General features: G+C 45.4%; 1 long non-coding RNA gene across 1 annotated transcript; it reads left to right on the top strand.

Annotated features, from left to right (window-relative positions):
* The first annotated feature begins 40,851 nt into the window (after positions 1 to 40,851).
* On the top strand, positions 40,852 to 64,529 carry LOC124509473 (uncharacterized). The gene is made up of 3 exons (XR_006961458.1): positions 40,852 to 40,989; positions 41,130 to 41,296; positions 64,003 to 64,529. It is a non-coding gene; the product is annotated as an uncharacterized LOC124509473 (long non-coding RNA).
* Positions 64,530 to 71,816: the final 7,287 nt, after the last annotated feature.

Raw genomic sequence — 71,816 nt, 5'->3', positions numbered from 1 at the left:
TCGGACGCTCAACCGACTGAGCCACCCAGGCGCCCCTTAATGTAAATCACACAGAAACTATGCAAATATATTTCTTCACCTCGTTGGTGATCTCACATGCCTGAATGATGCCTGTGGTGAAACTCAACGGAGACTTGTTCAGAATCCTAGATCCCCCCCAAGACCACGGAGTCATGAGCTACTGGGAAATGCAGTTCCATAGTACCTGTCTTTCAGTGTCTAAGGCCAAGATACAGAAACGTTCATTACATTTCTCTACAGGAGAACGAGCCTTGGACATTTCGAGTCCGCTCCCTTACGTAATCGTTCTTAGCCATGGAAAGTTGAAGTCACGAGCTTTAGAAAGTGTGTAGGTGTCCTTTGAGGTCAACCTTTTCCGAAAAGAAAGCTGGGCTGATGCGAGTTCGCCCTGCCTTTTTGCTCTGTCAACTTAAGAGTTACTGTGCTCCTTACGAATAATGTTGTCTCCGTAGAGTAACTTCTACGTTTCGGAAGAATGCGTCATGGATCAGTGTTGGGAGTAATGGGAAAGTAAAGAGAGGCCCGGGAGCGAGGGAACCAGTCACAGTTGTTCGTAAGCCTTGTACACTCCCTCTGCGCGTGAATTATTCATTTTGCTGCCCTTGTGATAATAGCCACAGTGTTCCGTCTCTAAGGCTGTCTTGTGATATATCCCTTCTTGCGCTAAAAGGCTCCATATGATTTAGAAGCCAATTCGGCATACCACGCATACCATTCGAGAAGCATGTCGGGATCCTTCCTGCTACGAAAATGTCATGCATGCTTCAAATGACAAAGGTTGTCGCCAGCAGTGGTTTCGAGTACTTTGTAATTCTTCTAGAATCTTCAAAGCACTTTAATTCGAGGGTTCTCATTTTCAGTAAGAGAACTCGCTGAGATACTTGGCTCTGCCCTTTAATATCCAAATGTTGAATTGGAAATTGAGAATGGCCAAAACGTACGGTGAAGGCAGTGTGTGTGTGTGTGTGTGTGTGTGTGTGTTTAATCGTGGTAAAAAAAAAAAAAAAAGAACTCACATACCATAAAATGTGCCATTTTAGCCATTTTTAAAGGTATACGATACAGTAGTGCAACGGACCTGTAGAACTTTTTCATCTTGTGAAACCGAAAGTCTGTACCCATTAAACAGCCCCACCCCCCGCTTCCCCCGCCCCTCCCCCAGCCCCTGGCAACCAGCATTCTGCTTTCTGTTTCCAGGCGTTTGACTCCTTTAGATACCTTGTATAAATGGCATCCCACCGTATTTGCCTTCTTGAGACTGGCTTATGTCACTTAGCGTAATGCCCTCGAGGTTCACCCAGGTTGTAGCATGTGACAGGACGTCCTCCTTTTTTTTTTTTAAGGCTGAATAATATTCCATTGCCTGCCTGTACTCCATCTTATGTGTCCATTCGTCCGCGAAGGTAGCGTATCCTGCTTTGTAAAGTGCTCTTCTGAAAGCTTTTCTTGCGAGTGAAAGCAAGCGCACCACGGAGACCGTGGAAAAATCCAGTCTGAGCCCCTCGTGCTGAGAGAGATCAGACTTCCGGTGATGTTTTGTATCAGCTTTTTATACTGGCAAAACTTGGCATTTCCTCAACTGAAAAACTCCAGTGTGAGAGGTTCAGGCTCACACTCCGCCCCCGCCCCCCCCCACCTCCCTCCTGTCCCCCCACACACCCCTCTTAGCATTAAAGTCCCTCAGATTGGCTGTTTTAGGGGATGGTGCGCCTGGGAAGCAGGACAGTGGAGAGCGTGTGATGAACATGGACGTTTTCGCCTCAAGTTGTGCTTCCCTCCAAGGAATCTTCTAGAGGGAAGAGATAAGGGGAAAGGGGCGGGGTGGGAAGGCAGCCGTTGCAGCAGTTGTGAAGATGGATGACGTATGAGCTCATTAGGGTGAATAATGGGTTTTCTCACCGGGCTCTGGAGTTTTCTCACGCACGGGCCTCTCTGTGGATTCCAGCCCCCGACTCGGAGTTGAAGCAGCTCTGGCTCCAGCGAAAGCGCACACACACAGTAGGCTCCGTGGTCTGGGTTTGGTCTAAATGTTGCCCGAGCGCCAGAAAGGCAAAAGGTTTGACTTGAAGACGGAACACACGGTTTGGGAGACTGAATCTTGTAGCGTTACTTTCGCCTTTTCTTGACCTAGGGTCTTCCTCTGAGCCAACGGAGGAGGCAGATTGGGGAGGCCTGATGTGGACGGTGGCGGGCCTCCTTGTCCTTCCAGAAGCCGTAGTGGCAGCCGTGTCCTGTCTTCCAGAGGTATGAGCTGTGAGGATGAGCCTTTCCTTGACTATTCTTGGGTAAGGGTGAGGGAGGAGCAACAGAGGGTGGGAGCCCCTCTTTTCCTTCTCCCTGCAGGAGTGAGTGATCTCCATTCTGTCCTGGAAAATGGCCGCCCCCACCCCCGGCCCACCCTAAGGCGGGCCTTGCCCAGCTCTGCGGCTGTTTTTCCTCCCAGGAAAGCCCAGCAGGGTGCCGTGGGGTGGGTGAGGGCGGGAGGATTGCCCGTGGCCGTCCCCAACAGCTTGAAGGAGAGACCTGAGGTGTCTGGGGGAAATGCCTGTGTGCTTGGAATGTGACTCCCTGGGGATCCCCAACCCTCAGGCGCTTCAGCAATGGAGGCCGAGTATGGGGTGAACGGGGCAAGGGGGGAGGGGGATTGAGGGGCCAGGTGTAGTACCGTTCTTCAGCTGGCTCTGGCCTGCCTCCTGGGATGCACAGGTAACTGCCACGTGTCAGGGACAGTCAGCTGACTGACTTTCAGGCACGAGTTGGTGCGGGCCCTGACAGATCCGTGTGCCTCATAGCAAGGGATCGTTCTTTTTAGGAGGCAGATGGGAAGGGAGGCAAGGACTTTCTGCCTCGCGGATGACCGTTCGGAGACCCAAAGAAAACACTTTTCAAAGATTTTTGGCAAGCGGCTTCTAAAGATAAGTTTACAGTGTGGGTGTCGCCTCCAAACATTTTTTTTTAGTTTTTTAAAATGTTTACTTATTTTTGGTAAAGAGAGAGACAGAGCATGAGCAGAGGAGGGTAGGGAGAGAGAGGGAGGCACAGAATCCGAAGCAGGCTCCAGGCTCCGAGCTGTCGGCCCAGAGCCCGACGCGGGGCTCGAACCCACAAACTGCGAGATCATGACCCGAGCTGAAGTCGGAGGCCTAACCCACTGAGCCACCCAGGCGCCCCTCCCAACATTTTTCTTTTTCTTTTTTTTTTTTTTTTTTTATGAAAAACTCCCAAGTCTACAGCAAAGCGGAAAGAGTTTTGGAGTGGGCACACATAGATGTCTACCACCTGGATCAGTAGCATCTTAAGATCCTTGCTTTTTCAAATACCTAACGATCTAGTTGCTCGTCTAGCCATCCGTGAGCCCATCTTATTTTCCGATGTGGTAAAAAAACAAAACAAAAAAAAACTTTTCCCCAAATGCTTCTGCATTAGTAGGTCAGTGTTGGTTTTTCAAAGGCTTTGTAGGTAAAATCTGCACGCGAGGAAACGCACAGATCGGAAGCGTAGGGTGCGGTCTTTTCCATCATTTTGTCAGATGTTACCAAACCTACCCTCTGGATCTTGTCGCAGAATTTCTATCAATTATTCAGGAAGTGCAGTTTTATTTTTTTTTCTTTTTTCTTTTTTTTTCAACGTTTATTTATTTTTGGGACAGAGAGAGACAGAGCATGAACGGGGGAGGGGCAGAGAGAGAGGGAGACACAGAATCGGAAACAGGCTCCAGGCTCTGAGCCATCAGCCCAGAGCCCGACGCGGGGCTCGAACTCACGGACCGCGAGATCGTGACCTGGCTGAAGTCGGACGCTTAACCGACCGCGCCACCCAGGCGCCCCGAGAAGATTTTTTTTTTTAATTTTACTTCGATACCTTTATGAGGCATTCTTTTTTTTTTTTTATTTGAGGGAGGAAGGGGACAAGGGCAAAGGGAGAGAGAGAGAGAGAGAGAGAGAGAGAGAGACAGAGCACAAGCAGGGGAGGGGCAGAGAGAGAGGGAGGCACAGAATCCGAAGCAGGCCCCAGGGTTCAAGCTGTCAGCACCGGAGCCTGATGTCGGGCTCGAATTCCTGAACCGCGAGATCGTGACCTGGGCTGAAGTCAGACACACCTTCTAGAAGGAGTGTACCGTTTACTTGGGAAGAGAGGATGGAGGTATGTGGTAGGTCGTGAAGAAGCAGGATATAGTAAGTGTAGGAAGTGCTCCAAGAGCAAGCAGTGGCTGGCAGCCAGCGATTAGGGAAGGTTCTGGAGGGGTATCTGCTTTGAGGTGGTTCTGTGTGGAGGGAGAGGAAAAGGGGAGAGGGGTTTCAAGGTCCCTGTGGCCTGCTCACAGCAGGGACGCTTTGGCCTTCAATCCAGCAGAACTGATGGCCGATTCGAGGAGGTCTTGACCGATAATGTTGAAAAGGTAACTTGTCACGATTGTGACGGGCCGCAAGTGACCGGTCCTTTGGAAAGGCCAGCACGGTCTCTAGTGTTCCCTGGATTATTTTCCATTTCTCCCCTGTGGTTAGCAGAAATCCTACTCTTTGATTTTTTTTTTCTTTTGGTCAGGAGAACGAATGGTATCCGTTTCTCGATCCATGGTTTGAATAAGAAACTTTTCATCTGAAGGTTTAAAGGCAAGGGTCCCCTTTTCACGAGAAGAATGAAGAGTTGTACTCCTTTTATTAATGGGGACTTGGTCACTGTTGAAACCACAAACAAACAAAAAAGGCCCAGCAGCATTTCTTGCATATAGTTACTGGGCTCCTTAAACGTTGCCAAATACCGGAGGGAAAGGAAAATCAGAAAAGTTTGGGGGGGGGTTGGTGGTTTAAAAAATATAGTGACTAACTCCTTGTGCTGACTAATGCCAGTGAACTCATAATGAGTAACAATAGTGAATTTAGAAGGGAGATTAAATAGAACAGCTATTTAAAGGTTGCTTTAATTCAAAAGACAGCCGAGTTGGTCACACAAGTCAGGATTCCCTTTGGGAAATTCAGAAGTAGTTCATTTCACCCCTACAAGGAAGGTTCTGTCTCTCTCCTTTATCGAAAGGAGCCCACTTAGGGTGGTTAGAGATCAGTTCTGCCAAGGGTGGCTCCTTTCCACTCGTCTCTTGGGGTGGGGGGATTCTTGGCAGATGATCTTGCTTGTGCTTTTGTGTTGGAGAAGTAACATAGGTGGCCGCTGATAAGCAAGAACAACCAATCGATGTGAAAAAACAAACAAACAAACAAAACTTGGTTGGTGATGCCCGTGAACTGGAAACACAAGGTTTGCTTGAGTTTATTTTCTCAGTTTTTGTTGCTAACCGTGGCATACAAAGAGAGGAACTGCCCGACCGTCCTTTTCGTAATCTGTAAATTTTTTCAACTGAATATTTTTTAAAATGAAGATTATATAATTGAGCAACAGTGCAGCTGACCAAAAGGTACAAACATGGGAAAGTCTGTTGTGGAATTTTCAATGATCTGAGTGTTGACCGGAAAATGGTTTGTTGTTTGTTTTTTTTCCATCCTTGTTGAAAATATTTAAAAAATAGATTTTTTCAGTTTATTTTTTGGGAGAGAGAGGGAGGGAGAGCAGGGGAGGGGCAGAGAGAGAGGTAGAGCGAGAATCCCAAGCAGGCTCCGCACTGTCAGTGCAGAGCCTGAAATGGGGCTCGAACCCATGAACTATGAGATCATGACCTGAGCCGAAATCCAGAGTCGGACGCCTAACCGACTGAGCCACCGAGGCACCCCGAAAATATTTTTAAATGTTCATTTTCCTTGGAACTCCTTTTTCCCAACTTCACTTGACCCTGAGACAGATAAGGGGACTTGTCATTTCCTGTCACACCATCTGTCGTATTTTTATTGATGCAGAGTAGGGAACCGGTCTCTAAGTCCCCATTAGACTCCAGCCCGGTGCCCAGCATGTAGTAGGTACTTACTAGTTGATCAAAGAAAAAAGGTAATCACATTAAAGATGGATTTGTCTAGATGTGTTTTGGGGATGATGATGTCGTAGATGATTTTATCTTGAAAAACATATCACACTCATCTAAACCTGCGACATGACTGCATATTCACCTTTTAGCTAAAATCTTTACATGAGTTTATTTTCCCATTGCTTTTTCTTTTTGTAAGTTTATTCATTTTTTAGTAATCTCTACACCCACCGTGGGGCTTGAACTCACAACCCCGAGATCAGGAGTCCCAAGCTCTACCGACTGAGCCCGGCAGGCGCCCCTCATATTGTTTTTTTCTGTTACATTTTGTTTTCTCTCAGTATTTGGGATTTCCAGCCACTTAGGTCACTCTTCAATTTTATATTGTGTATGTATTGAGAACGTAATAATATTATAATTATAATTCTATATAGATAAATAATTTTCCCCCTTTAGTATGATAAATAAGTAAGAAAATTATCTCAAAATGCATGAATTTGAATGGCATGAATAGAGAAGACAAAGCCTCGTTTCCTTGGTGAAGATATTATCTGAAGGTCTTTGAACAATTTATTGAATGGGGTATTTATTTAACGAAATTCAAGTCCATAGGCAAGTTCATGAGCAATTTTGCTTTTTTTAAAGAAATCTAATGGCTTGGAAATAATGAATTGAAATTCTTATTAAAGCATATGAGTTTTCTCTCAGTTTAATTTCTTCAACATGAAGAAGCCAACATTTGCATGTAAAGCTGGAGGTAATTTAAGTAATTTTGCCTTCAATTCAGCGGACTTCTTTTTCAGAGTTCGAGGTGCTGAGGTCAGACTCCCAAAATACCCTTCCCCCCCAAACTGGTGGTTAATTTAGATGAAGTTTTAGAGCACAAGAAAAAGCACACATACTGTAGAACTTGGTGTGGTAGTTAAGGAAAATTTCTCGTAAAAATTTGGCTTTCACAATCAGAGGAAACAGTTGTTAAAAGGAAATCGTTTGTAAGATCCAATTTGGTCATTGTCTTCTACCCTTTATAGACTTTGTTGCTTATAGGAGAATGAGAAACGAATAGAGAGAGGGATTTCTATGGACGTTTAATTAAAGAATTGCCTCAAGCTTTTTGCGTGCCACCTTAACCTAAACTGGGATCGTCTCCTGTTTTCCTGTCTTCTGGTTGGGGCTGGGGCCAGGTGCTAGAAGTATGGTCTCTCCTGTAGAATCACTATTTCCAGTTCGTTCGGATGTACTATAAATGTTCATTCCGTACCATTCAGAGATCGAATGCTCTCCAATCTTATCCGATCCAGAACTTGGGAAATAGGTTCGTGAACAGCATGACTCGATTTTCATTTTGACACGTAAGCGCCCCCAAAGGCGTTTAATCCCTTCTTTTCTTTTTCTTTTTTAAATTGTTTTTCTTTTACATTTTATTTATTTTTGAGAGAGAAAGAGAGGACACGCGAGCGCCAGTGGGAGAGGGGCAGAGAGAGAGGGAGACACAGAATCTGAAGCAGGCTCCAGGCTCCGAGCCGCCAGCACAGAGCCCGACGTGTGGGGCTCGAACTCACAAACCGGGAGATCGTGACCAGAGCTGAAGTTGGACGCTTAACCGACTGAGCCACCCAGGCGCCCCTGATCCCTTTAAAAAAAAAATCGGGGCGCCTGGGTGGCTCAGTCGGTTAAATGGCCGACTTCGGCTCAGGTCACGATCTCGCGGTCCGTGAGTTTGAGCCCCGCGTCGGGCTCTGTGCTGACGGCTCAGAGCCTGGAGCCTGTTTCAGATTCTGTGTCTCCCTCTCTTTGACCCTCCCCCGTTCATGCTCTGTCTCTCTCTGTCTCAAAAATAAATAAAACGTTAAAAAAAATTAAAAAAAATCACATTAGCGATGCTGGAAATCCCTTGCCTAAACTCAAACTTCAGAATGGAATGGAACTCAGTCTCTTGGGCCTGTTAGAGCTTCTCAGCAGAGAGCAGTGGCAAGGAGCACGGGTGACCAAAATGTTTTACAAGGAAGTTATTGAATGGACCAGGAAATGCTGCAGGTCCATCAGATTAAAGTGCAGAAACCAAACCATCCTGGATCTCGTAGACTCTTAGCTGTTTGCGGGAGGACGGGAAGCTTTTAATGTCGGTCACCTCTAAGGAACACGGGTTGCTTCAGGACGGGGCACGAATGACGGAATTCCTTAAACTTGATCTCAAAATTCTGGAATGCGAATGAAGCTTGAATCCTCAAGAAGACATTTGAAGAAAATAAAGCAAACATTGTTTCATGTAGCGAGAGCCAAGTCATAGAACCCATTGTCCGAAGACGTGGTGCCCGTTGACGCCAGTAAAATGAGCTCAAGAAAAATTTCTATCAGGTGACGCCGGAAGAGGGGTCTCTGGTCACTGCAGAAAATAGGGTGCCGTCTACCCGGACCCTTTCCCTAGTGGAGTCAAATCCTGTTGTGCATTAAATACTTTCAGAAGATGCAGGTTCCTCCTAAAAACCCGTAACAATGGATTTTCTTTCTCCAAGGGTGTGTGTGTTTTTTTTAACCTTTTTCTTTTGAGCTGATTTTGCATGTGCAGAAGAGTTGCAAAAAATACCATGAACAGTTCCTGTGTACCCATCAGCCAGTTTCCTCAATCTCACGTTAACAGTGGTACGCCTACCAAGACCAGGAAATGAACGTTGGTGCAAAACGGCCAACGAAACTCCACGTTTTATTCAGATCTCTCACCATTTTCCCGCTTGTGTTCTGTTTCCGTTCCAGGATCTCATCCAGGACCCTACAGTCCTTTTAGTTATCTCGTATCCTTTCTCCTCCAATCTGAGTCGGTCCCTCCGTATAAAGGGTGTTTATTACCAAGAATCCCTAGAGATCATGGCTGTCAGGTACATTTGATAATAAAGGGGATTTAGAGTGTTGAAAGGTAGTTACGAAATAAGAATTTTAATCTAGACACTTGTGAGCATCACTGAACGTATAGAGTTATCAGCTCTATTTATTTATTTAAATGTTTATTTTTGAGAGAGAGAGAGAGAGAGAGAGAGAGAGTGTGCATGCGTGCGCAGGAGGGGCAGAGAGAGGGGAACAGAGGATCCCAAGTAGGTTCTGTGCTGACAGCGGTGAGCCCGATGTGGGGCTCGAACTCACGAACCGTGAGATCACGACCTGAGCTGAAGTCGCATGCCTAACTGACTGAGCCACCCAGGCGCCCCTACAAGATTTTATTTTTAAGCCATCTCCACCCAACCTGGGGCTCAAACTCACAGCCCCGACTGAGATCGAGAGTCGTGTGCTGTACTGACTGAGCCAGCTGGGCACCCCTTTATTTTAAGACCACCCCAACATCTTCTAAAATCATTTTTTTTTAATATTTGCAAAATGCTTTAGAAAGTTCTACTTGCTCTGAAAAGTAGTGAGAGGCAGGAACCAAGCTTTGACAATTTGCTCATTTTACTTAAAAGCAAATTGAGCCATAGGGGAGTTGTATATTTTGCATGCACTTGAACAGAAGTTTCAGGCACACTGGCAGGTGGAAAGAAAGACGGCAAATTACCACAGCGATTGAAAAGTAAACCTCATTTCATCAACCTTTTTTTATTATGACAGTAACTGAAATTGAGAAGGAAAGACAAAATCTTCCAAAATTGTATACCCTCGAATAAATCAAATGTTTTACTCGTCAAAAGGTGAGATCGTAAGTGCTTTCAAATGCCTTCAAAATATTTGTCCCGTATACCTAGTTTGTGTTAAGATTATTTATTTATGTTATGAGAGGGAGAGTGAGCGTGAGCGGGGGAGGGGCGGAGAGAGAGGGAGCGACAGAATCCCAAGCAGGCTCTGCGCTGTCAGGGCAGAGCCCGATGTGGGGCTTGAACTCCGTCTCTCTCTCTGCTCCTCCCCCGCTTGTACTCTGTCTCTCTCTCGAAAATAAATAAGCATTTAAAAAATAGAAATAAAAAGAAGATGCTGTATAGGAAAGACGAGAATGACAAATTGGGGGACACAGTCCCAAGCTTATTTTATTGATTGATGGCTTCACGATCCAGTTCTGGTGGAACTGAAAGCGGTGGAAAGGCCCGGAATTTCCACAGAGCATGTAACATTTTCCTTTCGTGCTGCCCCACACTCAACCTTTCTCGAATCAACCCCAACGTGGTGATGCCATTTGAAATGAAACCACCTTCTAAGCAAAGAGGCACGATACGGGAAGGCCTCCCTTGGCCAACACGAGACCCCTGATTTCGGAAGACTCATCATCAGGTTGATGTTGTCGTGAAGGAAGGATGGATGTTCTGTGGTTCCCAGATCCCAACGGTCTTCCGAGTCGAGGTCTGCCCATAAAGTAGCCAGGCTTGCAGAGGTCGCGGGACTTAGGGGAGTCAGAGTGTCTGCTTTCCCAGAATGCTTCACTTGACTGGGCAATACAGACGCGTTGCTTTTCCATGACCTGTGTACCTGGACCCTCTACATTTTCTGCCCAGTACATTTTAATTTCTGTGTTGACCTATGGGCATGGGTCAGGTTATTGGAGAGTTTCGAGCAAATGCCAAACAGTATTGGCTGCTTTTAAGGCAACCTAGAGAGGTAGAGAAATCAGGGTTTGAGGTTTCTCACCTATTAGGAACCTCCTCTCATTTCCTTGACTTCAGGAAACCCAGTGGGGGTGGGGGAGGGAGGTAGTTTCAGTTGCTTCTCACCTGGGGTCCTCTTGGCTGACGAAAACAGATTAACACTCAGTATTTATTCCTATATGAAGCGGTTAGCTATTACTCCTTTCGGGTAAAATGGTTGAAACTTAACCAAAGCCTTGCGGAGGTAATAACTGAAGGCCAAGGACTTAACCATTTCAGGTTTGGGAACACTCGAGCAAGCGAGCATGTTTCTGCTGCTCGCTCTGTTGCTACACACACTGGGGCCAGCCCTGCCAGTGTCGAATCACATGAGAAGCACGCAAAAGTGAATCTTATAAGAAACTACTAATTATAAATACAGTTTCCTCTGGAACACAGGAAGCAAGCATTTGTCAGGCCTGTGAACGGAAGAATGCTTTCCAAATGAAGCCATTTATGCAGCGTCCTAGGTAGATTGTATTACGTCTCGCGAACTGAACCTACAGGCTACGTGGGCACGTTCCGAAGGATATGGGAGAAATAAAGAACTTGTCTCTTTGGCCGTATCCTTCGAGAAATTTGTATAACTATCTGTTCGGTCTAGACTGGACCCTTCAATAAGTTTTACATTAAAAATAATGTTTATGGGGGCGCCTGGGTGGCTTAGCCAGTTAAGCGTCCAACCCTTGGTCTTGGCTCAGGTCAAGATCTCACAGTTCATGAGATCGAGCCCTGCCTCGGGCTCTCTGTCAGCACAGAGCCCGCTTTGGATCCTCTGTCCCCACCCCCCTCCCGCTCCTCCCTTGCTCCAGCTCACTCTCTCAAGAAATAAATAAAACTAAAACAAAAAAAAAAATATGTCGACTCTCAACATAGGTGCTTTGTTAGCTTTTGAGTAATAGTTCATTCAGTTCTTCAAAATGGACCTTTATCGCTGCAAATCAAGAGCCCTTCAGGAGGTCAGAGAACAAGGCTGTTGTAACGAACAGACCGTTAAACTGTTCCCTCGGTTGGCCATTGTTAACCTGCTCGAGTCTTTATGTTCTGTGAGTGAGCAGTCTGTGCACTCTGTATGGTCGTTAGCGCGTAAGAAGTGTTCGATATCCTATAGCCGCATTGGGTTGCCAGGGCACGTAGTATTATCAGATTTAAGGCCTGTGAAAGAGGCTGCTAAGGTTTTCCCCGTATTGGGGCTTAGGAAAAATACATTTTTCTTCATGTACTTTGAATATGGCATGCTTTTGAAACAGGCCATTTTGGGCTCTCCTTTCTTTTCGTGACTTTGCCTTCATGATGATTTGATGGCGTTACCAGATAAATCAGAGCGCTCTTTTAAGCCTTAGATTTTCTTTTGGGAACACCTTGCCCTCCGAGCTCTGGCCTAAGGCAAGGGTGCTGATACTGTGTTCCATCTTGTGCTTCTTGTGTTCCTGACAATCACGTACTTCGCCGGGGGGTTGCCAGCCCGTGAGAAGATTTATTCAATCTTAAGACCCGCCTTGGCCAGTAGGAGAGAGGTTTGTGGCACTAGGGGAACAGAGTTAACGGCAGTTTTTTTTTAAAAAATATTTTTAATGTTTATTTTTGAGAGAGAGCGAGTGAGCGCAAAGAGAGAGGGAGACACCGAATCCGAAGCAGGCTCCAGGCTCCGAGCTGTCAGCACAGAGCCCGACGCGGGGGTCGAACCACGAACTGTGAGATCGTGACCTGAGCCAGAGTCAGATGTTTAACCGATTGAGCCACAAAGGTGCCCCGAGTTACGGCAGTGTGACTGAAAGAAAGGGGAGGGATGTGGCCGGTCCTGTTTTGGGGTGAACAAGGTGTGTAGGAAATTGCCCATTAAGTCTGCGTTTACTCATTGTGTTGGTTTTTTTTTTAATTTTTTTTTAACTTTTTAAAATTTATTTTTGAGACAGGGAGAGCCAGAGCATGAACAGGGGAGGGGCAGAGAGAGAGGGAGACACAGAATCTGAAACAGGCTCCAGGCTCTGAGCAGTCAGCACAGAGCCCGACGTGGGGCTCGAACTCACGGACCTCGAGATCATGACCTGAGCCGAAGTCGGCCGCTCAACCGACTGAGCCACCCAGGCGCCCTGTGTTGGTTTTTAAACCCTGGTCCCTCTCACTCTTCTGAGGAACCACATGTTAGAAGATAGGCATATTTGCTAATACAATACCTGGCATAGGGAGACGTGGCGATAATTGCTATTTTCAGAAGAGAAGCATAGCGTTTTTAGAGTTTGCCGGATCCGTCCCTCCCTGCTTTTTTTTTTTTTTTTAGGCAGATGGAGAAACTGAGTCCTGAAAGGTTGAGACATCCTTGAGGTTATACAGAGAACTCAAGTGGCATATCGTTCATCTAGAAGGTAAAGACGAGAACCACTTCTATTTGATGGACACCCGCTTGCCGAGAAACGCTTTTGCTCCGCTCGGTGAGTGTTGCCCTTCTGATAAAAAATCACGTTACGATTTTTAAAAGCATGTTAAACTTGAACAAATACGTGTGTTGCTTTTAAAATGGAGGCTTGCGACAGCATTTCGATCTCTCCGTATGTCACGGCTGAGGCCAGATTAACCAGCCAATTTCAGATCTGGTGTTTGGAAAGCTCAGATGTATATTCACTCGAAGTTTTCTGTCAGATCGCAGCTTCTGGAAGCCATTTGCAAACGGCCTTTGATTTACTGGTTAAACTAAGGAGGCTTCTCAGGGGGGCCCGGCTGGCTCAGGCTCGGAGGAGCGTACGACTCTTCGATCTCGGGGTCGTGAGTTCGAGCCCCGTGCTGGGTGTGGAGATTATTTTAAAGATAAATAAATAAATAAGCTTAAAAATAATAATAAAAAAAAGGATGCTTCTTCTTCCCTTCACCTTACCTCTGAAGCCTCATGCTCCCTGTGTCCTGACTGCTTCTGTTGTGCTGTCCCTCTGTCCCCACATATCTGAGCTCTTGAACCCCCGGGGGTTCTGATCTGCCGCGCCAGGGTAGAGAATGCTTGTAATAAGCGAAGGACTGGGTTTTGGAGGTTTTTTTTTTTTTTTTTTTTTTGGAAAGAAACTCAGAAAGTGACAGGGATACTACAGACTTCGAGTTAGGATCCATGTTTGAGGTGAAAAGACCTCTGCTCGCTCAGAGGTCGTCATTCGTTGAACGCCTGTTGTGCGCCAGGCTCGAAAACAGCATGGCCACATTTAAGCCCTTGTGGTAACACTGCGAGGAAGAGGTTAGTAGCTTTCTGCCAGCCACGAGGTCATAGAGACTTAAGAGTAGGCATTCAAGTCCCAGGGCCAAGATCACATAGTTAGTAAACGGTGGAGGGGATTCGTTATTTTTGCGTGTCCGATTCCACCCACCTGCTCTCCGAAAGAAAATAACAAAACAGGTGTTTGGTCTTCCCTTCCATCCCTTTCTTCCTTGCGTATCGCTGTGAAAACAGAATAGTGATTTTTCAAGGCACATACTTCCGGTTTGGCAGAATCACTGCCTCATCGTTCGACTGTGCATTTATGCAAAAACACACCCCACTTTCTGAAGTTGTACTACGTGCCAGGCTCTGTGCTAGGCGCTCTGGACACCGCCGGGAATGTATTTAAAAATAAGTATTATTTTTACCAAGGCCCGAGATAAAAATTAGACGCTTCACCGCATTTCACTGTGTTCTTTCTTTACTTAGCAAGGGGTCGAAACAAAGCGCCCGAGATGAATTGTCATTTTGCCGTCGACTCACAGAATTACTGAACTGATTGGGTACGTCTGAGATTTCGTAGCCGGCTTCTGAGGGTCTGGGGGAAATGCAAACTAAATCATTCTATTATTAATAATTTTTAAGGAGGGGGATTCCATTAAGCCTTTACCATGGGTGCCGCTTTAGACTCTTACAGCCTGCTGTGATGATGATAAATGATTTCTGCCCCGTCAGAATTGCCTGGTATACATGTGCGTTTTCAGCTGAATACGTTTTAAAATCTTAAATTCTATACCTTTAACCAAACTAACCGCCAACTTACATGCCTACTTTGTTGTTCTTCTGTTAATTGTCATGGTTAAAAGAGCCTGGTCTTCTGTTATAATAGAATTAATCAGATCGTGGGTTACAGACTTGAGTCTTTTTTTTTTTAATGTTTATTCAGTTTTGACAGAGAGGGAGAGAGAGAGAGACAGACAGACAGAGGGAGGGGCATCGAGAGAGGGAGACACAGAATCCGAAGCAGGCTCCAGGCTCTGAGCTGTCAGCACAGAGCCCGACATGGGGCTCGAACTCATGAACCCTGAGATCATGACCTAAGCTGAAGTCGGATGCTTAACCGACTGAGCCACCCAGGGGTTCCTGAGTCTGCTTTATCAAGCACTCTCCCATATGGTAACTTGCCGTCTGTAAAGCTACTTTCACCTCAGATCTCCGATTGTAGGATTGCATTTATCCCTTGAAAGAATAGGGGAAAATTCGAGACGCTTTAAAATGATTCCATCATGAGAGTGCCAGTTGTAGGGGAAACATCTCCCGCAAGAATAACTTGACCAAACATCTGTAAGAGTTTCCCATTTAAAAGTGTTCCGACTGATCAGGTTCTGAGGTCAACCAGAAGTTCTGTCTGTGCGTGTTTCTTTATGTCCTTTCTTCACTGTCAAGGTGTTGAAACACGGAATCCTAGGTTCATTCCCTGCTCTCCAGAACTACCTGGTTTATTCAGCAGAGAGCTCTTGCTCTCTGGAGTATGTCATGCTTGGTTGCTGGAGTCTGTTTCAGGGCCTTCGTGGCTCCAGGGCTATTTCCCCTGGAGTATCTGGGTCATGCTTGGCTTGAGTCACCACACAATGGCTCCTTCTTCTTGGTCCCACAGAATGCCCCGGGCTAGAATCATTACTTCTTTGAATGTCGGTCTTTACTTCTTTGAATGTCAGTCTTTGCTCCTTGGTCTACTAATATGGCGTTTACACCCTCCCCCCCCCCCCCCCCCCCCCGTAGCTACCCGAGATGGTGCTTCAGATACAGGACTCAAGCACTTTCTAGGTTGTAGACTTCACCAACGTGAAGTTTTATTCAATCACCGAAAGATCCCATATAATAATTTCTCAATTTGCCAAGGTGAAATTTTTCCACTGGGACCACTATGGCCGACTCTTAGTGCTGGTGGTGGTGAAGTTCTCATTAGTAACTTAACGCTCATTTCTACTTCAGTTACCTGTGTCACTGTTTAATGCCTGTGTATTCCCCGCCGAAGCTCAAATTCTGCAGTGACAGGAACTGTCCTCACCTTGCCTCACGTATGCAGTGGGTGTCCAGTGAATACTTGTTTTTATGTGTAGTGTAAAGAACACTGAGCTGGGACCCTGGGGGAACTTGGACTCCAGTCCCATTTTTGCCTCAGCAAGGTATGCGACCTTGAGCCGGTCACTTCCCTTATCTAGAATAGAGTCTCCTCATCTTGCGAAATGAGGCCACGGGCAGGGAGACTCATGAGGTGGCTCTCAGCTTTATGAGTCTCGGTTTGTGTCTGACTAAATGGAGGAAGAATTTCAGCCGGCCAGTTGAATGCCACGACTTTGTTTCCATACCCAGGCTGATTCCATTGGAGTGCCCTGCCTTGGGCTGGGAATGGCTGGCCCCTTGCCTTCTCGAGAAGCCTGTGCCAGAACCCGAGTCATCTCCTTTGGGACGTCTGAGTGGTTTCCCAACTTTTTCTGTAGCAGCTGAATTCTCCTTACGATAATAAAAGAGTTAGAAGGACTGGTCATTGTAGGTGGGTAGAAGCCATGTTGGCACTTAGACTTGACTTCATCTCCCATACCTACCTCCCACCCCCAGCACCAGCTCCAGTCCTGTGGTTCCCAGCTCACACCATAGAACATTCTGGTCTGGCCAGGTAATAGGCATTTGGATGACTAGGAGTCTGAAATGTTCCCCCTTAACACCCTTCCCTAAGCCTCCCTGTAACCTCCCCCTCGGTCCCCCCGCTACTGCTCTCTGACTACTACCGAGAAGATTGGAAACCTCTCCGTGACAACCTGAAAGATCCTGGATCACCTGATCTCTTCTCTGATCCAGGAGGAATCAAAGAAGACTCCAACAGGAACTTACTTCTTCCGCCAGTTCCCCCTCCCCACCCCCCCCAAAAACCCCCCAACCTATCCAAACTCACCTGAGTTGAAATGTACACCCGCAGTGATCCTAGCATCATTCATAAAACTGGATTCATAGTTACAGACCTGAAAAAGGAACGTCCAGTCCCAGATGGCTTTTCACTGGTAAATTCTAACAAGCGTTGAAGGAAGAAATAACACCAGTTTGAGACTGTCTCTTTGAGGACAAGAGGGAAAACGTCCCAGTGTATGACATGAGGCCAGCATTTATGGACACACAGTCAACTCTCATGAACACAGACCAAAAAAAAAAAAAAAAAAAGTTCATCGAAAGATAGAAGCAATATTAGGGGGCAAATTTATGTGTGTAGAGTTGTTACGTGCCCCTGTCCTTTTAACGTCCGTGGGATCTGTGGTGACACCATTTCTTTCCTTAGGAAGAAATGAGTTTTTTCTTCGTCAGTCTTGCTAGAGGCTTATCAATTTTGATATTGTTGGAGAACCAGCTTTGGTTTCCATTGATATTTTTTTTTCTATTGTTTGTTAGCTTTCAATTTCATTTATTTCTGCCTTTATCCTTGTTACTTCCCCTCCTTGCTTCGGTGGTATTTTGGTAGTTAGGGCAGGTGGAAACAGATTATTGATTAGAGACGTTACTTTTTCTCTAATACAAATATTTCATGTAAATTTCCCTCTAAGCACTATTTGAGCTGCATCACACACGTTTTGTTGTGTTGCATTTTTATTTTGGTTCCATACAAAAAAATGTTCCCACTTGAGACTTTTTTTTTTTGGACCTGTAAGTTATTTAGAAGTACGTTGGGGGCGCCTGCGTGGCTCAGTCGATGAAGCATCCGACTTCGGCTCGGGTCATGATCTCACGGTTTGTGGGTTCAAGCCCCGTGTCGGGCCCTGTGCTGACAGCTTGGAGCCTGGAGCCTGCTTCCGATTCTGTGTCTCCCTCTCTCTCTGCCCCTCCCCTGCTCTCATTCTGTCTGTCTCTGTCTCTCAAAAAATAAAATTAAAATGATTAAAAAATTAAAATGATAAAAAAAGAAGTATGGTGTATAATTTCCAAGAATTTAGACGTTTTCCTTTTCTCTTTTTGTTGTCTCTTTCTGTTCTCTTTTGTTTTGATTTCTAGTTTAATTTCATTACGGTCAGAAGACATACTCTGTATTATTTCAATTTGTTTAAGTTTTATACTTGGAGGTATGGTTAGTCTTGGTGAATGTTTTTTGAGTAGTTTAGAAGAATACATATTCTGTTTTTGTTACTGTTTTCTAAATACTAGATTTAGCTGGTTGGTGGTATTTTCTATTTACCATTTGCATATATTACTGAGCGGAATGTTGAGGCTTCCAACCGTAACTTTAGATTTATCTCTTTCTCGAAGTCTGTCAGTTTTTGCTTCCTTTATTTTGAAGGTTTGTTGTTGGGTGCAAACGCGTCCTGTCTCGTCAACTTGACCTTTTTATTGTTATGTAATGTATTTCTTTGTCCCTGGCAGTTGGCTTTGTTTTGAAGTCAGCTTTGTCTGATACATAGATATAGATATAGATCTAGATATATAACCACTCCATCTGTTTTTTTAAGTTGTCTCTACATCCAACTTGGGGCTCGAACCCACAACCCCGAGATCAAGAGTCACACGCTCCTCCGACTGAGCCAGCCAGGCACCTACCCCCACTCCAGCTTTCTTTTGAGCAGTGTTTGCATATCATCCCTTTCTCCCTCCTTTTACTTTTAACCTACCTACTAATAGTATATTTCACGTGAGTTTTTGTTAAGATATAGTTGGCCCATATTTTTTAATTCATTCTCACGGTCTCTGTCCTTTAATTTGCATGTTTAGACCATTTAAGTCGAATACAGTTATTGACCTGCTTGGATTTATGCCTGCCGTTTGATTATTTATTTCTTTTCAGTTTCTTCCCTTGATTTTCATTCTGGGTTCCCGTGTTCTGCCTTCTTTTGCGTTATTTGAATGTTCCTTGGTGTTTTATTTTAATTGATCTCTTGTATGCCTCCTATGTCTTTGTGTGTGTGTGTGTGTGTGTGTGTGTGTGTGCGCGCGCGTGCGTGTTTGCGTGTTTGGGTGCATGCTGTAAGGATTCCAATATACATACTTGATGGTGGATTCAGAGTCAGCATTTTACCTCTTGAAGTGCAGTGTGGAGACCTTACCCCTCTTCTTTTGTTACATTTATCTTCGAGTTACAATGGCATACACTGAAACCCCCATAGACAATGTTATAATTCTTGCTTTCAACAAAGAGCTCAAGAGGAGACGTATAGTGTTTTATATTTACTCAGATGTTTACCATTTCTGCTGCTCTTTTCCTAATTTTTAATGTTCCCCGTTTCCATCGTGGTATCATTTCCCTTTTGTCTGAAGAGCTTTCTTTAGCTATTATCTTAGAGGAAGTCAGCTGCCAGTGAGTGAGCTTCTTAGATCTGAGAATATCTGTGTTTCACCTTCATTCCCGAAAGACAGATTCGCTGGATATAGAACTGCGTGTTGGCAGTTCTTTCCCGAAGTGCTTAAAAAATATTGGGCCACCTCCTTGTCTCCTCCACGGTTTCCAGTAAGGAATCTGTAGCCTTTTGAGTTTTTGTGCTTCTAGGTAATAGGCCATTTCTCCCTCGCTGCCTTCAAGATTGTTTTGGGTCTCGTTTTTTCTTTGGGCCTATCCTAGGTGAGGTTTGCTCTGCGTTTTGAATTTGTAGATTTGTGCCTCTGGGGAAATTTAGCAAATTCTCAGCCACTAGTTTGTTAAGTTTTTGTTTGTTTGTTTTGTTTTGTTTTGTTTTCTGCCATGCCCTCTCTCTCCTCTCTTTTTGGGACCTCCAGGACACAAAATGACAGACCTTCTGTTACTGTCCCTTGAATCCCTTGGGGCTCTGCTGTTTTGTTTTCAATCCTGTATCTCTTTGTTGTACAGATCGGCCAGTTTCCCTGGTTCGGTCCTCAGGTTCGGGCACTCTTCTCTCCATGCTGTGTTGAGCCTGTCCAGGAGGTTTTGTTTTCCGTTATTTCATTTCTCAGTTCTACAATTGCCCAGCTTCTGTGTCTCTGCCCAGACTTCTCCCGTAGGTTTCACGGTTGCCTGTGACTGGTTGCCGGAGCAGTGTTCTAATAGCTGCTTTCAAGTCTTTTGGATTTTAGCCAGGACGTTTTGAATGTTATAACATAACATCATGGAGAATGTTGATATCTTTGTTTTAGCAGGCAGTCGACCTGGTTATGTCCAGAGAGCAAGTTCTAACCCAACCTCCTGTGACTGTGGCCCCCCGGTGTTCTTAGTCTCAGGTAGGCTGTTTAGGATGAGATCCATGCTGGGGGCGGGGGGGCCTGGGTGGCTCAGTCGATTAAGTGTCCGTCTTCGGCTCAGGTCATGATCCCACGGTTCATGGGTTCGAGCTCCGCATCGGGCTCTGTGTGGACGGCTGGGATTCCCCATCTCTCTCTCTATCAAAATAAATGAACTTAAGGGGGGGGGGGAAGGATGAGATCCATCCATGCTAAGCTCGTGGGTGAGCACAGGAGTTTATAAACAATTTATGGGGTGCCTTTTCCTGAGCTGCTCCCTCTACATAATTTCTTTAGTACTTCCCGATTGCAAGGGGCTTCCCTGTTTCGGTCATTTAGCTATCAAGCTTGGTCAGGAGGACAGAGAATAAAAAAAAAAAGGCATGGTCTCACCCCATCTTCTTGGAACCACAGCTCCGCGGAACGTAGAGGAAGCCTCTTGGCCCTCAGAGTTCTGGCCCTGCGGGCTGCCATTGCCACTGGGGGGTGGGGGGGGGGGTTGTGACCTGAGAGGACAGAGCGAAGGAAAACAAAACAAAACAAAAAATAACCGGGGGATTTCCCCCGCTCTCTGAGCATCAGGAGTTCTTTCCTGCTCCCCGAGCCAAAGCTGACAGTGCGTTGGGGTCAGGCCGTGGGGTAATACTGGAGGAGACAGTCATGGGAAACTCACTGGCCCTTTGGTGGCATTTTGAATTCCTGTCTTTCCTAACCTTTCCTGTCTTTCCTAGCTGCTCTGTGCAGTCTCTCCAGGTTTTCTAGTCTGGTACCCTGGGAAAAGCAGGACGATGGAGTGTGGGTGCTCTCTTTTTTGCCCAGCCGGAACCTCTCTGGCCATTTTTTGAATATGGAAAATAGTAGGGGTCTAAACAATGAGTGCATTAACTGCCTCTTACCCAGCTTTACGTCTTTGCCTGAGAAACCACCTTAGGACCCACATGCATCTTTTAGGAGGAAGGTAGGATTAATACTGCCCGTCACCTGATGAAACAAACAATTGCTTCTTTCTTGATTCTACAGCTGAAAGGAGATGGGGAGTACTTTTCTCATTAAATCTGTTTTATTTAAATGAACGTTCTTTTTCAAAGACCAGGGTTATGCATACAACTCACATATTTCTTTTTTTATTTAAAATAATTTTTTTATAGTTTATTTATTTCGGAGAGAGAGAGCTCACGCGAGCCGGGAGGGGCAGAGAGAGGGGGACAGAGGATCTGAAGCAGGCTCCGGGCTGACAGCCGAGGGGCTTGAACTCACAAACCACGAGACCACGACCTGAGCCGAAGGGGGACCCTTAACCAACTGAGCCACCCAGGCGCCTCAACAACTCCCGAGATTTCTGAAATCCTTCTAGTCCCAACTAGAAAAGGACCGGGAAGGTCATGCTTCTGTAAATCTGAATCCAGCAGGCACCCTCTGTCTCCTAAGGGAAGAAGCATTTCTTTAATGAAGATCGCTTTGTTGTGCACATTTTTCAGCATCCTGTTTTCCATTCCCAAGGTCCTATGTGCTTATTGTAATTCCTGGAGAAGTGATGATCGTGAAAATCATTTAGTTAACACGAGAGAGAGAGAGAGAGAGAGAGAGAGAGAGAGAGAGAGAGAGAGATTCTGTGAACATCCAGAGTGAAGTTGCAAATCCCTGCCTTTGCGCTAAATGGTTAAAGGGGTCACCAGGGTGGTGCATGATATTCAAAGACCTGTTGTTCAGGAGGGGTGGGGAGCAGGAAGCTCCTGGTTGTTAGAAGAGAATGGAATGTTTCAGGGAGTGAGGGTTTGTCACGGTGGGAAGGTCTGGCTCCAGCTTGAGCCCACTCACAGGATGTCAGGGGGAAGTGTGACTAAGGTCACGGCCACGCCACGTGGTGGGCCAGCTGGAGCCAGAGCAGGGGCCCCTGTGGCCACACATCCTGAGTTTCCATGGTCTAATGCAGTGGGCTTGACCGAAAGGGTGGATGCAGGATGCTGGCTGGGCGTGCGGAGTGCGTGGGCTGTATGTCTTAAGTGACAGTGGGTGGAGATTACAGTATTTCATCTGCTTTTCCTTTGACACCTTTTAAAGCTACAGCCCACGTTTTTCCAAGGTGTATGCCTGTGTCAGCCAGAGGCCTCTTAAACCCCTTCGAGTGCTCCAGAACACAGGGAAAATTTCCATTTGACCGCCATGTGCCACAAATGGGGAAATTTCACGTGAGATCGAGAACCTGAAACGCCATGCCCGTTGAGCAGTTTATCAGGGGGTTATTTTGAAATCCTTCTCCCGTGATTTTCAGACGCTGCCGTATCTGAACGTGGCTCCTAACTTTTCTTGGGAGAGAAGGGCTGGCTCTTCAGGATGCCTCGCAGCCTGGGTCTCAGGATTTCAGCAGCTCTTTGCTGTTGTCGTCCCGTCTGACGGGTTGGATGTGCCCTTAGAGGAAACGGAATGTATTTTTCGTCGCCGGGGTGTATCGTCCCTACGGAACACGGGAGAGTATATGTCAGGTATATGTCAGCTGGGAAGAGTATTTTGCCGATGAGTTTCAATGCTGCTGGCGTGCTTCAACTCTGCGCCTCCTTGAACAGTGCCTAGTATTTTCCTCATTGCAAAGCGGTTAAGCGAGGCTCCGAAGATTGGTCTTAGAAGTTTTATCCTCCGTCCCGATTTGAGAAGGTCTCACGTCCGCCTCACTAAAACCGGGGAAGCGTTCCTCTCTCCTCTCCGCCCTCCCCCAACAAATGATTTTGAAAAAAAATGCTCCAAGGAAGGAGGGAAAGGATTTTCTTCAGATTAGTTAGGTAGTTTAAATTCAGACCTTTTGAGTTCAAGTATCACCATAGAAACACGCGTGGGAGGCTGTTAAGTACTGGAGGCTATTATTGTTAGACATCATTGTTGAGGAGTGCTGCATTTTTCAGTCCGTGCCTCCTGGCAGGAATTCATTGAAGTGTAAAAAGCATTTCCTTTAAAGTGCTAAGTATTTATTTAGTTCCGGTGTTCTTCCTAAAAATTAAAGACTTGCATTCCTCCTACAGGGAGCGTAAAGATAGCATAAATCACAATCCTTAGTTGTATCATTTTGACTGTAATTGCCACGTTCAAGGTAGGAGTGTACCTGGAAAACAAGGTACCTGAAAGAGACAGGTAACGGCTCGAGAGGCTGTGAAGTCTTCAGCAGAAAGGAAAAAGTGGGGAAACCACCCCCCCACCCACTTCGTTGAAGTGAGTTCATAGGTTTGAAAGAAAATCAATTGAGCGGGGTGGTTCAGTTTGGCTTTTATTGGGCGGGGGGAGGATCTGAAGGAGAGGATACACGGATGAGTGTGTTTGGGGACTTATAACACTGGTTCTCAGCTGACTTTGCCCCCAGGGGACATTTGGCAGTGTTTGGAACCGGGTTTTCATTGTCACCTAAGGGGTGGAGGCCAGGGTTGCTGGTAAACACCTTATAATGCATAGGACAACGTCCCTCCCTGTCCCCCCAAAACAAATGATCTGGCCCCAAATATCAACAGTGCTTATGTGGAGCAACTGTGACTTATTTTTTAACATTTATTTTTGAGAGCGAGCGAGAGAGAGACAGAGTGCGAGCAGGGGAGGGACAGAGAGAGAGAGAGAGAGACATAGAATCGGAAGCAGGTTCCAGGATCCGAGCTGACGGCACAGAGCCCGACGCGGGGCTGGAACTCACAAACCGCAACATCATGACCTGAGCCGAAGTTGGACGCTCAACCACCTGAAACACCCAGGCGCCCCAATAACCGTGACTTCAAATTAACACAGAAAAGACACTAAAACCAGGGCCCTCCCTTCGTCACTGAGCTGTGTGAAAGAAATTTCAGCTGGAGGCATCCCTCTTAGCACATAGCTATATCTACCTAAATATTATTTCTAGACTTCTCAGAGAGTAGTTGACTACAGCTCGCTCACGAAAAGGATTGCCTTGGTGATTTCCGCGGTCCATGATTTTTTTTTAGGTTCTCATTTTCAGGGTTCACTTCTTTTCCTCAAGCCCAGATTTCCCGTCGTATAAATTTGGCTTCTACTTCATTTCATCTCTCCACTGTGGAGGTAATAATTAGCTGGTGGCCATTCGGCGTGAAGGACTCTTTTGTCCAAGGTATTTAGAGGCTGCTCTTAACATTGCCCCTGAGACTTAGATAACCATCAACCAGTCAGCAGCGCTAGGGGCTGTTAACCTTGCTGAGATCCCTGCTAAGTACGAAATAGTAGGGTGGAAAAGTCAGAATACAATGCATTCTAAGAATCCGGCTGTGTTAACATCAAGTGGCATTAATAATTAATTTCTTGCGAAGAAAATGCCTAAGTTCTATTCTTTTTTTTTTTTTTTTTACTTCTTTATTATTTATTTATTTATAGTAATCTCTAACACCCAGTTTGGGGCTCGAACTCCCCACCCACGAGCCCCAGAGTTCCGTTTTTAAATGTCGAGATTGTGCCCGGAGACTCACAGATTGAGTTGCAAGGCCTCAGCAGTGGAGAGGTCCCGGGGCTCCCATCCACCATCCAAACAGGTTCCTTTCTTCAGTGTCCCAAGTGGTCACAGATTTGTAAAAGGTAGTGGACCCGTGGTATCTGGCGCGATCTGTCATTCTCAGGCATTTTGGAACACCTAACTGCTGTTTTAAATGTCAGAACGCTAAAATCGATGAAGACAGAATTTAGCCCAGACCGAAAGGATAGGTGGACGGAACAGCAAATAGAACAATCTGGTCTGCTGGCTTTATAAAACGAAACCTTTTCTCATAGTCCTGGGAGAAGACCAAATGTCTGCTTCTTAGTTTTATTTATTTATTTATTTATTTATTTATTTATTTATTTATGTTTTATTTATTTTTTTTAATTTTTTTTCAACGTTTATTTATTTTTGGGACAGAGAGAGACAGAGCATGAACGGGGGAGGGGCAGAGAGAGAGGGAGACACAGAATCGGAAACAGGCTCCAGGCTCTGAGCCATCAGCCCAGAGCCTGACGCGGGGCTCGAACTCCCGACCGCGAGATCGTGACCTGGCTGAAGTCGGACGCTTAACCGACTGCGCCACCCAGGCGCCCCATGCTTCTTAGTTTTAATTAGGAGGTGTGCTTTAGCTGCCCGAAAAATAAATGATCTCTGCCCTCTTAAAATTACATTTTGAGAAGATTCTACCATTATCTCCACCAAAAAAAAAAGAAGAGGTATATGTGGCTATAAAATAACACACAAATAGAATCATCTTCTCAGTTATAGACAGTAACTGTCAATTTTAAGAAAAATAAAGATTTTTCCCCCCTATATAACCTTTTCAAAAAACCTTGAACACGGACATACAGGCTTTTGTTGTCATGGTTCACTGAATATTAACCTTTTGCTTGCTAACAATTGAAATTCCACAGAAAATACAGAACGGCCTTATCATTTAAAGCAATATTTAAAAAATACACCCCTTGGGGATGCCTGGGTGGCTCAGTTCGTTAAGCAGCCAACTCTTGATTTCAGCTCAGGTCTGGATCTCACGGTTCAGATCGAACCCCACGTTGGGCTCTGCACTGACAGTGCGGAGCCTGCTTGGGATTCCTTCTCTCCCTCTCTCTCTCTGCCCCTCCCCCTTTAACATAAATAAATAGTCTTAAAAAATATGTATATATATATATACATCTTGGCTTGAAAAGACTTCTATATTATATTGTTTTATATGTTTTCCTACTGAATTTTTTTTGAATTTTTTTTTAACGTTTTATTTATTTTTGCGACAGAGAGAGACAGAGCATGAGCGGGGGAGGGGCAGAGAGAGAGGGAGACACAGAATCGGAAGCAGGCTCCAGGCTCTGAGCCATCAGCCCAGAGCCTGACGCGGGGCTCGAACTCACGGACCGCGAGATCGTGACCTGAGCTCAAGTCGGACGCTTAACCGACTGAGCCACCCAGGCGCCCCCCTACTGAATTTTTAAAAAATTTCCTGAGGGGGAGAGAATCTACTGAAAAGGGTGGTAAGTGATTTTCACTCTGGGTCCGTTCTTTTTATTTTTGTTTCTCTGCAGTTTGAATCTCTCAAAGAGCCCATTACAATTACTTAGAAACTTGGCCTGAGATACAGTTTTCTATCTGCTTCTAACAAGGTGGCTCTGAGTGAGGCCCTTGCCCTCTCAAACCAATTTTGTTAGAGCGATGTTTTTAAAAAATTTTTTAATGTTTTTATTAATTTTTGAGAGACAGAGTATGAGCAGGGGAGGGGCAGAGACAGAGGGAGACACAGAATCGGAAGCAGGCTCCAGGCTCTGAGCTGTCAGCACAGAGCCCAACGTGGGGCTCGAACTCGCAAACCTCGAGATCAACCGCAGACCCTTAACCGACTGAGCCACCCAGGTGCCCCTGAATTAGTGTTTTTGTATTTTGGGGGGTGAACCCCCAATAGTGTGATTACTGTATCAGAGTAGAATAGTTTTATTTTTAACTTTGAGGGACCTCCATACTGTTTTCCAGAGTGGCCGCACCCGTTTACATTCCCACCAATAGACCTGGCTCCCATAAAGCCTCCAGCGAAGGCACTTTTCCAATGAAGCCTATTGTGTGCTCATCCCCTTCAGCCTGTTGTTTTCCTTTTACCTGAAAACTGGCCCAAACCATTACCAAAATCTTACCTTCAGCCCTGGCAATTCTAGGATCTGCTCATTTCGGGGACGCTTTGGTCTTTGCCCTCAAGCTCCGATTAAATGTCTCATGTCAGTGGTTGCCTTTCTGGAGCCATCCCCTCATTACCTTGGTAAGAGTTGTTTCTTTCTTGTTTTTTAAAAAAATTTTTAATGTTTATTTTTTTTTTTAAATTTTTTTTTTTAACGTTTTATTTATTTTTGAGACAGAGAGAGACAGAGCATGAACGGGGGAGGGGCAGAGAGAGAGGGAGACACAGAATCGGAAACAGGCTCCAGGCTCTGAGCCATCAGCCCAGAGCCCGACGCGGGGCTCGAACTCACGGACCGCGAGATCGTGACCTGGCTGAAGTCGGACGCTTAACCGACTACGCCACCCAGGCGCCCCTAATGTTTATTTTTGAGAGAGAGAGAGAGAGAACGAGAATGAGTGGGGAAGGGGAAGAGAGAGAGAGAGAGAGGAAGACACAGAATGAGAAGCAGGCTCCAGGCTCCGAGCCTTCAGCACAGAGCCCGACGCGGGGCTCGGACTCACAGACCGTGAGATCATGACCTGAGCTCAAGTTGGACGCTTGACCCACTGAGCCACCCAGGTGCCCCTGTAAGGGCGGTTTCATTCTGATGTATGGGATACACCTTAGGTAGAACTTCCCCCGTGTGCATCTTGGAACTCCCCTGATTCCTCAAACCTCACACCTGGCTTTCTGTAAAGTCCAACCAGAGCTACTGAGAACAGAGTCTTGGGACCCATCTTCAAAACCCCAGAAATACATTTTGAGATAAGAGCTCCAGAGCTATTTCTAGCAACCCCATGAGTGTGTACGTGTCCTTCCTACGTCTCCCAGGGAGGAACAGGGCTCTGAAGGGCAGACGCTCAGAGCCCGCCCAGGTCCTTGCTACCTTCTGAGGCTGGAGACAGATGTAACGCCACCTGCCACCCTGATGTGCAACTACAATACGCTCCCCATTTACTTTGTGATAATGACTTTCTTTTCTTGGCCCAACTCCAAGTGAAGTCCTTGAAGAGGGTGAGAAGGGAAAAGAGGAAGGGAAGCATTCGATTGCGATTATGCGTAACTGCATAATAAATGAACTTGAGGAGGTTCAGTGCGGAGAGCAAATACAGTAACCCTGACACTGTTCATGGTGACTTTGTGAGTAATTTCCACATAGACCTCCCTTTACTTAGAACCTGCTACCCGATCTCTGTCCCCCAAACTGCAGCGTTTCTCTAAGGGAGGAGAGGCAAAGAAGCCGGCTTACCGTTGGCTGCCTATTCTGATATTTGATTCTCACATACTCATTGAACAGATATGTATTGGACACACCGTGTGCGTTGGGATCCTGGGCAAGATGCTGGGACCGTTGTAGTAGGCAAGACAGCCTCAGACCCCTCTTCTAATGTGGCCTGTTGGTACATTCTCTTTGGCTCACCCTGTGCTATAAACGCTACGGTGTTTTTTCCTCTTGAAAAATTGGGAGATTTGTATCTGGTATTTTAGCTCTCGGGGGCACCTTTGGTTGGGATCCCCCTCTTTATGCGCCTCCCTACACAGTGATCACCCTCTGAGACGGGGAGCCTTGGATGAGAGCCGGGGTAAGAGGCCAGGTTGGTTGGGATGGGAGGTGTGGCTCCCAGCAGTTCTCTCTGCCAGTGGGCAATGCTCTTGAACTCTGCCCTTCACCCCGCCCTTCCCAGGCCACTCTGGCTTGCTGCGCAGCTAGCTGCCTTGCGAGGTTCAGGATTAGAATTTAAATCCGAAAGGGGAAATTGTGCTGCCAGTTTTTTCTAGTCCTCCACACCTGTCTCTGCAGTTCTTACCTGTTTGTGGTGCCGCTCACCTTTGAGAGCACACCCTACCTCTCCTTCTCAAGCATTCTGAAGGCTAGGCACTTTTGGGGCTCGAGGTTGGGGGGCAGGCAACAGAGAACAGAGCTGCACGCTGGGGCTCTTCCAGCTTCTGCCAGGTCACTTGCTTTGAGCTGATTTACATATTGGGCTTTCTTTGTACATTTCCTTTGAAGAAAGCCTTCCAGAGCTTAAGGTATTGTCTGTTTCACTAATTTAGAGCCCACAAATTGCCTTAGGTTATTCGTTATCTTTCCTAATCTTTGTATCTGGTCTCTCTAATTGCATCTTGAATTCTGGAGGGCAGGGTCTCTGTCCCCTATGTTTCTACTGACCCAGAGCCCAGCCTTGGACTGCACGAAGTGAGTTAGAAGAAGAGATATTTGGGGCACAATCAAACCAATATTTCACTTACTGATTTTTAGGGCACAGGGTCTATAGGTGATACAAATTAAAAAATTTTTTAAAGCATTATTCTGCTTTAACTTTTTTTTTTTTACATTTATTTATTTTTGAGACAGAGAGAGACAGAGCATGAACGGGGGAGGGTCAGAGAGAGAGGGAGACACAGAATCCGAAACAGGGTCCAGGCTCTGAGCCATCAGCACAGAGCCCGATGCGGGGCTGGAACTCACAAACTGTGAGATCAGGACCTGAGCCGAAGTCGGACGCTTAACCGACCGAGCCGCCCAGGCACCCCCAAATTTAAATTTTAATACCCTGAGACTCTCTTCTGAGGGCACGTGCATTCCTTGCTCCTCTTAAAATTTGTATAATTTTGAATATGGAAGCCATCCATAGCATCGTCTCTTTATTTCCCCAATCTGTTGGGATCTGTCTTATTAAATCAAAGGCTAAAAGTAAGGGACAAGTGGTGACAGGCCTGGTTGGAACAATCCTGGGTGCCTCAAGCCACCTTATGTGAGGGAGAACCAGGGAGGGCCGGGCACTTTTTTTTTTTAATTTTTTTTTCAACGTTTTTATTTATTTTGGGACAGAGAGAGACAGAGCATGAACGGGGGAGGGGCAGAGAGAGAGGGAGACACAGAATCGGAAACAGGCTCCAGGCTCTGAGCTGTCAGCCCAGAGCCCGACGCGGGGCTCGAACTCCCGGACCGCGAGATCGTGACCTGGCTGAAGTCGGACGCTTAACCGACTGCGCCACCCAGGCGCCCCAGGGCCGGGCACTTTGACAGTATTCAGGGTGGAGACCACAGTCCTGTCAGAAATACCCTGGGGATTCCCAAACTCTCCTGCTAAAAAACATCGTACTTACAACAAGGCATCTCTCTCCCTGGGCAACTAAGTACCCTCTCGGGAAGACCCCACATCCCAGGTCAAGTTGGAGGCATGACTGAACCTGCAGTTGGGAGCCCTGGTTTACTTGTTAACCCCACCATATTCTATGTATTGAACCCTCAGCAGTCACTCACCTTTTTTTTTAAGGTTTATTCATTCTTTAAAAAAAAATTTTTTTTTACGTTTATTTTTGAGACAGAGAGAGACGGAGCATGAACGGGGGAGGGTCAGAGAGAGGGGGAGACACAGAATCTGAAACAGGCTCCAGGCTCCGAGCTGGCAGCACAGAGCCCGATGCGGGGTTCGAACTCACGGACTGTGAGATCATGACCTGAGCCGAAGTCGGACGCCCAACCGACTGAGCCACCCAGGCGCCCCAAGGTTTATTCGTTCTTGAAAGACAGAGACAGAGCCCAAGCAGGGGTGGGGTGGAGAGAGAGGGAGACAGAATCTGAAGCAGGCTCCAGGCTCTAAGCTGTCAGCCCAGAGCCCAACGCGGGACTCGAGATCATGACCTGAGCTGAAGTCGGACGTTGAACCCACTGAGCCACCCAGGCGCCCCACTTCTGTGTAATTGTTCCATGTTGGGTCAGTTTTCAGTTCCCCGATGGAAAATATGAGTTTATAATATTTACTGTGGATAGCAATTCTCTTTATCCTCCTAGTAACCATATGAAATAGGTACTGTTAGTTACCTCCATTTTATAGATGAGAAAACAGGTCCAGAGATGTTCAGGAAGTTGCCCAAAGTTATACGGTTTGTAAATGGTGAAGCTGGGACTTGACCCTGGCAGTCTGGCTCTTAAAACCTGTGCTCTTAACCTTACTCTGCTGTCTGCAGTGTAGGCAAGCGTGATAGAGTAAACGAATTCAAGAAAACCAATTGATTGTGTGTGTGTGTGTGTGTGTGTGTGTGTGATTAACAATGGTTAGAATTTTGGTGTTGCTTTTCACAGCCATTATATGACGCACAGCGTTTCCGCAATCAATTGTAATGTCATTTCCAGGTAACTTATTTATCTAGAACTCAAGAGGCTCAATCAGTAGTGGGGCTTCGTGTCCTCATTTAGCCAGAACTTGGTCAGCCTCAGTTCTGTGGCCACAGACAGACTCTACCCGATAACCACCAACTCCTCAGCTTCTGAGAGATGCCACAGAGGGAGTGCCTCTCTGATTGGAGTGACCCGTCTCAGACTAGAGAGAGATTCGGTCTGAAGTTTGTGTCATGACATCAGGTGATGGATCTCCATAAACCATGTAGTTGGGGTGTTTTTCCAACAGCGTGGCTCAGATACAAAAGATACTGATACTGAAGTCGCTGTGGTGGCTTTGCGGTGTTATTTGGTACCGATGCTCTTTACTTAGCGTGCATTGTGTTTCGTAGCTATGTAAACTAAGGCTAATGCCATTCATTACCTACAACCCCGTTTAATGTTTATTCTTGATACGGAGAGAGACCGAGCATGAGCGGGGGAGGGGCAGAGAGCGAGGGACACCCAGAATCCGAAGCAGGCTCCAGGCTCGGAGCCGTCAGCACAGAGCCCCATGTGGGGCTTGAACTCGTCAAACTCGAGATCGTCACGCGAGCCGAAGTCGAGTGCTTCACACCGATGGAGCCACCCAGGTGCCCCCATGTTTCTTTAGTCGTTTAAAAAATTGTTTAAATATTTGGATCAGGACGGTAGGCTTTCTGTATCCATTAGGGCAACAGCAACAACCCGAAGTCACGGAGGACAAATGAATCCAGCTCTAAAAAGAAAGGTCTTAAAGAGACGTATAACATAGAATTTAGACCTTCCACACGTCCCACCCCTGGATCTACTGGCATATCTCAATGGGTGCGCACGGGGTTGTTTTCCTGTACTGCCTTACGAAGGCCAACCTCTCCGTGGCAAACTGGGTCCTATCCTCTGTCTCCTAATTGAGGCTCCCGCACTTATCTGTGTGTTCCCCAGCATCATCCGTTTCTTCCACCCGCATCGTTTTCCAGCTACTGTGCTATTTCTTGGTGTTTACGTTATCTGCTGCCTCAAGTACGTTTCCTCCCATGCCCCATTGTTTGCACTCCAGTTAGGTTGTATGCACCTACAACCTACACCCCAGCCCCCAAAATGACTCCTGTCCTGAGTGCCTGGGACCTCCATGTGTCGCCTCCAGTGAGGAGCTCCCAGTCCTTATCTTATTCAGCCTTCAGGCAAGATTTGACCCCGCTGCTCCTGAAATTGGTTTCCTTTTCCTTGAAATCATTTTCTTTACTTGGCTTTCCTTGGTGTTTTGCCCGCCCGAGGGTGTTCCTTGCCAGTCTCCTTTGCTCATTTCCTGGCATGGCCCCAACCTCTTCATACTCAAGTGCCTCGGTCCTCCTACCACTTCTCTATCTGTCCTCACTCCCAAAGTCAAGTTAATCCCTTGGCTTTACATGCCACTTAAACACTGATGATTTCATCTTACAACTCTGCTCAATTTCAACTTCCATCTCTGCTTGGATGTCTGATTGGCATCTCCCACCGAGCATGTCTAAAACTCAGCTCTTCCTTCCCCTCTGTACACCTCCCCACCCCTGCCATACCCAGCCAGTCCCGGCTTGAGAAACGGCAGCTCCTTTCTTCCAGAAACCCTGGAGTCCCCATTGAGTCTTCTCTTTAGCTTACCCCGCGTCTGCAAGTCCCGTCGTCCCTTCCTTTACAAGATACCCTGGGGGCGCCTGGGTGGCTCTGTCCGTTAAGTGTCTGACTGCAGCTCAGGTCATGATCTCTTGGTTCGTGAGTTTGAGCCCCCACCCCGCCATGCGGCTCTCTGCTCTCCGAGCAGAGCCCGTTTCAAATTCTCTGTCTCCCTTTCTCTACTCACTTTAGCTTCGGAAACGCCGGCGTATCTTCAGGTCTTGTGTACTTCATGCCCACTCTAGCGTAAGCATTCCAAAAGAAGGGAGAGGCTTGGGCAGGTAACTGGAGTTACGGTGTGCTGGGTTTCTTACCGAACGTTTTCTCCGGCATTGAGAGCCCCCGGCACCCTTGGGAGTAATTATCCAAAAATGAGTTTTGCCTTTGGTTTGGGAACGATGAGGCGAAGGTCAGTTTTTCGGACAGTGGCAGGTTTTGCTTTCCAGCTCTTTCTTTTGAAATAGTAATAGGCTCCCAGGAAGTCCCGACCGGGATGCAGAGGGCTCGTACACCCATCTCCCAGCTTTCTCCCCCGCTGGTGACATCTTACGTTAACTGCAGCACAGCCACGCGTGTTAACTGGATCATCTTGTTTTCTCCCAGTGACCTGTGGGGGTAGGAGTGGAGATGATAAGCGGCTTTGTCCTACGGTACAACCAGCCCATTCACTTTATAGCCCCCCCCCCCCCCCGTCACGGGAGCTGAGATCAGAGGCAGAGACGTCACAGAGGGATTTGCGCATTGATTGTCACGTCACGGAGGAAATAATCAGGTTGAATTGATTTGCGACCTGTTTCTCCACCAGGGGAACCCTGCATCGACTTGTGTTTTTGCTTCAGCACAAGCTTTCTTGTAACGAAATTTAGAGTGAGTTACAATGCTCTACAAAAACTCTGGAAATAGTGCAATTCTAGAATCACACAGTCGGAAGGGACTTAAGGCCAGCCACACGCTGGATAGGGTGACTTTTCTTTTAACCTCCCTGCCAGGTTCCTATTTCAGCCCCCCCCCCTTTTTTAATGTTTATTTATCTTTGAGAGAGAGAGAGAGAGAGGGAGAGGATCTGAAGCAGGCTCTGCACTGACAGGCTGACAGCACAGAGCCCGACTCGAGGCTTGAACTCACGAACCGTGAGATCGTGACCTGAGCCAAAGTCAGATGCTCAGCCGACTGAACCACCCAGGCGCCCCATCCACATGACAGGACTTTTCTTAACCGCACATCACACAACACACAGGTATCTCTGTGCCTCCCTGCCTTCCTTCCGCTTAAATACGTCTAGATCCTTTAATCCCAGGGTGCTTTAGACCCCCCTCATTTCCCTGGCTGCTGCGTTTTTTGATAGCTTGGCCACATCCTGGAGACAGGATAATGATGGGTCAGGTATTTTAATTAGGGAGTGAACTGGGAGATACAGTATAGGAAAAATAATAATAAACAGGACTTGGTACAAGCTTGGAAATAAAAGCTCGCCATTAAAATAGTAGTGTTTTTTTTCCATTTTTTAAATTTGTTTTAAAGTTTATTTTGAGAGAGAGCGCGCGCACACACAAGCCGGGGAGCAGCAGAGAGAGAGAGAGAGAAAGAGAGACAGAATCCCAAGCGGGTTCCGCATTGGCAGCTCAGAGCCCGACGTGGGCTTTGAACCCATGAACCGGGAGATCATGACCTGAGCCGAAGTCGGACGCTTAACCAACTGAGCCACCCAGGCGCCCCTACTGTTGAGGACATTTAAAAAAAAAGAAAGAGAAAGAGCTAAAACATGAATAGAAAATTTCTGGTCACTCCTAGCCCCTTGCCATAGAGATAGTTCAGGATGTGACAAAATCAAGTTTGGGAATATTGGTTCTGCTGCATGAGAAACTAGACAGTCTAAGTGGGGAGAGTTACTGGCTTAAAATGTAGAAAGTTAAATACTGCCATGTCGTGAACTTGGCTGTGACCAGGTAGCAGGTAACTGGAGGGCTGGGGCTATCCAGAGATCGCCAAGTCACCTAGTCTCAAAACACATCTGGCTCATGTTATGTGAACCTTCTATTGCTACATCTTTCTAGATTATGTAAATAGATCTTGACTAAAATCTCCAAAATGTTAATGTTACATGACAAGTTTGGAAGTGTGTTACAGATTACAGTTTCCAGGTTGAAGAACACAGAGGCATGGAAAAGTTAAAAACTTTTGCTTATTCAGAGTACTCTTGAAATCATTTATTTGGAGACCCTCCCGCCCTCCCCCCCCAGTAAAGGTTGTACTGGCACAAAGTACGTTGTCCCATAAATAGAAATGAACTTTGGAAAACGTGACAGTGTGATAAAGACACTATCCTCCTCGAGCTCCTGTGTGTGGAATGTTCTGTAAGGGTACTGATTTCACAGGGTGCACTTGCCTATGTATAGAATATCTATAGATATATCGCGCCTTTCTCTTTAGGTAGCCAGTTTTTTCCCCATGGTAATATTTAGATGCCATGAATTACTAAATAGATCGGATTTAAAAATACGGCCTAAAAGGAAGTGCCTTTCTATAAATCTGGTTAGATCTGCTCCCTGACTACAAATAACTGAGCTGTGTTCTTCCTCTTTACGTAAATTCCAGAAAACCTGATTTTATATGTTCTGAGCCATTGTTTTCTCAATATGACTCCTTGTAAATTCTCAAACCGATGAGGATCCACTTATGTCAGCATAAGGTAGTTCAGAAATGTTGTGCGGCAGCTTTATTCTCGCCGAAAACCCTTGTGAAAGGATGCCCACTTCCCCCCCCCCCCCCCCAAGGGTTTGTTGTTGCACACAGCATTCCCCTTGGAGAGCTCTGGAGAGGTTAAACTCATTTCTGAGCGATTGTTTTCATAAACTCAGTATTTTGCTTCCAGCCCTCACGGCTAGAGCCTGTGTAACCTGGTCTCTACCCAGCGCTTAGCCACGTTGTTTTCACACTTGTCTCCAAGGGCCAAAGATTATCTCGCAGAAGCTCCGAAGTGATTCCTGTTTCTGAAATTCGTGTGTAAAAGGAAATTTTTAAAGGGAAGCGGGCGAGGATCAAGTCCAAACCCTTAAGGGGTCTCGTAAAGGATTATATTGATGAACAAAAGCTCTCCGGCATTTTCTGGCAGACGAGTGAGAGAAGGCAGTGATTGTAATTAATTTTCAGTGAGTGCCGCATATTTGATAATTGCTCTGATTCATGCTATTATATTCCTCTTCCTTCACCCACAGCAAAACAAGCTTAATTTGATTCATACCCTTAGGAAGAAAAAAAAAAAAGCCTAAGATTACTCACATGGCTGTGATTCAGCTCTTGGTTCCTACCACCACCTTCTCCTCATCCCCCTTTCTCCCACCCTGCCGCCCCCATACTCACTCCCACCCGGTGGCATTGCCATCAGAAAACTGAGTCAGTTCGTTCTTTAAAATGGGTGGGGGAAAGCAGACGACGAATAAAAACTTTTCTGAGCACAGTATACTGCTCAGCTCTGAAAGCACTGCAGGAAGACGGGCAAAGTGGCTGCTTATATAACACACAAAAAAGCGTGGAACCCGAGGCAGCGCTCTCCTAGAGAAACGTTCAGATGGTCTTACGTAAGCCTAGACTTCGTTTGCGCGCGTGCCCATCGGGCGTGCACACCCGTCGCCACGTAGGCAGGTTTTCATTTTGTTCAGATCGGGACTCTCCCTTGTACCGTATACACACGAAGGTGGTCTTCTGATCTCCAAGTAGGGTACTTCGTGAGCAGCCAAAAAGTGAATCGAGCAGCCGTCCGAAAGATTTTTGATCACTGGGACGTGATGATGTTGCTCTGGAACCTTCAACCTTCAAAGGAGCAGTGTGGCTTGGAAGCCTAAGGTTGTTGGGGTCCCCCTGCCCCACTCCGAGCCCCGCCAGGAGTCGTCAGGTTGGTAACTGGGGACGGCAGCCATGGAGTTCTTCTCATCGATTCCCCTTCTCCAGATGAAACAAACAAGCAAACAAAGCCTCCGTGAAATGAAGTGACTTTCCCACGTCCCTCCCCACGTGCTAGTCCCAGAGCCAGTCTTGGAACCGGGAACCCAGGCTGTTTGCGTCCTGACCTGTAGTTCCGGTTCGTGGGAACCCGACACAGTTGGGTCATTTGGTATTTTAGCGATTGCCTGGGGACAGGAGTGGTGGCCCAGAGGAAGCTCTGTGCCGGGGCTCCGGACCTGCCTTTAACTGAGCTGTTGAACCGGGTCTCCGGGCGTCTCGGAACTGACATGCAGGGGAGCAAAACCAAACGGTCCCCCAAACACTCATTTGTAATCCTAACCACCTTCTCCCCGTGTTGCCGGCTTTCCCCCCATCATGTTACCATCTGTCTCACAAACGTTGCCTGGATAAAGACAGGTTGGAGCAGTTGTTCGCCCTCGAACAAAACCTAGAATTACTTCTCATATCCCCCAGAGCAGTGTCGAGCACCGTATTTGAGGAGCTCCATATTTATAAAGCTTGCCTGAGCCTCAGAAATGTCTGGTTGCTGTCCTTCTTATCATTCTTCAAATATGTTATATGCTGGCTGGAAACGATTAGCTTTTGTTACTGAAGGGTTTGTGGGATGCTTGAATGTCTTCGTATGGTTTTCAGATGGAAACCCATGTAGTTTTCTCCTTTAAGAAATGAAATTTCTTGGGGCGCCTGGAGTGGCTCAGTCAGTTAAGCGTCTGACTTCGGCTCAGGTCATGATCTCGCGGTTCGTGAGTTCGAGCCCCGCGTCGGGCTCTGTGCTGACGGCTCAGAGCCTGGAGCCTGCTTCGGATTCTGGGTCTCCCTGTCTCTGTGCCCCTACCCCGCTTGCGTTCTCTCTGTCTCTCTCAAACATCTTTTAAAAAATAAAAAATAAAATTAAGAAAAAATCAATAAATATTAGGAAAAAAAAGAATTGAAATTTCTTAATGAAAGACCACAAAGGAGAGAATGCACCCTCCGTTCCATGATTTTCCCTTAGGGTAACCATCATAAAGTTTTGTGTCTTGACCCTGTATAAACGGTGGATCTCACGTACTGTTTTCTGAGCCTGGAACCCCTTCCTCATACCTCTGTTTGCCCCCTCCCCCCCGCCCCTGGCCCCGACAGGGATATAGTGTTACCCCTAGTCTTTGACCCATTCACCTTCGTTTCTAGCTGATGAGTTTCATGTCTTGACCCATCTGGGCCGCCTGGAATGGAAGTTCTTTTTGAACGTCTTCCCTGGCCGGCCCGGACCCGATTCTGTACCGGATTTTGGAAACTCCGAGAAGTTTGGACGGAAAGACCCCAAAAAGATGTCAAATGTAAAATCAGAGGAATATGTACCAAAACTTCGGTAGGAGAATATGGCCTGGTGAGGTATTTGTCATCATTAGTAAAATAGTTACAAGTGAGTTTTAAAAAAAAAAAAGTTACAGGATTGTATTTTTCTCAGGCAGAAGTGTTGTTTAGACTAAGGTGTCTGACTCTAAAACAGTGGCACAAAGAATGGCGAAAAGGGTAGAAGTGACATGATGACAATAATAGAAAAGCTGTAGGAATGACAGAGCCAGGATTCGAATCCCAGCAAGTCTGGCTCCAAGCTTTTAAAATGTTATAGATTCTTTTAGATGCCAAAGTTTTCAGTGTTTGGTTTTATTAATGTTCTGTTTTCATAGCCTGTTTTTATTTCCATTGAAAGCCACGTAATTATAGATTTTATGTTCTCTGTCATACGGAGGTAACTTTCTTTAAGCCATAAAATTTTACTCAAAAAGTCCGTGGCTAGATTAACACATCCCTTTTGAAGTATGAATATGTTTTAATAACTGAGTGACAACTATGTGCGTGCAGTTAAAATACCAAGGCTTCAAAAGTGTAATTCAGAAATGCGCTTCCAGGGGCGCCTGGGTGGCTCAGTCGGTTAAGCGTCCGACTTCAGCTCAGGTCATGGTCTCACAGTCTGTGAGTTCGAGCCCCGTGTCAGGCTCTGTGCGGACAGCTCGGAGCCTGGAGCCTGTTTCCGATTCTGTGTCTCCCTCTCTCTCTGCCCCTCCCTTGCTCATGTCTGTGTCTCTCTCTGTCTCAAAAATAAAGAAAAACATTTAAAAAAATGTTAAAAAAAAAAAGAAATGGGCTTCTGAATTGTATCATGTGACTTTAGTTTCCGAAAGTCAGTTCTCTATGTATATTTAATGTAGGGTTTATTCCAGCAAAACCCTCAAGGCAATCGTTTTGTAAAGTGAATAGTCAGGCCCGGAATTAGCTCTTTTTCACTGTTTCAGTGTGTATACCCTTTCTCTGGCCTCATCTACCAATTTGAAAGTTAGGTGTTTGAACAATTTTGTGAATTCTAGAAATAGAATCTTTTTCCTGTTGTAACAGAATTAGTCCTCCATCAAGGCATTGTCAACCATAAATGTTAAGCCTTAGTCCAAGCGGTTGCTGGCTTTGCTCAAGGTTAAAGGAAGCACTCTGACAAGAGATAACTCTAGTGAAACTTGCTCAGACCAAGCCTTCCAGATTTTTCGGGTGGGGAATTGCACTTCTTAGGACTGCCTTCTTCCTGCCTGTGTGATACCCGGGAACAATTTATTCCATATGATTCCTCTGCCATCTTGGTAGTAAACTTTTTCCTGAGGTGAAGACTTTTCGGCATGGCCGTGTATTTAATGGGAATTTTCATAGATGACAGTTGATGATTTCCAAGTTTTTCTCTTGCAGCTCTTAGCATGTTGGGATGAGAGGACTATATAGATTTGTGTGAGTGTGCGTCTGATGTGGTTGAATTGCATGAGTGTGCGTGTGTGTGTGTGAGAGAGAGAGAGAGAGAGAGAGAGGGAGAGAAGCTCAGGTTAGTATGTGAATTGCAGTAAATGCAAAAGTGAAAGCCTCAACGTGGCTCTTATGCTCCCGACCACTTCCTGAAGAACCTGCCACGTGGGCCCCAGACTTGGACTTGCAGTTGGGTCCTCAGGACAGAAAGAGTCTGAGTCCCCCCTCCCCCGGTGAAAGCCTCTAGTAGACCTAAATGTATAAAATTCGTTTACGGCTGCCCTGTGAACTCAAAGGTTAGGTTGCCTCAGGTATGACATTTTCAAGGGATAATCAGGAAGTTTTAAGGATTTGGGACTAGAACCAGAGCTTTGCCGTACCTTAAAAATAATCTTGCAACTTTCTCGTTTCCGCGGTCCAGTTCTTTGAAACGGTTTAGAACGTGCATTCTGATCCTGAAATGTACACGTTATAAAGGAAAAAAAAAATGTGAGCTTGTCAGATGAACTACAATCACCAGTCTCATAAAACTGAGTCACATCCAAATGGGCTGCACTTACGCTACCCTCCCATTCTAGGGAAAATGTGGCTGGGGGAGGCAGTGTGAGTCATCACCTGGTTTGTTTGACATACGCTTCCTTCCATAAATTGGGAATGGCCAGCAGCACAGTGTTCTGGGCTTGCCTCGGAGAAAGAGCCGTTGCAGCCTTGCACGATCAAAATAGGGCCTTTAGGCTTGAAGGATGAAGTTGAGCGCATGTTTTGGCTTCAGATGTCGGGGGAGGGGGAGAAACTGACAGACCCAAACAGACAACATTTGTAAGTACCGTTTTCGGGTGGGAGGGGGCAAAGAAATGGTAGGGGGTTTTCACAATTGAATTTTTCCTAGGACATAAATGTGTAAGCAGTAAATCGGAGGTGTTAAACATAAATAGATTGGTAGCTAGTATGTGGTGGTGGTGGGGGGGACTCATTTACTTAATGAGAATGTTCTTGATGTGAGCAGCCTAAAACGATTACATGAGAGAGAGAGAGAGAGAGAGAGAGAGAGAGCAGGGGTGGGGGGAGACACATATGACTTGGTAGCTACCGTACAAATGTGTCACGACAAGGTTTAATTTGGCCTGAGTTATCCAACCATTTTGAAAGGAATGCATTTTGGTTAAGCAACTTGTTGATGGCGCACCTCGAATCTCCGTTGGGGGTATTTTGAGGGGATGGGAAGAGAAGGGGCTCGCGTCTCTTACCCAGTTTCCTACCGGAGTTTTCCCGAGGCTCACGGGAGCCTTCTGAACTAAAGACGTTTAGAATGCAGAATTGTCGGGGAGACTGTAGAGGAAGGAAGAGTGTATTTATAGCTGACGTGGGTTTGTAAACTCAGCCTTTGCTTTGGGATTAATTTTTAATAAGTGCCAGGCATTCCTCTGATTTTCATCCTGGCTTGGCTGTGGCTTTCTCTCGGTCTGTGTGAAGTTCGGGTGTTCCCTGTTTTAAAGCCGGAGTTGTCACAGCCTGGGCGTTTTCTGTTTCGGCTTATGGCTTTTTTTTTTTCTCTTTTCCTGAATGAGTGTCCTTTGTGTAACCCCAGTAATTCAGAAATCCTGCAGTCATAGGGACTGCCCTGTCATGTGACTTAGGTACTAGGTGCTGTCTGTGATTGGTCAGCAGCTAATTGGCGGGTCCCTATAAGAGGTCCTGCTTTGGGTGTCCAGCCACCATCCTGCCCGGAGTGCTGCTCAACAAGGGTGGAGGTGTGTGGGGGGGTGGCGGGTGTCCAGTGATTCAGCTACATGTGATAGATGACCAAGTGACTTCTTCCTTGGGGTCTGCACATCACTAGAAGACACCCAACACCGGTGGTGGCCGACTTGATCAAACTCTGGCTCCCCGAACTGGTAACTGTCACTTTAATATAGCTTACTGATTAAACTCAGAAAAATGCAGCTAAAATTTTTTTGCCAGGAACTTGTGTGGACTTAACTCCCTGTTCCCCACCCCCCCCCCCCACCCCTTGTTCTTGTTCGTTTTGTAACAGGAATGAAATGCAGTTAACTCTTTAGAAAACTTTCGCAGGAAAAGCGCCTCGTGTGATCTGGAACAAAGACATTTTATAATCAGATTTATCAAGCTGTGAAGAGGGAGTTGTAGCGAACGGAAGCAGCAGCATTCTGTCACCAGGAAATACTGCTTTATCCAGAATTGGTAAGTGAAAAGTGGCATCACTCCCTAATAGATATCATATGGTGTACGTGGGGATTGTAAAATTGTTCACAGACCCCTAACAACTGTGTTGAACCAGAGAACACATAAACAGGGAGGAATTCTCGAAAGAAGTCGCCCAGGAATATACCATAAAGTCTGAGAAGAAGCCAGGTTATTAACAAAGATGATGAGCTGGGCTTTGCCGGTTTAGACAAATACATGTAATATAACCAGTTGGCTTCCCCTCCCCCTTTTTCTTTTTAGTGGGGAGACACAAATCAAACGGGCTGTTTGGTAGAGTTGGGGCACTGACAGTCCATGGGTATAGGTTTCCATTTAGTCTGAATAGTCTGTATAATATTTGAAGGGTTGCTTTCAGAATTCCCCAGCTTGCCCTCCTAGCCCTCCCTCTACCCGAGGATGACAACTATTTACTTAGAACTCTACAAAATGAAAGTTTAAGTAATGCATTGGAAACATTTCCTACCGATCGCGAGGGGCTGATTAAGCTGGTAATAGGTTTTTTTTACATTTTAAAGTGTCTGATTTCTTGATTTGGCTTTTTAAGAATGATTGTGCCGGGAAGGGGGACTAGAATAAGAAAATATAGTTAGAATGGGGGGGGGGGTGGCTACCTGATCTTACTAGTTTCTTATTGGTCACTACGAGCAACCATGTGATGTCTCCTTATAGAATCCGACAGGAAAAAAAATGTTGTTATTTAACTGCTAGCAATGATATAGGTAGTTTTGGTGATGTTCCTTTATGAAAGTGACTATATATAATTAAAACCGTTACTGACAGAGTGGTTACGTTTGGGGTTCTGTAGGACATAATGCTGTTGATTTCTGTCTTTAAGTACCTTAAGCCAAATTGAAAGTCGAATCTGCCCGTCTGACTTTTGCTTCCCATTCCGTTACTTTCAAAATCTTAAAAATCCTTAACTTGAAAAGGAGAAAAACGTATCATAAAAAACAGGATGACTTGTAAGGTCTATTTTGCTCAGACTAAGAGCTCTCAAAACTCCAGTATCAGGATTTAGTTTCAAAGAAAGAAACAAAAAGCAACGTGAACATGGCCAGCAAACCAGATCGGTGATCCAAACGTGTGACTGTTACAGGTTATTTGACTTTAATTAAGGTGTGGCTGAGGACAGGAAAAACTCTCCTGGTTTCCCTGAAGCCCCTGAATTTATAGGTTTGAGATATTTACAGGTAACTTCTATCCAATTGTTAGCTTGTGTTCTGTGATTCGCAGTTACCTTGAGCTCTGTATTTCATGTAAATACCTGGGCAAAACTTGATGATTTAATAATCTGGCTACTGCCATGCTTAATGAGAAAAAAAAAAGCCTCTAAGTATTAGGTTTTACTCATCCACTGAGAAGCTGTTGTTTTGAGTGATAAAAATATAATGGAAGCCCTGACTTCTCTGCTGGGGTTATGGAGAGTATTATTTTTGTGTGCTCTGAAAAGATACGAGCACCTTGGCTTTGTGGGGCTTGTAAAAACTACAGACTGAAGGTATGCAGGTCAAGTGACAGACCTCAAAACAATTTCTCGCAAATAGCATTTGATATTTGCATACTGAGGGATATGAACATGCTCCCTTTGGGCTTGTTTCTTAAGTTTTTGGTGTAGTATACAGTTTTATCCAGAAGTATTTTTTTTTAAGGTTAGGTATATGGGGTGTGTGTATATATTTGATTGGGGGAGGAGGCTTAATTTCTTAGCGAAACAAGTGGCTGTTTGTTAGAATCTAGATAAGCCGCCTAGTGTTGTTCCTATGACAACTGAGGGGTTGGGTGTTGAAATGTAGCTTTAAGTTCTCGGTTTGGAAATGTCATTCAGACCTCCCACTACAGTCTCATTGAGTAGGAGGATAATGAGAAGGGGAAAAAACCATGAAGCAACATTAAGTACCTCCGTTCATTCCATGTCTTCCTGACTCGCCTTTGTGTCCGGATCGCCATGGGAGTGGTAAACACAGGTTTCGAACAAAGCAAATACTTGAGGAATAGAATCCACGGAAAGGGGTCCGAAAAGTTGGGGAAGATAAATAACAACATATGGGGCTAATAAAGAGGCGGGAGAGGTCGGCTCCATGGGTTGGTGCAAATCCTTTGGTGGCAGGATCCTTTAACCACTTTGGCATAGCACGTTTCTTCATCTCCTCTGGGCTGACTGCGGAGAACACTGTATTCTTTTAAGGCACATGTTTTGAAGTCAGTTATTTGCCCTTTGATAGCTTGTCTGTTTCCTGTGGGAAAGAAGGTTGTACCCTGGAAATGGTGGTAAAACCCAAGTATTTCGTCCTGTAGTGAAAAACTACTTTAAGACCTGCCGTTCGTAGAAGTGACTCGGTTGACCGAGTCTCTTATGGTGCCCTGTATTTGGAGGGGGGAGGGGTGGTTTAGGTACTGTTAGGCATAGATTAATTAGGGAGTCATGGATTTTCCATGCCTGAAGGGCTTCCTATTTTCTGCTCCTAAGTGGTTTTGACTATTTATTTGGTCATTAACCATGACCTGAACTGAGGGGGGAGGCTATTTATATATAGTCTCTATTTATCCCACTTAGTACAAGCGTTCGTATGGTTTACTGGTGTTTGATTACGGAGTGCTGTACCAGACCCCCCGGGAGTTTTCACAGGTAGAAGAGTCCCCCTGTTACCTTATCAGATCGTCATCGTGATGATCACAGTGTCCGATACAGGTCGGTGGACCTCTAATTACTGACAACACATTGAGCTCCTCTCATGTGCCAGGCACTGATGTAAATGCATCACTGATGCCCACAGCAGTGTCCTGGCCCCTAGACGTATCAAATGCTTTACCTACTTTAACTTACATTGAATCCTGGCAAAAAGTGAATATCGCCAATCCGTTCACCCCTGTTTTACGCGGGGAAACTGATGCACGCAATGGGGAGGCGACTTGCCCAATGTGACACCGCCCACGCGGTCTGCCCTTAAATGAGCCCACTTAGGTCTGAGAGACGCCGGTGGCACAGGACGTCTTGGCTGAGTCAGAGGGGCGGGTCAGCTACTTACCTGATTCCTAGGTCACTCGGTGCCCTGCTGTCATCAGAAGCTGATGACCTCGCCCCCGTGGTCACGGCCAGGAGCCTGCAGTGGAATGCTTCTCCCAGGTCCTCCTGGGTGGGAGTGTGGGAGCTCCAGGGGTGTGAGAGGCTGTTAATCTCTTTACAGGCTTGCCAGCATTGATCTCCACCAGCAGGCAGCAGGACTTCTTGATCTCGAAAAATTAAGACACACGAAACAACTCTTTCCTCAGCCCCAAGGAAACAGTCTTGAGTAGCAGGGAAAAGTCTTTTCATAGACATTTTCTGGGCCCCTGAGCCAGCAGGCGGTGCGGGCCCTGTGGAGGGCATGGGGTCACCTCGGAGGGGGTGAGCACGCTGGCATGGGAGCCACGTTGGGACAAAGCAAGGGCCCTTTTTTGGGGGGGGGGCGGATTCAGGCAGTCTGTGGAACTTGACCTGCATGACCTTGAATGACCGCGAGATCATGACCAGAGCTGAGATCGAGAGTCGGTTGCTTAACTCACCGAGCCACCCAGGTGCCCCACAAAAGGAAACTTGTTAACAGCACTTTTCAAACAAGTATATAAGGTGTCTCTTCAATACCTATGCATTTCTAGGGCTAAAAAAGATTCATTCCAAGCTGAGAGCAACCTCCCCATTCTCCTTCCCAAATTCTCTGTCCCTCTACCCTGCTTCATTTTTCCTCTTAGCACTTGTCTCTCCCTGATGTATTATTTCTGTGTTCGTTTTCCAGTTCAGTCAATCACTAGCAGAAATGTTATTTTTGAACGAATGTAGGGATCTTTGATTTATTTCTCTTTGATCTCCATCTGATAGTCCCTCCCATCAGTCTCAGGCTGCTGTCGGTAATGAAATTTTTTCTGCCCATTGGACTTCTCTTACTTATTAGTTACCATTTTTGTATTCACAGCCACGAGAATTTCTTCAACAGCTTTGATTGTGCAGTCAGTATTCGGAGAACTGATGGCTTCATTCAGGAGAGGAAACTAGCCAAATTTGAACATAATCATTGAGGATTTTTAAAATCAAGCGTATTTTAAAGGACTAAGGAGGATATGCAAAGTAAAATACTTCCATGCTTTGTGAACTGCCTTCAATCTAGATAGGGAGCTGGGGAACCATGCAAAATTTTTATTCCAGTGAAAACATGGAAACTCATGTTTCCAGGGGTTAACATGTTAAACTCACCCACCTGGTACCAGTATTATTTTGGGAGGTTGGAAATTAAGAAAAATTTCAATATAAGACAATTCTACAAAATTACACTAAGGAATGTAAGTGATTAGGGGTCCCTGGATGGCTCATTCGGTTAAGCATGTGACTCTCGGTTTCTGCTCAGGTCATGATCTCACATTTTGTGAGTTCAAGCCCCACATCGGACTCTGCCCTGATGGTGCAGAGCCTGCTTGGGATTCTCTCTCTCTCTCTGTCTCTCTCTGCCCCTCCCTCTGCTCGATCTCTCTCTGTGTCTGTCTCTGTCTCTCTCTCTCAAAGTAAATAAACTTTAAAAAACATAAAAAGAATATAAGTGATCAAATCTTGGACAGTTTGTGGGCCAGGTTCCTAAGTTCTCAACTATAACCTATTGCCATAATATCCTGTATTGATTCTGGTTTGCACATTCCAAAGTATTTAGAGCATTTACATAGTTGATTTTCTTTCTTTAAATTAATTCCTAAAAGAACAGATGAGATGCCTGTAAAATTGAATACAATATGCTTTTGTAAGTCGATATAATATTTGGGACATTTTGTTTTTCTTTGTTACATTTTAATAGCAAAATAGTTTCTCATTGCTTTCGATGATAAAGTAATACCTTGCTTAAAAGCACAGTGTAACGGCTTCCTTTAAGGTAGAAGGTGGAGTCATCGATTGTGAAAAGGAAGGTAAGGTTTTATTTTAAAGGATCTTCTTTTTCTGCCTTGGAAGACTTTAATTCTCCATAAGCACCTGTTCCACTAAAAACCCATTGCTGGTGGTGGCATTGGAAGAATGCTTTGTTGTCCCACCTCTCTTAAAAGTAGATGGATAAAGGCTTTTTCAATGAAAGCCCATCGATTTCTCTCCGTTAGGATGTGTGTGACATCTGTGTAAAGTGAGACCCGAAGGTCTTACAATTGAGAGAAACTGAGTTGAGTTTGTACGAGCCCAGCGAAGCTTTCCAGGGTGCTTTCAAAGTTCTGATCACCTGGGGAAACAATCTCCAAACCTCCAGGCATTGTCTAGTGAGTGGATCAAGTACGTGGCAGTGGTTACGGTGACCCCAAGAAGGTGCCCGTTCACGGAACCCATTGAAGCGTTTGCTCCCCCAGAGGTCTAGCCTTTGGGCACCAACAGACCTGTGCTTTAAGCGCATCCTGCCCCTCGCTAGGTGAGTAAATGAGTCCATTTATTTCCAGAAGCCCTCGAGAGTGGAGGGTCAGGACTCACAGGCTCACGGGGCTATGGCAGGAAACGAGAGAACCACGTGTAAAGCACCTGCTGTGGTCCCTGGAATCATGGTGCTTCACACACTTGAGTGCCCTTCCCGGATCCTTTTGGGAACAGGCTTCAGTTGGGTCGCAAGGCCTGTGGATCCATTCTAAGGTATGTGTCTTTCTTTTTCTGTTACAACAGAGCGCCGTTATAAGCGCTCTGTCCGCGCTGACTGTTTCAATCCCCTCGACATCCCACTGGCGCGATTTGGGGGGGCCCGTTTCATAGATGAGGACACTAAGGCATAGGGGTAAAGGAACGTGCGTAGGGCCATTCACCCGGTAAGCTGTGGGACCAGAAAAGCAGAATAAAAGTTGACTGAACCTGAAAGTCTCAGAAATGGTCTTCTCATTTCTATTCTGCAAAGTGTCACGTCTTCCGAGCCTGGCCCTCTCAATAGTGAAATACACAGTTGACTTTTTCTGTTTCTTATTTCACAGATCAACGGGGGCAGTTTTAGTCATTTGTGTGTTATGAGTTTAAATTAGGCCACGAAAGGCCAGGAGGGGAATTCCTTGTTTTCATTTGATCTCACGCGCTTCACAAATTTACTCATGTAACTTCCCCTGCTTTTTTTTTTTTTCTCGAATGTTTTCACTTGAAAGTGGGGGTGGAAGTGAGAAGTTTGTGAGCCTTTGGGTCCCAGGGATGCACGGTTATTAACCTTTCTGGAGATTCTTCTCTCTGGCGTGGAATTAATCCCTAGAAATGGAAAACGAGTACGAATCCGCAGTGACTGATGTCTTTCTCCTTTATCTGCATCTATTTCTGGGTGCTGTCTAGGAGGGCGAAACTGCCGAGCAAAGAATTGCAGGAACTGATGTGCATCAAAAGCCTATGTTTGGATGAGGAGTTCATTTTCAGAGTGTGGGAGAGGGGGTTCACATTTGAGAATTTTCCTCCTCTTTCAAATGTGGCTTGAGAATTTGACTTGGAAGGTGAGGGCAAGCTACCCAAGCTGACAGGTTCAGGGCGCTTTGAAATCTCGGGGCACCTGGGTGGCTCAGTCAGTTGGCTTCTGACTTCGGCTCAGGTCACGATCTCACGGTGGGCGGGTTCGAGCCTTACGTCGGGCTGTACGCTGACATTGTGGAGTCTGCTTGGGATTCTCTGTCTCTCTCTGTCTGTCTCTCTCTCTGCTTCTACCCCACTTTCCAGCTTTCCTCTCAAAAATAAATTAAAAAAAAAAAAGAAATGTTTTAAAAACATCTCTTGGCCTTGGATTGACCTTGCCCGTAGGAGGATATAGGAGGATATAATAATCCTTCCTTCCTTCCTTCCTTCCTTCCTTCCTTCCTTCCTTCCCTCCCTCCTTCCTCCCTCCCTCCTCCCCTCCCTCACTCCCACTCTCCCCCCCTCCTTCCTTTATCCATATTCTCACATAACTCATTCAACGCCTACCTGCAGACAGATGAAAGAAAGGACAGTGTGAGGGTCCATTAGGGGAAGGCAGCCCACTCTTTGTTCCTTTCCCCTCAGTGACTCCATCTTTCATTTGATCCTTTGCCATTTTTGCGACAAGGCACATTTCACAGGCTGACATTCATAAAAGTCTTTAAGCATCTTCCTTTGACAGCCAGGCTTCTTTTTTTAAAGTAAGGGAGAGAAAAGGCTTGTGACAGGAAAATAATGCAGAGAAATGGTCTTTCTTTCTTTTCTTTTTTGATGGTGGCGGAGGAAGGGCCCCCTAGTAGGGAATGTGGCAGGAAATACAGTCTAAGAAGCCCCAAGCTTTCAACTCCTTTCCCTGTTTGGAGCACATGAAGAGACCGCAACGATGTGTTGGAAAAGATTTTTTACGTAGGATTTAGGCTAATTTGGGGGGGGGGGGCGAAATCCTGCTGTGCCCTCAATTAAATTTATTGTGAGATTTTGGAAAACATCTTTCAGTAGGGATGGGAACAACGAGGGATACCCTCTCTTTTGGGGAGAGGAAGATACGGAGGGAGGAGGATTTGTACTCACACTTGGTGATTATTTTTTTATTAAAAAAAATTTTTTTAACATTTATTTTTTATTGAGAGACAGACACAGAACATGAGCGTGGGAGGGGCAGACGCAGAATCCAAAGCAGGCTCCAGGCTCCGAGCTGTCAGCACGGAGCCCGACGTGGGGCTCGAACTCACAGACCGCGAGATCATGACTTGAGCCGAGGTCGGACGCTTAACCGACTGAGCCACCCAGGCGCCCCTCACACTTGGTGATTTTTAGCCTGGGAGTCATTTGGCACGGTTTTTTTGGGGGGCGGGGGGAGAAGCCAACAACAACACATAACTAACCATTCAGGTTCTTTGTCCTGGCACAAACCGTGTGTGTTTTCTGGTAGAGGGTTGACCACACAGCAGCAAAGGTAAAACCTTTCCTTCTCTTCTACCCATAAGGAATCTATTCTTCCTCCCCCCCCCCCCCCCCGGTCCTGCCTGCATTCTAATGCTTGGGGATATGGGCTCTCCTCTAACCTCCGTCCACCCGGCCCTTGAAGTACAGGGCGTTTGGGTGAGGGGTTAACAGAAATTGTCCCAGGTGCCGACTAGACTTCATAGGCTTGTCGCAGAACAATTGGCAGAGAAATGTGCATTTTGCAAAAACGTGTTGCACACCTCCCACGTGCCGGGTGGTGTTTTGGGTCTGGGAATACGACCGTGCACAGGGTTCCTGCCCGCATGGCAGCGGGGGGAGGCGGACAGCCAGGTGTCAGTAGGTACTTAGGTCAGACAGAGGAGTACCCGAGGGGTCCAGGAAGAGCGGCTTATCCGGGGCTCTCAGGAAAGGCCTCTCTGATGTCATGATACTTTGCTCAGAGACTTACCCACGGGTATGCAGAGGAAAAGGATTATAGGCAGAGAAGACAAAAACCACTCCAGTGGAGTTGGGGGCAAGCTTGGTATGTCCATGAGTTAGAAAAGAGGCCAGTGTTGGGGCGCCTGGGTGGCTCAGTCACCTAGGTGCCTGACTGTTTATTGCAGCTCAGGTCATGATCTCACGGTTCATGAGTTCGAGCCCCGCGTCGGGCTCTACGCTGACAGCGTGGAGCCTGCTTGGGATTCTCTCTCGCCCTCCCTCCCTCTCTCTCTCTCTCTCTCTGCCCCTACCCCGCTTGCTCTCTCTCTCTCTCTCTCTCTCTAAAAATAAATAAATAAACTTGAGAAACTTTATTTTTTTAACGTTTATTATTGAGAGACAGACAGAGACAGAGAGTGAGCAGGGGAGGGGCAGAGAGAGGGGGAGACACAGAATCCGAAGCAGGCTCCAGGCTCCGAGCTGTCAGCACAGAGCCCGACGCGGGGCTTGAACTCACAAACCGCGAGATCATGACCTGAGCCAAAGTCAGATGCTCAACCGACTGAGCCACCCAGGCACCCCAAACTTGAAAAAAACTCTTAAGAAAAGAGGCCAGTGTGGAACAGTAAGCAAGGGGGAAGGTAGCAGATGAGGTCTGGGAGGTAGTGAATATCAGGTCTCCTAGGGCCTTGTTGGCCACAGAAGCTGCTGGAAGGTAGGAGACGATAACTAGAGAGAAGGAGGATGGCGTTCCGAGAGTATGGGTGATTTTATGTAGGGATCCCAGAGAGACCAGCCCATGGTGCCTCATAACTGGAGTTGTGTACAAGTTACACAGGGCTCTCTTTAGATAAAATGCCACTTCTGTCATTTAAATTACCTGAAAACCTTGGGAGGAGGAAAGAGGGAGACAGAGAGAGAAAGTTGAGCTAGCAACTCCTTATCAGCCAAGGAGCCAAAAGTGGGTTAATGCTTCACTCCCCAAGGGGCATGTCTGTGCTGATTTTATACTCAGTGAAACAGCTGAGGATTGGTAACTTCCCTGGTTTCCACGTAACTCTGTGTCAAAAACTCCGGGTTTTCTTTTTGGGGGCCCTTAGTTTTATGTTCACTTCCTTGATAGATGTCCTCTCAATTGTATATGAAAATCTGCCCGATACAGGTGAAAAGGCTGTGTTCCACCGTACTTTTCTACAATCGGAGGCAGGAAGGGAGCGTGCCAAAGTCAGAACAGTTGCTCAGTTGGGAGGAATGCAGGTGCATCTACTTACTGTCTTTTAAATAACTGTGTTAAAGCCATTTTTTTTTTTGCAATTTCTTAAAGATAGAGTTGATTGCTGCAGATGGGTTGCCGTCCCTTGTCATCATCCGCTCTGTCATCATCTGATGTTAGAAGTCCTCCCTTTTGTGTTAACAGACGTGGCATCAGTGAGAGCGGACGTAAAATGCGTATACACGTCATTTTACCGACATTGGACCCCGCAACCAGGTCTAACGGCACGCACCGCGCCACAGGGCTTGAGAGCTGTTTGTACGTCTTGTCCACGTTTATCTTCCTTCACCCGCCCCCCCCCTTGAGACTTTATTTTCTTACCGCCTCGCCTGACTTTCCACTAGTTAGTTATGCATTTGGGTTAGCACTCCTATTCTTTGAGCCAGGGACCCCACCTGCAGAAAAGAGTTAACTGGTTTTGTCATTTATAGTTTAGTTCAACTGGACCGGATTTCCTCACTGCCTCTGGCTGAAACTGACTGAGAGATTGAGAGTTTCACTTGCGGGTTGGAGAAATTAGTAATTGGGGAACACAGAGTGTTTGCCCGAGGAGGGCCTGGTTTGCTCTTGTTCCCCCCACCCCCCCCCCCGGAGGTGGGAACTCTGGACTGGGAGAAAGGGAGCTGAGAGTTGGCACTTCCTGTGGAAGCCAGCCCCCTTGGATGAGCTTGGGAGTTGAGAGAGAAAGGTGTAGAAGTAGATAAGGAAGGAGGTAGGAGACCCCCCGCCCCCCCCCAGGGTACCTGCAGATTTCTGGTCTGAAGCCCAGGTGACTTCTGTCTGTCATCTTCAACCTGGGGGTCCATTCCCGTTTAGCTCCTGAGACATGGGGGGCGGGGGTGTGTTCCTGATTTATCAAGGAATTCAGGAATGGGAGTTGAGACCCAGTGGCCCCCAAATTCCCCTGTGTACGTGTCTCAATCTGCTTTCTAGGTGAAAGATAGAGAGCTAGATGTTAAGGTCCCTTTGCCACCTGGTCTCTGACTTCTAGCTTTGAGGGCAACACATGTGTTAACTCATGAAGTCGTGTGTTCTCTTTGGTCCTTTTTCTAAAGCCGGTCACCTCCGATGGTCTCCCGGGGCTTGCGCCGTTTTGCCCCATGCATCCCGGGATTTCCCCCCTTGTCTCCCCCATATAAATAGACCATTTGCTGCCTGTCTTCTAAGGCCTTGCTATTTCTGCCTTTGACTGGAGTCCATTCTGGAACGCCTGTGTGGTGTCTGGGCGCTGCAAAATGAGTCAGTTCCTGCAGTTTGGTTACAAGTTCTCAAAAAGTATTTCAGAATGTGGATGTGGTCAGCAGAGTCATTTTCCAGGCATCTAAAAGGAAACCCACATCAACTGTAACAATTGAGCTGCGAACCAATGGCCCCGCACGGCAGAACCCGGCCTGCTTTTCCTCAAAGGAAAGCCTGTAGCTGCCCTCAAACTAGCCTACTCTGTAGATCTTAAAGAAAGACCGTAGCCATAACTGATTGCACAAACAAGTGCGAAAGAGGTTTGGCCTTGCGTCGCTTTTTGAACGTGGGCACGAGTTTGACACGAGAAATTCCTTTTGCAAAATGGAATCTTCAGGGATTAGAACACACTGAGCACAAAGGGTGAAATGTGGCCCTGGGGACAGGAACTTTGGGGATCTTAGCTGATGGCGCTGAGGAAGAACTGAGATGGTTTAGGTACCACTGCGACGTGCGGAAATAGGATTATTTTGTTCAGTGATGGAGCTCTGAGCCTCTGTAGAGTTAGCGGCAATACCAGTAAAAATAATCCCACCCTTTTCTAGCTTTAAAAGAATTTCAAGTTTGTCCTAACATTTGGACAGTATTTTAGTTCGGCATTGGTGAGGTTTTTTGATCCTCTCGGGGACCCGTGAATTAATGTGAAATTTCGACCCAAGTTCTTAGGTGTCCGTTTTGCACCACCCATTAAAGCCGACGGAGTTTTCAATAATGAAGACACAGCCTAGAAAAAAGGGGCAAATGGTTTGAACAGACACTTTACCCAAGAAGAGAGACAAATGACAGATCTGCAGATGAAAAGATGTTCACCATCAGTCGTCATGAGGGAAATGCAAACCGAAACACCAGGTGATCATTCATTCGAGGGTCAGCAAGTTTGCGGATGATCTAGAACTCTCCTAATACATTTCGGTAGAAACGTAAAATGGCACATTTTGGAAGACTGTTGGCAAAGTCTTACGATATTAAATATACACCTACCGTATGGTGCAGACATTTCTGCTCCTATAAGTAATAGCTAAAAACCGGAAACAACCCTGATGTCCATCAACAGGTGAATAGATCATCAAACTATGGTGTATCCGTATGTTGGATGCCACTCAAGACCGAAACGAAGTGAGTTATTAATGTAGTCCGCAACATAGAGGACCCCACCCTGAGTGCAAGAAGCCAGACAGAAGAGAGGACACACTGTGTGGTTCAATTTATGTAAAATTCTAGAACATGCAAAAGAAATTCATAATGACAGCAGATTCCTGGTTGCTTCGGGTGGTAAGTGGGAGGGATTACAGGAAGGCACAGGGAAACTTTGGGGCTGGTGGATAATTTCACTATCTTGGTTGTGGTGATAGTTTCACAGGTGTGGACACATGTCAAAGCTTAATCAAATTATATGCTTTAAATAGGTGCCCTTTATGGTGTGTTAGTTATTCCTCAGTTAAAAACAACTTAAAAAAATGAGCGATCACGATGCTAGTAGATGGAGCATTTAAAAATGCCCTTATTTGACAAAATAAAGACTTGGCCTCTCTTAGGGAAAAAAAAAAACCTGATGAAAGTTTAATTTTGGGGGGATAGATCTATAACCTTCTAGCACAGATGAGAAACCCAAGTTAAACTGAACGTAATAGATGGGATAGTTTTAGTTCCTCCTGTTTCCAGGGCATTGAAACAGATGATTCCAGACAGATCTTGTCCAGCACTGTGGGGCCAGCTACCTGCCTCGTGTAGAAACATCGGCACTTAAACACAACTCCTGTAGCACTCGCCAGATGATGAGGGAGGGCTAAAGCCTCTGCAGCAGGGTTCACATGGCAAAGATGAAAATCCCACCTTCAGATTCTACCACCGTTAGAGAAGTAACTCTATTTGCAGAGCACGGGGACATTGATAGAGTACTTTGGTAAACCTCATTTTGTGTGATCATCTCCGCCATCCCGTTATCGGTAGGATCAATATTCCCCTCATTTTCTTGGGGCACACGCTGCAACCCAGAGAAGCCAAGCTGTTTGGCTGGATCACAGAGCCCCGAACTTCTTGGGGAGAGGTCATCATTCTTCCTACTGTACCTTGTTGCTTCCCCAAATTCATGTCATTGGGTACTTGGCCAGGGTTCTTTGTTCATTGGTTTGTCACTTACTAGAGTCTCCTCTGTTTGCATACGAGCTGCCCGCGTGATGGTCTTTAATCCTGTTTCCCCTTGTCTAGAAGGGTAGTAATACAACCCCAGGCTTCACGAGAATGTTCTAAGGGCCAAAGACTCATTTGGTGAAAGAGCCACGGTAGCCCGTAAACATCGTATTCGCAGTGGATATTGATATTTACTATGTGATTTCCCTATCAGGCGTGCTTACTGATGGCGCGATACTTAACTCCATTAGAGCTTAACTCCATTAGTTGCGTTGTGGCTTCCATCAACATTGCCACGTTTCATGATACGTGAAATCTTGTGCCCTGGATTATTGTCAACTTTTCTTTAAAAGATACCAAACAGTCCTGGAGCACCTGGGTGGCTCGGTCGGTTAAGTGTCCGAATCCCGATTTCGGCTCGGGTCATGAGCTCACGGTTCGCGGGATCGAGCCCTGCGCTGGGCTCTGCGCTGGGCAGTTTCTCTCTCTCCGACCCTCCCCCTCCGCCCACCCTTCTCTTGCTCATCTGTGCTCTCTCTAGCTCTCAAAAACAAAACAAAACAAAAACAAACACAAAAGATACTACACAGTGCTTAGTTGAGTCCTGACGCCTGAAACTCATGGTTTGAAAGGACACTAAAGAGCTGAAGGCAGGTGCCATTAGGGTTTACTTAGCTAAGAAGGTTGGTCCGTCCATGCCTGGCACCTTTTTCCTCGTTGGCTATGTTTACTGACAGTTCTCTTTGCTCTTTGTCACATTCAGTGGCCCTCTTTCTTTCGTATCCCTCTTCCTTTCTGATGGGTCTGTTGCCAACCAAAGTTCTCCCCAGCTGACGTGATGAACAACGTGGGGACCGTTGTAGCCTTTTTTTACTCCCTAGGATGGCCTTTCACAAAACATGTTTTCAGAAGACAGGGAAAAACTTCTCTGGTTGAATAAGTTCAGGAAACACTGGGTTGAACAACATTAAATTCAGTTTCTTTCCTGCAGGACTTCTCAGAGCCTTTTATGTTTGTATTGAAACTTCAAGAGAAGCATAGAGTACCTCAGTAACATTTCCCAAATTTTAAGAGATTCATAGGACTGTGGTATGTGTGTGTGTGTGTGTGTGTGTGGACTCGTCTCTTGGTTTAATACTCCAAAGTTGAATACACTTTGGAAAATGCTGTCTTGTAACTTGTCATTTGCTGTGTTGGTAAAATGACAATTTCCCTACGAGTTTTCTGTCTGTCCATCCTTGTACATCGAAAACAAATCGTGACTTGTTTTCCTGACTCGGGTCTGGAGAGTTCCAGTTTCTAAACTTTCTATTCATGGTTTTAAAACTCATTCAGGTTTATTTTCACCTTAGAAAAATCAGGAGATGTAATCCTCTGAGGGCACAGAGATAGTGAGGTTTTGCCCAAGCATGAAAGTCAATGGAAGGAATTTCTCCTGTTTTTGGTTTTGTTTTATTTTGGTTTTTCACCAAATCGTCTAGATTCTGCCGTTTGAAGTCCCTCCATTTATTCCATCCCTGTTCTGGGGTCCCAATAGCTGTCCTGTGGGCATGTTAACTGTTAGTGAGTACAGCAGTAGGATGAATTTGACCTCTCAGCATGAAAAGAATTACATTGTATAGATTTTTATTTTAACAGTTTGTTCCCCCAGACGACACAAAAGTTCAATCATCAGGATAGGACTTAAAAGGGAGCTCATGTCAGAATGAATCGTAATTGTCAGGGAGAAATTCGAATAGTTTCAATGCCGTCGTCTGCCAGCGAGGAACGGGAAGCAGGGGAATGAATGTGGGGCTAGGATCGTTGAGTTGTAAAGCGGACCAGGTGATTCTGGACTTTGGTGAGTTGGGGTCGTTCCTGGCTTGTCACATCTCCCTAGGAGACACGGGGCTCGATCCCACAAACCGTGAGATCATAACCTGAGCCGAAATCAAGGGTCGGACGCTTAACTGACTGAGTGACCCAGGCGCCCCCATCTTCTAGCTTCTTGGGCCTTGCCGTTTTCTGTAAATGAGAGCGTTTTGCTATTCCTTTTTGACTGAAAGGCACTGCTTCGGTAGACACATCCTCTCCTGTCCTCCGTAACCAGTCCTTTCAAGGTTGTACATTATCCTTCAGTGCCAAGTGTCTCTCCTGACGCCTTTCTCCACTCACAGAAAGGGGAACCAGATTTCCCTTGTGTTACTTACCATGAGTATAAACAGCAGTTGTGTTTCTGTTATTTCCCCTTTCAACTTAGCGATAAAGTTTGCCACTGTGTCTTCCCCCACCTTGCACAGGAAGAAAGACTTCCTTCCTTCATCTCTTGCCTTTTTGCTCAGGACTGTGAATAATCTTCCCTTGCTCACCTTTGCTAACTTTTTTTTTTAAACGTTTATTTATTTCTGAGACAGAGACAGAGCATGAACGGGGGAGGTTCAGAGAGAGAGGGAGACACAGAATCGGAAACAGGCTCCAGGCTCCGAGCTGTCAGCACAGAGCCCGATGCGGGGCTCGAACTCACGGACCGTGAGATCATGACCTGAGCCAGAGTCGGACGCTTAACCGACTGAGCCACCCCGGACCCCCCCCCCCTTTTTTTTTTAACTCCGGAGGGCTACTCCGACTGTATCCTTCCTCTCCCAACTTCTGGTTTTCTCGATCTGATACCCTTCCTCTTCTACGTAGTGTAACAGGACAGCCCAGGAAGCCTTACCTCATTGATGAGTGCCTAGGTGCTGTAGTTGGGTGTCAGGCTTCTCTTACACCCCTTTTCTTCTTGGCTGTATTGACCTCTGTCTCTCCTCCTTGCTCTTTGTCGTTTTCCTTTTTTTTTTTTTTTTTTTTTTTTTTTGTGAGAGCATGTGTGCAAGTGAGCCGGGAAGGGACAGAGAGAGAGAGAGGGAGAGAGAAAGAATCCCAGGCAGGCTCCGCACTTGGCACTTGCCAGCGCGGAGCCCAATGTGGGGCTTGAACCCACGAACCGTGAGATCATGACATGAGCCGAAATCAGGAGTCGGACGCTCAACCCACTGAGCCACCCAGGCGCCCTAACTCTTTGTCATTTCCAGTGGCCCTCTGTCTTAAGTAGCCCTCTTCCTCTACGTTGAGAGCTTGATCCTTTGACATTTTCTTCATTATTTTTTTGAATCTGGCTCATTTTAATTAGATTGATAGTGTCTCTCTAAACGCTGACATGTACTCTGCAGAATCATCCATATATTGTCAAAAACGTACTGAGTGTAGACCAGTCGAGCATCAACTAATGAGGGAAGAAGGGAGAGAAAGTGTTTCGGTGGTAGTAACTCAGTACTGCCCAATAATAATGTTTATTTATTTTGAGAGAGAGGGCGCAGGCAAGAACATGAGCAGGAGAGGAGCAGAGGGAGAGAGACAGAGAGAGAGAGAATCCCAGGCAGGCTCCATGCTCAGCGCAGAGCCCAACGCAGGGCTCGATCCCACAACCCTGGGCTCATGACCTGAGCTGAAATCAAGAGACTGACGCGTAACCAGCTGAGCCACCCAGGCGCCCCTACCTTTGGTTTCTTTGTGACCAGTTGAAGTGGCCACACATCCACTGGGTGGAGATAGCTCTGGGAGCAAATACTTGATGTGCAGGTTGGGACTTTATAAGGCTGTCTTTCTTCCATTCTCTAGAAACTGAAAAACATCCAATTCTGTCCCTTTCCCCAGTGTAACACACATCAGAACAGTCTTTTATAAATCTCCATCAACTTTCCTGTTTTCTCTTGGCTACATAGTAGAATCCACGTTATCATCCTGTTTGCCCTGGTGAATATCTTGTAGGTATTGTAACCGCTAGGTCATCAGATAGTATCAGCAAGCATGATATATACATGTAGCCCTCCATCTTTTCAAACGGTTATTATTGGCCCCTCCAAACCTTCACACGTATCCGTTAGCCGTCTTCCCTTTTCCTTTGTGGTATGAGTCATTTACCCAAACCAATAATTTAAAAAATCAACATACTACCACGGACCTCGTAATAATTGAAGTCCAGTACGACTTCTGGTAGACAGCTATGATTTTCGGAAGAGGCTTCATTTGATTACAGTGTAGTTCATTGTAAAACCATCGTGAGCCAAAGAAACCGTAACATGTGGATGTTCCTTTTGTTCTTTTCCTTCTTCTATTCTCTTCCCTCCTCCACTGTTACTTGTTCGGTTGTCTCAATTGTTTTCATTGCACCACAGTAGATCTTGCTTACTTATCCTGTGGAATGAAGGCATTTAGGAGAACCTTCCTGAATGCCCAGGACTCTTCGGTACCCGCAAGGGATTATATAGGAACGTGCTGTCACTGGCCTATACTTCTGTTAGGAAACTGGCTCCTTTACAAGTAAATAGCTTGCTCCTATAAACACCCACAAATGTTACAGAAAGGTACCATAAAACTAAGTTGGGAAGCATGTATTGTTTAAAGGATAAGGATACGTAAGAATTTTCCTGGAATGGAGATCCTCTGAAACTTGATGGGAAGAGCAAAGAAAGACCAAACGAAGAATTTCACACCGTGAGCACATTCGGTGACAAAAGGGAGTTTGGTGCCGCGGCGAAAGCAGAGGCCTGGTGGACATTTGATTCTGAATGAAACCTGCAACACTTACGTGTCTGTGATACTGACACATTTTGAAAGACCCCAGTAATAATGGAAAAGGAGCAGGGGGTTAATTGTGACAAAGTAAAGGGCTAAGTCACAGAATCTTGGTCGAATTGCCTGGTTTGGTAATTACAGGTTCAGAAGAATCACCTTGTTTTGATCTTAACTCTCTTTTTACTTACCATTGATAGAATGCAAATGACCTTTCTTCTTCAGTGATAAGAGTTCCTCACTGCAGTTGCGCACCTGCAGACATTGTATGAAGTGAATTGAGTGGTTTCTTTCAGAGAGAGGGAGAGTGACACAGAGAGATATTTGCACATGGATGGAAGTTCAATTAATTTCTGGACCTTGTCCATAAAAAAAAAGGCTGTTCCTTAGGTGAAGACCATCCTTTTTCTCTTGAGTGTTTTTAATTAGCCAAATGATTCATGTTTTCATCCAGTGATTGTGTAAAAAAGCAAAAAAATTTGGTTTTCGTTGAGAAGGATTAAAGGCATGTGTCTAATTGCTAAATAGTATTTTTAAGAAACTAGTCTGGGTCTGTCTTTATGGGCTCTAAGTGGTTTCGCCTTTGCAAGCTTGTTTTAGGATCTCGTGCCAACCCCATCCCTTCCCAGGCCTGTTCGGACTAGAATTATCTGGCAGGCAAAGTCCTTTAAAAAAAAAAAAAAATGTCTTGAGCAGGAACGTCTCAGAAAATGTTCACCTCAGGCTTCAGGTTGACCTGCAGAGCAATTTACTAAATAGAGCGATGCGAAAATCAAGTGACCATCAGCTGGTGTAAATGTTTTTGGTCCGTCTGGTCACAGGATCTCAGGTATGCAGGAGTTGGATGGGCTGCAACCACGTGCTGGTTATGGTGAGACCCTGGCTCACATACCTCTTAACGTAACCCAAAAGGAATCTAGGTCCGCAAGAATGTACTTTAGTTAGTCACCTGTGTTTAAAAGGTTGGGTCGGGTTTTTTTTTTTTTTTTTCCTCTGACATAGTTTCACCCCATGGGGCCCGGTGTGTATATACGTGTACATTTCTTCCCTGGGCCGGCCGGTTGAGTTCATTAGACTTTTTGTTCTCAACCACACTGGAGGCAGTTTGGTAGTTGTTTTTGCGTTTTTGGTCAACAACTTTATGGAGGGATATGATTGATCGACAAGGAACTGTACGTATTTCTTGTATGCAGTTTGATGAGTTTGGACATATGCAAATGCCCACGATACTATCACCACAATCGAGATGTAACAGACATATGCAACACCTCTTAAAGCTGCCTTTATGTCCGTGTGTGTGTGTGTGTGTGTGTGTGTGTGTTAAGAGCACTTAACATAAGATCTACCCCATGGGAGGCCGTTTTTGTTCATTTAAAAAAAATTTTTTTTAATGTTTATTCGTTTTTGGGAGAGAGCATGAGTGGGGAGGGGGAGGGAGAGGGAGACACAGAATCGGAAGCAGGCTCCAGGCTCTGAGCTGTCAGCAAAGAGCCCGATGTGGGGCTCGAACCCATGAACCGTGAGGTCATGACCTGAGCTGAAGTCGGACACTTAACCGACTGAGCCATCCAGGCGCCCCATTTTTGTTTGCTTTCTAAAGTAAACTCTGACTTTGTTAAAATAGCTTTCTGGGGTGAGTCCTGTCAGATCCATAGATATATTTGTATTCCTATTTAGTTTCTGAAAGCTGCTGGGACATGCACTAAAATATGCGGAATTGCATGGGTGGGTATTGGAGGGGACATCTAGAGTCAAACTTGACCATTTTGACTTGGGAAAGTCAACGTTCTATTCATCCCTCTTTGTTGACTTCCAAATACAGTGCCTGGGGTTAAATTTCTTTCCAAAAACCACAATTTCTAAAGTCAGTGATACTTTGGGGTGGGGCAAATAGAATTGTCCCAATAATCCCTTAAAAGAGATAGGGTAAGGCTACTCTTGTTTCGTTGAATGACCCGCGACACTGCGTTTCTTTCATTTCTAGTGGAACTTTGATGAGAATGCCATTTTATATCTGTCATCTTAGCTGGAAACATCAGTGGGTTTCTTTACTTCTTGATTTGGTTTATAGGTCACCCCTGTTCTAATTCTGGAGAGTGAGCTCTTCAAATTCTAGGTTAACATTTCAAGAAATGGGCTTTATCTCCATTCCAACCAGGCTTTCCAACAGCAGGTGTTAGGCTTCACTGTTCATCAGTCTTCTTCCTTCAAACTCCCTTTCCCATTCTGTACACCTCGAATAAATGGACTTTAGCTTGAATGGACAGAAATTTTTTAAACCGTTGTCTTTGTTTTGTTTGCTTGCACCGTGAATGAGACTTGAGCAGCAAGTACCTTGGTTATAGTTTTGTCACCCGTCCCTGGGGCTTAGCTGGCTTCTTAATTGCTAGATAATGGAATTATATATAATGTGACATTTTCAGTTGGACCCAATTCCTTTTCTTTGACTTTTACTTATAAACTCTGAAAATGGTTCTTTAAAATTTGTATCTAAAAATTTTATTTTTGGCGGGGGGGGGGGGGCGGCGCCTGGGTGGCTCAGGCGGTCGAGCGTCCAACTTCGGCTCAGGTAATGATCTCACAGTTTGTGGGTTCGAACCCCGCGTGGGGCTCTGTGCTAACAGCTCAGAGCTTGGAGCCTGCTTCAGATTCTGTGTCTCCTCTTTCTGCCCCTCCCCTGCTCACGCTCTGTCTCATTCTCTCTATATCTCTTTAATGCTTAGTAAACATTAAAAAATTAAAATAAAATAATTTTTGTTTTCATCTCAGATTGAGTGCGTGCTCAACTAGGGGAGAGGGACGGAGGGAGAGAGAATCTTAGGCAGACTCCACACTCAGTGCAGAGCCCAACGCGGGGCTTAATCCCAAAACCCTGGGATCATGAGCTGAAATCAAGATTTGGACGTTCAACCGACTGAGCCACCCAGGTAGCCCTACGCTTTGAAAATGTACTATTGGTTAATACTCTGTGTTATAGTATATTCCTTAGATATTCTATTCTATATTTTAATAAACTTTAAAAGTGTGTTAGTGGCTGACACTAATCTATAGTACAGTCTTTAATAAAATCTTACTTAGTTTTCCCTTTTGGTATTACCTAGATAAGTGTAAAAGGAGGGGGGGAAAGACCACGTTAACTTCATAGTTCTTTAAATTTAGGAACATTTGGAGGATAGGCAGGGCAAGCTTTAACAATTAAAAGTATCATTCATTCTTCTAATTTAAATATGGACCAAAACTTATAAAAGATAATCCTTTGGATTTTGGCATTAAAACTAACCAAACTGAACCCTTGCTTCACTGTAATTGTCAGTGTTATTCATAAAAGTAGAGTTATGAACATTTAGTCTTAGCGGCTTATGAAAAATAAATTGGCGTGTTCTATAAAATGCTTCATTTTACATTGAGGGTGAGATTCAGCCAAACCTGCACAAGCAGTCTTTTTTTTTCCACTTTGGTACTTCTGCCCGGGCTTTCAGGCAGGGCCAAAATGTCCTTCACCATAGAGTTGGTTTTAATTTAATGAAAAAGGAAAAAAAAAAAACAATCAAACAAAAACCTACTTCACCTTGTAAATTTCACCCTCCTCCCCTAAGAGCGAACCACCTGGTGAAACACCATTATTAGAACTTGGCAAGTAGCTTCTGTCTTAAAATTAGACATCTGTGATTAAATAGTTAAATCATTCCTTTGAAATGTATGTATTTAGAACTCCCAGAAAGCTGGTCATCTTTTCTCACAGCCAACACAGTTTTTTTTAAAGGCGCTTTTCCTGGCCACGAATATTTCAGTGTCATTCCGTGGTCTAGCTACATGTCCAGTCGGATTGCCGTGATTTAAAGTTCTAAGTATTGGGGCGCCTGGGTGGCTCAGTCATTTAAGCGCCGGACTGTGGCTCAGGTCATGATCTCGCAGTTCGTGGGTTCGAGCCCTGCGTCGGCCTCTGTGCTGACAGCTCGGAGCCTGGAGCCTGCTTCAGATTCTGTGTCTCCCTCTCTCTGTCTTTGCCCTTCACCCGCTCACGCTCTCTCTCTCTCTCAAAAATAAACGTTAAAAAAAAAATTAAAGTTCTAAGTATAGGCTTTCTTCCAGTTGATGATAACTTTCCTCAGTCTTTTCAAAGTGACAGCCAAAGCATTTTAAATTCATAAGAAGGTAGGATTCTAAGTAATCTTAAAAGTCAAAAATAATAATTGGCCACGGTGGTCATGTGCCAGTATGAGAGTGCCTTCTCGAAGACACCGGGCTTTTTCCTGCTTTGGGGACTTTGTTCTGACTCTTGCCTCTCTCCTCGGTGTTCTTTCTCACCCCAGGTCTGTGACAGGTTCTCCACCTCCCTCCTCCTCCTCCTCCTCCTCCTCCAAGGATCTGCTCAAATGAGGCTTTTCCCTGACTACCTATGCAAATAGCGTTCCTCTTTACTGTCCCATTACTCTGTGAAACGGTCATACATATCAATCGAGTTTCTTTTTTGTCTTTGCCTACACACCCCTCGGATCTTAGACACTCAGTTCTATGAGTGCAGGGCCTCTGGTCAGTGTCACACTTCCGGGGCCCAGCAGAAAGTATGGAGAAGGCACTCAGTAGGCATTTCTGGGGTGAATGAATGAATGAATGAATCCATGGACAGGACATCTATCCTCGAACTTTTTTGTCTCCCGACATCGGATTAGGGGAGGAAAGCTTGGAACTGACATACTGGCGAGCTGCTGCTTTGAATACTTGGTGACATCTCTTTTTTGCAGGTTTCTTTGGTGTGTTAGACATTTGGTAGAAATAACTTTATCATCCTCAATTTATCGTGGGGAAATATTTCTTTACTGTAATTGATCAGTTTTTCATATAATAACATTTTACTGCAAACACGTGCCAGGTAATCAGTTGTAGATTTTCTCACAATCATGTGCCCAGAAAGGCAGGGATTTTCATCTCTTGTTTGCTGCTGGATCTCTAGCACCTGGGAGAGTATCTGGCCCTTGATTCAATATCACTCAATCAATATACACTGAGTGAATAAATCTAGAGTTTTGTTTTAAAACTGTATACATGGGATTATTGTCAGCTATGTCAATAAAGAAAATACGGAATTGAAATCCATTGATACCACTTCCCCATAAGTTTCCAGGATTGATGTTTTTCTCTTTCCTTCCACAGAACCCCTCCCCAGAAGGCTGCGGATCACCTTCTGATCACCTTCTGAAGCTGCTGGCGTGTGTAGGTACCCTCAATGGCTCAGTAGCCAGTGTAGATCCTGTCTTTTGTAATCAGTAGCTACATCTGGCTACTGGGTCTCTGATGGCATCTTCTGGCTTCTGTTACAGCGTCCTGAGCGAGGTTACTGGGGAGTCCTTAATAATTCAGTTGTTGCCTTGATTTACACACACACACACACACACACACACACACAGAGTTAAGTTCCCGAGTGGTAACTCTTCCATTATTAGCTGGAGTGTGAGAACCATCAAGGTTTTATGAATGATGAGGTGACTTGATTTCAGCACCACAAGACGGGGGAATCCATAGACTCTCTTTTTCTTTCCTCTTTTCCCCATGTGGAAGGTGTCATCTGGTCACAAAACCATCTGTCTACCTACCTACTTCTCTACCTGTATATCTTATTCATCCCTCCGTCCACCCATCCATCCGCCCACCTGCCCGCCCATCCATCCATCCATCCATCCGCCCACCCATCCGCCCATCCACCTGCCCACCCATCCACCCATCCACCCATCCATCCATCCATCCATCCATCCACCCATCCGCCCATCCATCCACCCATCCTTTTCATCTCTTGACTTTTAAATGGCATTTTCACAATTATGTGATTAAATAATGACAATCTGACGGTATGGCAGTTTAAGGAAATTTTACTTGTCGTTGATAAGTCCCAGCAGTGCATTCTGACTTGTCTTTTCAGTGTGGTAGATAAGATACCTACCAGGAACTTTGAACATAGCCGGCAATTGCATTGAAATCATGCATGGGGAGGACTTGCAAGGCCAGCGTCCAGGTCTGGGGCGTGAACCTGGCATACAATGTAGATATCTGTGTTTCTTGGGCAACAGCTACATTGTCTGCTGGGTTTCAGGCTACCTGGAAACATGTTCTTCATGGTTATGCCCTCAGCGCTTCACCTGTACGGGGTTGGAATAACTGTTTCCCAGGAGGCATAAACCTGTGGGCTTTAGCATTGGACAGAGCGTAGAGAAAGGACCTCATGAGAGCTGATCACCTTAGCAAAGAATTATTTTGTCCTGATTTCACCCAAGATGCTCTCCCACACCAGCCGAGGAAACGGAATGAACCAGAGAAAAGGCGTAATGCCATTCTTCCTTCTTTCTGCCTCCGCTCTCAAAGATTGATCCCCTTCCATGCCGTTATTAATTAGTGTTTGGTTTCTGTTCATAATTACTATCACAAGGCACGGCACCTATGGGCCCCGATCACAATTCCGTGCTCATTTTGGTTTCTTGCCCAGGAACCCAGTTTAGTTTTGTTCTCCCTTTACCACAGCCCCGTAAGTGAGTGACTCTGTCTCACCAGACTCCAGAGCTTCCACTCTGCCCCAACATTCAACCCCATCATTTGCTCCCTGAACTGAGCTCTGGAATTTATGTAAACTGGACGTTTGTTTGTTTTCTTACCACTGTTCACCATCTCTGTTATGAAACCAAAAGAACAGCTTTATGGCATGACCGAGAACTTGTAAAGACAAGACACCAGTTTGCAAGAGAAAAGGAAGAAGAGAATGGAAATAGCTTCTGGAAGACTTTTTATGTTATGTTTTGTTTGTCTGCTCCTGGTAAATAATGTAATCGTCTGAACATTAAAAAAAAAAAAAAAAACCCTAGCAATTTAAACCATTAAATTCTCAGTAAGAAAGGAATATAACTTTTTAAAGAAGTTTGTAACCTCTTGGTTATATGAATTGGAGAATTTTAGTAAGAGATCATGTGTTTTTAGTATGTTTAATATGTTTAATTTTAATATGTTTAACATGCTTAATATGTTTTTAATTAATATGAATTAACAGATTTAAAGTAGAAAGTGAATGATAAGGAAATGTTTGTATGTAATGGTTGATTTTTGTGATTATAATGCATTTTTGTCACCCCATGCTGAATTCAGGAAAAATAAAGCTAATGACTTGGAACTTTTTTTGTGTGTGCATCTTGTGTGTGTGTGTGTGTGTGTGTGTGTGTGTGTCTTTTGGCTTTTTATCCACCTATCAGTTCTGTTACCTGTTCTGCACTGAAACCACTGGCCTGTGTGCCCTAAGAGAGAAAGTCCTTGCACTTGAGGTATTTGACATCCTTAGAGGGGGGATAAAGGTCTCTGGGTGGCATGCTTATATTTAATAAATCATAATTCCCAAAAGGACAGTTTTCTTTCTCCTCTGTCCACTCCCATACTTGTGATGCCCTTTGAGTCCCTTTGCCTGTCATTAAAAAAAGAGTGTTGACGACGAGACCGGCTGTGAAGAACTTCTTACGTGGTCAGGGTTTCATTTCCCACTCTCCATTTTATATTCTCCATTCTTCTCAACCTTTTCTCTCTCTCTGGGACCAAGAAAGGGATGGACATTTGGTGTGTTGGCTCTTCCTAAAAGACGCACGGCAACGCGGCTGTAGTCTTTTTTTTTTTTTTAACTTTCCATTTTGAAACAATTTCAGACTTTCCAAAAATTACAAAGAATACTATAAAGACCGTCCTGCCAAAAGTTCAATAGAGTTCCCATGTGACAGGGCAGTTCTACTCCCAGGTATAGACCCAAACGCATGGAAAACAGATACCGAAACGGATCCATGTTCACAGTAGCACTATCCCTGTTTATGATAGCCAAAAGGTGGAAAACAACCCAAATGCCCGTCACCTGGTGGATGGATAAAAAGGGATCTATCCACGCGATGGAATAGTATTCGGCCATAAAAAGGAATGAAGTGCTGATACACGCTATAAGGCGGGATGAACCTTGAGAACATTACACTAAAGTTCAAGAAGCAGACACAACAGGCCACATGCCATGTGATTCCGTTAGCTTGAAATGTCCAGAATAGGCAATAGAGAGACTGACGGGAGGTGAATGGTCACCAGGGGCTGCCTCGAGGAGGGAGCAGGGAAGGAATGCTAGTGGGTATAGGGTTTCTCTTTGGGGTGATAGAAATGTTCTGGGATTCATTTTCTAGCAATGGTTGCACAACTTTGTGAATACGCTAAAGACCCCTGAATTGTACACCTAGGGTGAGTTTTATGGGATGTGAATTCTAAAAATATGAAAGCCTCACATATCCTTTATCATCTCCCCAAGTGTGAATACCTTACGTAACAACAGTTACGAAAATTAGGAAGTTAACGTCAGTAGAACACTGTACTCTAGTCACCTGATTCACATTTCACCACCTGTCTCACTAGTGCCCTATTTTAGGTTCAAGATCCGTCGAAGATCCCGGATCTAGCTGTCCTGTGTCTAGTCTCCTTTAACCCGAAAGAGTTCCTCAGCCTTCCTGGCTCTCATGACTTTGACACTTGACGAGCACGAGCGAGCTACTGTGTAGAATGCCCTTCAACTGGTATTTTCTCTGATGGTCCCTTCTGCTTCAGGCTACGCATATGGCAAGGATACCACACGAATGGCCATTTGCTTTTCTTCGTGATCATTTAGGAAACATATTCTGTTGGTTTGTCCCACTACTGGCATCATTAACTTTGACCATTTGGTTAAGTTGGTGTCTGATCCTGGCTACTTATATTTTTCTTTTTAGGAGGTTTCCCCAGGGGTGCCTGGGTGGCTCAGTCAGCTGGGTCCGACTCTGGTCATGATCCCAGGGTCGTGGGATCCAGCCCCCTGTCGGACTCCGTGCTGAGCATGGAACCTGCTTAGGACTCTCTCTCCTTCTGCCCCGCCCCCCTCTAAAAAATAATAAAATAAAAAGTTTCTTTTATCACCATCTTGTACTCTCCATTTTCCCTTACTCTCCACCCAAAGTAATAGATAACATTTTGTTTTTATATGTCCTTGAAAAATCGTTTTTGACATTCAGGTATTTTTAATTTATATGAATGATATTGTGGTATGTCCCATTCTATTTTATTTTTTATTTTTTACATTTATTTGTTTTTGAAAGACAGAGCATGAGCAGGGGAGGGGCAGAGAGAGAGAGAGAGAGAGAGGGAGACACAGAATTTGAAGCAGGCTCCAGGCTCTGAGCTGTCCGCACAGAGCCCAACACAGGGCTCAAACCCATGAACTGTGAGATCATATATCATTACTTGGATCATATAGTGAAAGGTGGAGTTGTTGGGTCATAGAAGATACACACACACACACACACACACACGTGTGCACCCCACATCCCTCAGAATGCCTTGATAAGTGTATGCTTCCCACCTTAGGCGAATGGGACTTCTTATGCACATTCCTGCTGATAATTAATACAACGGAGCTGTTTTTGCCAGTCTAAAAGATGTAAAGTGATATCCTACTGTTTTAATTTGCATTTCTCCAGGTACTAGTGATCACGGACATTTTTTCACACGCACTTGGACTTTGGGAATTTTCGGTAAGGTTCACACGTTTTTTTATTTTTTAAGTTACGATCCTGAACTACAGCACACCTGTGGGAAAATGTACCTAAAATAAATGGGGCGCCCGGGTGGCTCAGTCGATTAAGCGTCCGACTCTTGATTTCGGCTCAGGTCATGATCTGACAGTTTGTGAGTTCGAGCCCCGCATCGGGCTCTGTGCTGACAGCGCGGAGCCTGCACGGGATTCTCTCTCTCTCTTACTTTCTCGCTCTCTCTGCCCCTCCCCCACTCATGTGCACGCATGCGTGCGCACTCTCAAAAACAACCTTAAAATATAAAATAAATGAACAACTCACTGAATAGAGTTGTGTGACCACCACCGAGATCAGGAAATGGAATACTGCTGGGACTTCCGAAACCCCACCTCTATGTGTCTGTCTCACCCATTATCCCTCCTCCTCCCAGAAGGTGACTCCTATCCTGAAGTCTAAAATTACAGCTTAGCCTTGCTTGTTAATGAAGTTTGTATAAGTCGAGTTATGTAGTACATAATCTTTTGGTTTTGACTTATTTTGCTCAAAAAAATGGAAATGTATCCATATTGTAGTCTGTTCGTTTTCATTGCTGCATCGTAATCCACATCAGTAAACATATGGATGCAGCCAGGTGTGTACGTTTTTTGGAGTACTCTTTTTTTTTTAATGCTTTTTTAAAAAATTTACTCTTGAGAGAGAGGGAGACACAGAATCGGAAGCAGGCGCCAGGCTCCGAGCTGTCAGCACAGAGCCCGATGCGGGGCTCCAGCTCACGAAGCATGAGATCATGAGCTGAGCCGAAGTCAGATGCTCAGCCGACCGAGCCACCCTCATTCTGTTGAAATATATCCAGGGCTAGAAATGTTGGATCATAGGGTATGCGGAAGTCAACTCTAGTAGATAATGCAAATGTTACACCGCGATTGTTAGTTACACTTTACCCTTCCATCAGCCATGTTGCTGTACATCCTCACCAACACAGCACTATAGGTCTTAATTTTAAACACTCTGCTAGGTATGTAACAGTATCTTATGGTGCATTTAATTTGATGACTAATGAAGTTCAGCACCTTTTTATATATTTATTGGCCATTTAGATACCCACTCTGGTGACATACCTGTTCAAAGCTCATTTGTATATTAGGTCGGGTTACTTGTTGACTGCAAGGCACTCTTCGTACACCCTGGAAGTAAGCCTTTTGTTATTTTACTACACATATCATTTACTCTAATGTCCCTTTCAATGTCTCAGGGGTTTCAATGATTAGTCTTAACCCAATCTATCCATGTTTTCTTTACAACAGTGCGATTTTTCTTGTGTTCCCTGTTAAAATCTTTCTCTCCTCCAAAAGCTTTATTGTTTTGCCTTTCCACATGTACTTTTTTTAAGTTTATTTATTCATTTCGAGAGAGACAGAGAGTGAGCCGGGGAGGGGCAGAGAGAGAGAGAGAGAGAGAGAGGGAGAGAGAGAATCTCAAGCAGGCTCTGTGCTGTCAGCAGGAGCCTGATGGGGGGCTCAAACTCACGAAACCCAAGACCATGGCCTGAGCCGAAACCAAGAGTGGGACACTTAACCAACTGAGCCATCCAGGTGCCCCTGCCTTTCTCATTTAAATCTCCAGGTCTCCTGGAATTGGATCTTGTAAATTGGGTGCATTAGGCATCAAATTTCAGTTTTTAGAGGGCTATACAATTTACCCAACATTGTTGAAGAGATTCTCCCCCCCTGCCCTGGGGTATCACTTTTGTTGTAAATCAGATGTGCTTCTATGTATGTGTCTAGATATCAATTCCATTTTATTGGTCTGTTTGAGAATTCTTGAGCCAAGACCACACTATCTTTATTATCCTAGCGGTGTAGGTTTTCATATCCACCTGAATTGTTCTTTGACATTTCTTGGGATTTTTTAGGCACTTGGCCTTTGTATGTAAATTTCAGCATCCACTGTCAATTTCGACCAAAAAGTTAGAATTTTAATTGGAATGGTAGCTAATTTGGGGATAAGTGACATTTATACTCTACCGATAGGGACCTCTCCTTTGGTAGGTCTTCCTTATTTCTGTGTAAGTTTCTGTGTAGTTTTCTGCGTAGAACTCTTAACGTATCATACATTAGATTCATTCCTAGGTATCTGACCTTTGGTGATGCTATCAGAAATGATATCTTTTAAAATTTCAGCCTGTTTGTTTTTTTTTTGAGATAAAAAAATATTCACTTTATTTTATTTTATTTTTTTAAGTTAAATTCAAGTTCGTTAACGTACAGTATAGTCTGGGTTTCGGGAGTAGAACCCAGGGATTCTAGTGATTCATCTCTTACATATGACACCCAGTGCTCATCCCGAAAAGTGTCCTTTTTAAAAATTTTTTTCGTTTATTTATTTATTTATTTATAATATAATTTATTGTCAAATTGGTTTCCATGCAACACCCAGTGCTTATCCCAACAAGTGCCCTCCTCCATGCCCATCACCCACTTTCCCCTCTCCCCCCGACCCCCCATCAACCCTCAGTTTGTTCTCAGTATCCAAGAGTCTCTTATGGTTTGCCTCCCTCCCTCTCTGTAACTTTTTTTCCCCTCTTTCCCCTCCCCCATGGACTTCTGTTAAGTTTCTCAGGATCCAATAAGAGTGAAAACATATGGTATCTGTCTTTCTCTGTATGGCTTATTTCACTTAGCAGAACACTCTCCAGTTCCATCCACGTTGTTACAAAAGGCCAGATTTCATTCTTTCTCATTGCCAAGTAGTATTCCATTGTGTATATAAACCACAATTTCTTTTCCATTCATCAGTTGATGGACACTTAGGCTCTTTCCATCATTTGGCTATTGTTGAGAGTGCTGCTATAAACATTGGGGTACAGGTGCCCCTATGCATCAGTACTCCTGTATCCCTTGGGTAAATTCCTAGCAGTGCTATTGCTGGGTCATAGGGTAGACCTATTTTTAATTTTGTGAGGAACCTCCACACTGTTTTCCAGAGCGGCTGCACCAGTTTGCATTCCCACCAACAGTGCAAGAGGGTTCCCGTTTCTCCATATCCTCTTCAGCATCTATAGTCTCTTGATTTGTTCATTTTGGCCACTCTGAACTGGCGTGAGGTGATATCTGAGTGTGGTTTTGATTTGTATTTCCCTGATGAGGAGCGACGCTGAGCATCTTTTCATGTGCCTGTTGGCCATCTGGATGTCTTCTTTAGAGAAGTGTCTATTAAAGTTTATTTATTTTTAATATAATTTATTGTCAAATTGATTTCCATACAACACCCAGTGCTCATCCCAACAAGTGCCCTCCTCAATGCCCATCACCCATTTTCCCCCCTTCCTCACCCCCCCATCCACCCTCAGTTTGTTCTCTGTATTTAAGAGTTTCTTGTGGTTTGCCTCCCTCCCTCTCTGTTTGTAAC

Source organism: Lynx rufus, unplaced genomic scaffold (genome assembly GCF_022079265.1).
Source record: "Lynx rufus isolate CCGP_SWC_20201006 ecotype Redwood Valley unplaced genomic scaffold, mLynRuf1.p SCAF_14, whole genome shotgun sequence".
Taxonomy (NCBI): Eukaryota; Metazoa; Chordata; class Mammalia; order Carnivora; family Felidae; genus Lynx; species Lynx rufus.
The sequence above is the reverse complement of the archived record's forward strand: the minus strand, read 5'-3'. Positions and strand labels throughout refer to the sequence as shown.